Genomic DNA, 72,089 nt, shown 5'->3' with positions numbered 1-72,089 from the left:
TACAAATACTGTATATATATTTTTTTTTTTAAATTGGAGTTAGCTATACGTTCTGCATCTTTTTTTCTCCCCCTCTTTCCTTGTGACAGAATGGCTCACCGCAGCCACCATTCTCAACCTCACAGGGTTAAAGAAGCCACAGTCATAAACATGAGGTCCTTTAAGGGGGAGTGGAGAGAAGCCGCATCTCCCCCGATGTGCTGTCTGGTGCAAACAGCTCTGCAGGGCTTCGTCGCCCCAGCTCGGGCTCTGCTGTGGCCAGCAGCAAAAGTTAAAGGGACGCAACTTTTGTAAGGGACGCCCCATAGAGCTGGAAGCAGCAGCTAGCTGTACTACTGCTACTCTGATCTGAATTTTCTCCAGTCAAATATCCAGAAAGTTTAGAAGTATTTAACATGTGAGCACATATTTTAAAAAGTTAATAGCTTGGGGACTGAAGCTGACTGGGGGCTGCCTGTAAGGTCTAACTGAAGATCATAAATTGAAGAGCTGCTGTGGATATAATGTGCACAGGAGTGGTGGACAAAACAAGAACAGGAGCTGCCAGACCCAGAGAGATGGTCACAAGGACAATAATGAATTATATTCAGAAAAAAATACCATGTGTATGAACTAGGAAGACTAGTCCTGATATATAAAACAATGTAGTCTTGTGTAGGAAAAGGGCAGGGATAGAAAATCTTTTTAATGATGATCATGTGCTTTTTCTGTGTTTTCCCCAAGGGTGGTGGAGTATTTTCATAAATCTATGACTAATTTTTGAGTTCTGGGTCTCAAGCCAACTCTACAATTAGCTAAACCTTTTAGTATTTTTAGTAAGAGTACTATATGAATGCTTTCAGCCAAGTTAGTCACACACATGAACACAATTTTTTTACTAAACAGTCTATTAATCATGAAGTTTAAGTAAATATGGTTGAGGAGGTAAACAAGGAGTTAATACGTCTTTCTGTAATAAAAATGATCACATATTTGATGTGGTAGGTCAAAACTTACCCAGAACTAGGACAGAAAATAAACAGTACTTTTACAAACAAAATGCCTATCTTTAAATACGAAAGACTTGGCTTCTTCTGCAGAAACACTATGGAAGATGGGAGGGGTCTTTTTCTGCTGAAGCTGAGGATTTTTCTGTGTAATTAACTGGTGAAGTGAGTAGCGAGGCTAAAGGGAGGTGTCCCAGCGTGCTGGTATTGCCTGGCCGAATGTGAATCTGGTGAGGATGCCAGTCATTTTCATAATAATGAACTAGTGAATGACTTTCATATTAATTTTATTGGATTTCAGATCAACCTTTTAATCTTAAGGTAAGCATAAACATAAACATTTTCCATAAGACTAAGAATTATTATGCTGTATAATAAATAACCCTGTAGAAAAGTAGCGTGATTTTCACTCTTCAGGCATTAAAAACTTACTACTGGACAAAATGGTAAAATTTTACAGTAGACTGTATCTTGGCAAAGATACCTCATGGATTTAGTTACTATGTAGTAGAGATTTATTAATTTCAGGCTTCTCGGGTCCCTGCTCATCATTCTTTTTGACATTTCATATTACTACTAGTAACCTTATGTCCAATTAAAAGGAATCGTTACAAGGACTGTTTCCAGACCACAGTCTTCACAGTTATCTATTTCTCTTCTCCTAGTACAAAAAACTAGGCTTGAGGGCTGTAAAATTTGAACTTCAAGCCTGTTTTATCTGTATTTTAGTAAAAATATGATCTGTATTTTGGGTTGCATTCACATACATCTTATGTGTTTATTTTCTGCCATCCGGACGTCTTATACCCCCTTGCTAAAATTAGTAGTGTGGAACTGACAGTACAACATGGGAATTCAGAAAGCAGAAAAAATGTGGTGATATGTAGACTCTCATGGTATGTGTGGGAGCTGTGCTGTTATAGTCTTTCTTACCTAGTCTCTGTAAATGAGTAGAGTTGGACAATCCCCTCAGTTGTATTTTGATCTCCATCCCTCTGTCCTTAAAACACAAACCGTAAAAAAGAGTGAGTGGACAACTGAAGACCCCTACTACCCTCCCTCCCAGGATCATTAAATTGAAAGTGCAGCCTTCGCAGCTCGGCTGTCAAGCGGAAGCATCCTGTATAGCAAATCCAAGAGAGATGTAAATAAAACACAATAGATGCCTCACAGCAGGAAAAGGTTTTGTTTGGTTGTTCGTGTTTTGCTTATTGAGAGTGTTTCCAAACCCATGGTGCTGTTTTGTTCATGACCGTGTTTTGAGCCTCTTAATTAATCCCTCTTTGCTGATACTGCAGCAGTGCTGAGCTGCTCCAGCCTCACAGAACAAACCCAAATTAAAGGGCTGAAGATCTTTTTCCTCCTCTCAAGTTATACGAAGAGCTCTGAGAACTGGAAGAGGTACAAGCCATAGTAGGCAATAGATGTGATTATGGCCTGTTCAAGTTTGAGCCCATTCTTGTGGGTAAGGCAGTGGAGACGTGGTGACACATTTCGACATATACCAGTGCCCAAAGTAAAAATACCCCTTTGGCCCCAGTTGCACGTGCTGCTATCAGGAGCTAAGGCACATGTCATTGTGACTTTACTGTGGCTAGATGAAGTTACTACAGTTTTAGCATATATCGCAGTTGTGTCTTTATTTTTGCCATGCAGACATATAGAATTATACATAAGACTGCACAACAGACTGGCAGACTCTGCATGCCAGCTGTCCAACGCCTGTCAATATTCTGTCAGCTTTGGTGCAGACACAATTTAAGGGGGAAGGTGAGGAGGGTGAGGAGAGTGACGACTTGATTTTAATGACGGTTATTTTCCCTTCACTGCCAGGTGGGTCTGTCAGGCTGACTCTGGGGTGTCGAGCTGGTGGTGCTGTTGCAGCTGTGTAGTTTGTTCTGCACAGAGCAGCCCGACCCTGACAGGAGCTGTGATGGAGGGAAGGTGGATTCAGAGAGGAGCCAGACCAGTGACAGCAGGGGTAGGTAGTCTAGCAAGCAGGATGCAGTAATCTCAATCCTCAGTGAATCTGTGCTGCAGAAAGCAGCAGCTCTTCATTTACAAAGGCAAAAGAAGTTGTTCCAGGACTATTCGAATATTAATTGGACCAGACCTCTGACTTGTGTTGCTAGACTCTGGGAACAAGTCCCTGCTTTGTCAGCAAGGGATGTGTACCCAAACTCCCGTAAGGGTCTCCTCTTCTGGCAATTACTTGTTTCAGGCTGAGAGTTTAACTTATATGTTGCTTTGGTGTTGAAAGGCACCATTTAAAGCAGAACAGAAAATTTCTAGTAATTTACAAAATGCTTAAAGAAGAAAACATTGTTTTTGCACAAATTAATAGAAAGGAAATTATTAGCGATCCTTCCTTAATTAAATTATTCAGACTACAGAAGCATTCTTTTTTTAACATGTTCTTATATGGTAAACCTTATATCTTTTTTCAATATGTTTTTGAATAATGTCTTTTGTAAATCTGAGAAGATTTGGGATTAGTTGGGTTGCAAAAGGTGCTTTGCAAGGTGTAACTTGGGCTCAGCTCTTATTTCAAGTCAAATATTCATCTGAAATAGAATAAGGTTTAGTTTGTAGATTTTTGTGGAAATGGCAATGAATGTGGAGTCTATAAGAAAGAAACCATGCAGCTTGGGTTACCTTACCTTCAGCAAATGCTGTCTTGGAAATTTTTACCCTGAAAGCATGTATCACGTTCATGCTAATCAAATCATGTGTTAACCTCTCATCATGCAGTTTTGCTACATCATTTTTTGATGGATAACCTAAACAGACAATCTTTCTTGGCAGTCAGAGTAATCTTAGATGTTTCCATCATTTCTGCTGGCTGAACTAATAAAAAAAAAATAATGATCTGCCAACTAACTGGCGTAATTAAGATGGAAATTTTGAAAGTACACCTCTCAAAAACCAATTACTAACAAACTGTCCCCTTTCTCACTTACACAAGGGCCAGATCTTGTAACTTCTACTTGACAATAAAGCTCATTTCCCCTGGAAGCCTCCACTTTCCTGTGGATCCCAAAAGCTGTGTGTAAGGATGTGCCAGTCCCATGTGGCCACCTGTCTCTGCTTCTGGCCAGCCTAATTCAGTCAGTTCTCCTATTGAAGAGTCCGTGAACTGTCAGCAGGTCCATCTGCACAACGCAACGGCATCAGGGATCTGAGTCACATGCTTATCCTTCCAGAATACCAGAATATTGGACAAGGGAAAGACTGTTGATATTGTATACCTGGACTTTCAAAAAGCATTCGATACTGTCCCCCATACAATTCTTGTGGAAAAACTGGCTTCGCACGGCCTGAATGAGCATACGATCCGCTGGATCAAGCACTGGCTGACTGGAAGGTCCCAAAGAGTGGTGCTCAATGGATTTAAATCCAGCTGGCGGCTGGTCACAAGTGGTGTGCCTCAGGGCTCAGTGTTGGGACCATTTCTGTTCAACGTCTTTATTGATGATCTCGATAAGGACATAGGGTGTATCATCAGCAAGTTTGCAGATGACACCAAGTTAAGCAGGAGTGTTGATTCCCAGGAGGATAGGGAAGCTCTACGGAGAGACTTGGATAGATTGGATCATTGGGCCAACATCAATGGTATGAGTTTCAACAAGGGCAAGTGCCAGGTCCTGCACTTGGGCCACAATAACCCCATGCAGCGCTACAGGCTTGGGGAGGTGGAAAGCTGCCTGGCAGAAAGAGACCTGGGGGTTCCAATTGACAAGCGGCTGAATATGAGCCGGCAGTGTGCCCAGGTGGCCAAGAAAGCCAACGGCATCCTGGCTTGTATTAGAAATAGCGTGGCCAGCAGAAGTAGGGAGGTGATTGTGCCCCTGTACTCAGCACTGGTGAGGCCACACCTCGAGTATTGTGTCCAGTTTGGGGCACCTCAATACAAGAGAGATATCGAGGTGCTGGAGCAAGTGCAGAGGAGGGCAACGAAGCTGGTGAAGGGCCTAGCAGACAAATCATATGAAGAGCGGTTGAAGGAGCTGGGACTGTTTAGTTTGAGGAGGAGGAGGCTGAGGGGAGACCTCATCACTCTCTACAACTATTTGTAAGGACACTGTAGAGAGGTTGGTGCTGGTCTCTTCTCACAGGTAATTAATGACAGAACAAGAGGGAATGGCTTCAAGCTCCACCAGGGTAGGTTTAGACTGAACATTAGGAAAGAATTTTCCACAGAAAGAGTGGTCGGGCATTGGAATAGACTGCCCAGGGAGGTGGTTGAGTCAGCATCCCTGGATGTGTTTAAGAGACGTTTAAATGTGGTGTTGGGGGATATGGTGTAGGGGAGAACTTTGTAGAGTAGGGTAGATGGTTGGACTCGATGATCCCAAGGGTCTCTTCCAACCTAGACAATTCTATGATTCTATGATTCACTCCTGGCCATGGTGCTTGCAGTATCAGGAGGGGAGGAGCTGTAGAATTTCCTTTTTGGAAGTCAGTAGGAGAACTGACTGAATAAGGACTGTGGCAACTTGGTTGTAAATAAGCATCAGTTGTCAACTAAGTGTAATGGCTGCCTGTGCTATTGTGATTTCTCATTCAGTATAACATATTTTTATGTATTGGTATACATTTTGGTATGAACTTAATCTGCTTTTTGTAAATTTCTTCTTTTCAAAAGGGAAAACATTCAATAACCTCAAGAATAAGAATACGGAAACATTTTTTTCTTATTTCCTACTGGATTCTTTGTTGGAAGGGCAAACTTTCCAAGACAGAGAGTGATTTCCACCCCATACGCTGCCTAGCAGCAAGTCTCCCTACCTACAAGAGTAGTTCTGTGTTACATGCCTCACCTCAGAGAGTTCTCCTTTCTGTAGGGATTGTGGCATTAAAAATGAATCCTGGAGTAAACACCTAAGCCCTGGTGGGGGGTGGAAGTTCAGGTACGTTGTTATCCTTAGTGATTTCAGTGCGGCATTTTCAGGCAGCTCCCAGCTCAGCACGCCATACAGTGGAGTTGTTTGTCTGAGGCAGTGAACCTGGGTTTGAAAGAGGGCAGGCTCGCAAACCAAAGATCCAGACCATGTATTTTTGGAAATCAGCTTATTCCCAGCATAGCTCTTTCTTCAGGATAAATAATGACACAAAACAATTCTGAAGTTTGATTTGGAGACTAACGTTGGAAATAACCAAATCATTTTAGGGCTCAAACAGCAGCATGGTGGCATGTGGCACAGCGTAATGCTCCCGTGCAGAGCAAAGCTGAGACTGGCACGTGGGCTTCCTTCCACGCACCCTCAGTACCGCCAGCCAGCACAGCCCGGCTGCTCTCTGGGGAATGAACACTGCGAACTGCCTAATTGACATCCATTTCCCAGGCTGTGGGGAGGCAGCTGTGATTAGTGATAAGATGGTGTCCTTTCCTGACAAAGCCCAAGTCCTCAGGAAAAATATTTATAATCACTTAGGCAATTTTGTAAAAGCAATTGATGAAAACAAATGCTTTATTTAATAATTTCTGCAAACATTATAAAACCTGTTACTGGGCCAGTGTTACTTAGCTAATTCAGTTACCACTGCTATTGAGCATCTTTATTGTTTTTTTTTCTAGCATTACTCCATCTCACCTCACTCGTTTTACTTATTAACCAAATTTGTTAGTGGAGCAGAGATTCGAGCCAGCTGGGTTTTACTCAGACTGGATTACCTCACAGGGATGTGCAATCCATCAGACAGGCTAAAGTAAACACTTCGTTGGGCCATAGTCTTCCTGCAGACCGACCCATTTAGAATCCTGTATGAGATCACTGAAATCTCTAAGTAGATTACATGCTTGCCATTGTAATGTGGGGACATGTGTCAGGAACAAAAGGTTTGCATCCAGCAGTCGGCCGCTGTCTCCCCAGCCAGGCGTGCTGCCGGGGGGCGGGCGGGCATCCCTGCTCCCACCCAGGCGCTGGGATGTGGCACCGGACCACGCATCCTTTCATCGTTTAGAGCTTTCCCTGTCTAAAGGTGAGGCACAGTTCAAATATAAATAGGATATTCCTGATTCATTTTTATGGACACATGTTTTATTATTCTGAAATGCCTTAAGGGATGAATTTATCTCCTAGTCTTCCGTCGATACACACCAAATCTCAAAGGTGTGCATGACAAAAGACCTGTAAATCCAACCCCACTGGCAAATGGAAAGCTGTCAGCACTGTATTCGCAAAGAGTATTGTCATCACGGGCGCTAGTCCTGCCAAACCTGGGTGTTCGGGTATCTCTGCTTGCCCCTGCGAGCCCTCTGAGGTCAGCGGAGTCCCTCGCAAGGCACCATCCTGCTCATCTGGCTGCTGGCGTGGGCTCCCCGCTCCCGTGGGGACAGCCCCATGCTGGCCCTCCCGCTGCACCAACCACTGTGAGCGAATTCATGGGGATTGTTAGCCTAATTTGCTAAATTGCCCATAAATAACTCCTACCAGCTGCACATTGCTCAACACCACACCTCCGTATCTATGGAGCTGCTGCCTGCTGTGGCGAGGAGATGGTCCGAAAGCCTCCGCACCTTGCGGGGCTCTCCCGGCCGTGGCGGGGATTTGCCCCTTTGTTTCTGGCTGAGAAATGGATGTGCTGCAGCCCAACTGGGAGCGCTCAGCGGCAGCTCTGATTCTCATTTTCCTGCCTCCAGGGCTGCCAAGGCAGCAGCTTCTTTGTGTGGCAGAAACACGAATTATGCATTGATGTTTCAACCATCCTGAATATTCAAAATAGTATATGGAGATTAACGAAGAAAAGACACTTGTTAAATGCGTATTAAAATCATTGTAAGGGTCTATCTTGCGTCCTCCCATTTGCAGAGAGCTACAGTTTGGGGTAATCTAGAGCAACAGGAAGAGAGGTAGAAGATCTGCTTATAGCTCACTGGAGCAACTCTATGGAATAACATTGCTCAGAAATGTGCAATTGCAACAAAATGAAGGGAACAGAGTACACAGGAACTGTTTAAAAATGGAAAAAATGTAATGTTTTCATTGTCTTTTGGAACAGCTTTTAAAGAAGTACATTATATTGAAACCAAACATCCTGGCAAATGGTTTGGAATTTTACGAGGAAGAAATCTGAATTTTTGGGCTTTTATCCAGCTTAAAATAAAGTTAAACTTCAAAATGTGGAACACTTTTCTGAACTAGAATTTCCGTTCTTCATATGGCCATCGTTGTATTGTCCGTGTCCTACTTACATTGCAAGAACAGGATGTGAAAGCAGTTGCAAGCTGAATTTTTGTTAGCGGTCAGATTCAAGGAGAGTTTATTCTTCCATACATTCAAGTTTTCTAATCCTCTTCTTTTATTATTTTTTCCAGCTGCTAAGAGATTTTCTACTGATTTCCTATCGGGAGGGAAATTCCACTTAGATGTGGAAAGGAGGAAAGTCAGAATGGGAAGCCAATGCCAGATTAAAGAAAAAATGTCTTTTCAGTATTACAAATGTGTCAGGGAAGTAGCACAATTCTTTACAAACAGCAGCTCTAGTAGAGGCACTGTGTCAGGCTCTATTCCAAAATTATGAGAATTTCCGTGTGGGTTTACAAAGGACAGCACAAGTTTGTCTAATATTCCTTCTGCATTAAATCCTTTGGGTTTGTCCATTGTATGGTCCCAGCCTTGTGATGAAATCTCAATTACATTTTGATAGGCAGAGAAATGTCATAGAGCCCCACCCTACTTTTCTCCCCTTCTGAAATACTCCTTGTGAAGGATCTCTGCTCAAATCCTTTGTAACTGAAGTCATTGGAAACAAAGATTTCTCTGGCTCTCTTATCAGATTGCACTACATGATAATATATGATTCAAAGCACACCTATTTTTGCATCTGTTGTACTCATCTCAACTGTCAGCCTGTTGCTGTGTACATTGGCCACTGCAATCAAAACAAAATGCAAAGTGAAGATGTGCCCTCATTCCTTACACTAATCAAGGCAAACTCCTTGGAGAGGCCCCACCTCCCTGTGTCTTTCATTTAATGCTCAAACATTTTCTCATCTTGTTCTCCCTGGGTTCTCTACTCTGCTTTCGGGCAGCCGTGCACCACCCCACTGCTGCTACAGAGCTGCTGCGGTGGCAGTGCTGTAACTCACACAAGAGCCCTCCCTTCTCCCACTCCCCCATCCGCACACACCGTCCCCTCACACAGGGGAGGATGGCTGGGTGTATAGATGCTGTGGGGGCCTCTGTTGAACCTTCCTGTGTTCTTTTGGCAGCTGTTGTAGTAGCCCCAAAGAGCAGTCAAATATTCAGAGATACTCAGATTCGTAGAGGTGGATTATCCAAGATGAAGGGGGCTGCCTTGGGAAGGGGAAGGGTACCACTGCACTGCACATCGGGGTTTAAGGGGATGGGGTACTGTGTCTGATTGTGTAAGGGTGAAGTTACATCCCAAATATGCTTGCAGGCCTTTTGTATGCTAGAAGTGGCTCCCTTCAAATGAATCTTTGTCCTACATCTTTTAAAATCTCTCTCTATAGACTCTAATTTGATAGGGCACAGCACTTTTAATCTGCTCTGAAACTGCAAGTGTCGTCTTATTTGTACTCTTTTTGCTAGTCTTACTTCTCCTGTGTATTTTCCCCAATACCAATTCAAAGTGTATTCTAAATGGCTTGGAAACTCTCTCCTCTATGGACACCTCAAACATTCAACAAATAGTGCACATAATCAACAACATATCATCCAATTGCCAAAAGCTGACTATTCTTCTGCATGATTAAATCACAAAATCCCCTGTGCCCGTCTTCTATCTAGGGCATGGATTTAAAAGGCAGCCGTATTCTGACTTCTATTCATTTGTTTGGAGCATTGCACAAACCATGCTAACAATTACATAAATCAGTCTTTGTTTAACATTAACTGATAGTCTTTATTGATCACTGGCCAAACTTCTTTTGTATAATCTGCATTTAATTCTGTATTTAATATCTCTTCTGGGTGCTATTATAAAAAACTGACCAATAAAATCCTTTAAAAGAGTAATTTTACAGTGTTCTTCCTCAAAATTTAGCTTATTGCATTCATTGCCAAAACCACAATGAAACATTCTTTAAATGAGGACAAACTAGATGGAACATTGGAGTTTTGTTTGATCCTTGACTGACTCTGTAGACTCTGGGAGCAGTGTTGACACCAGTCCCCATCACTGGGACAGCCTCAGTGCACACTGGCGAGTGTGTTTGGTTTCTGTGCCCTTGCCAAGCCGGTCGCATGCCTGTGACCATGGCCTGCCATCACGTCCTTTCTCCTGCCCCATCTTGTGAGACAGGATACAGAAACAGGGTGGATTCATGGCTCATCATTTTTACTATGGTTATTTATTGCTGCCTTGCTGTGTGGGCAAAACAAATGTGGTGAGATTTAGATTACAAACCCCAGCTAAGCCATCCAGAGCTGCCTGTGGATCCCTGAGTCAGCAGCGTCCTGCTCCCTGCCTGGATGTCGGGGGAGTGAGCAGCCCTGCAGCCTGCCGATGTGTTGCCCCACAGCCCTGCAGCTGGACCCATAGGCTCCAGATGTGCTTCCCCTCCTTAGAGTGGTCCTGCTAGAGTGGCATCTGCACCTGCTGAGCTGGCAGCAGGGGTGGCGCAGGAGATGGGTGTTAGGTCACCGTTCATCTGGTCTGATGCACTGTCAGCTAAGTGATCTCATCTTTACCAATTATTGTCGAAAAAGGACTTTCACAGTCTGCAGGGGGATGGATCCCATCTGCCTGCAAGCAGTGACATGCCTGATCTTTGCTTATATGATGGATGCTTTCTCATGCCAGATGTTATGTTAGCTAGGCTGGCCAGCCATAAAAATGTCAGTAGTTTCAGAGGGACTGTGTTAGCTCTTTGCTCAGCTGGGTCCGTTTGCCTACCATAGACATGATTTAATCAGTATTGAAGACACTAAAAAAGAGCCAAGGAAATACTACCTGCTTTATTGCTGTATAGATACAACCCAATATGCATTGGGTCTGCTGAGCTGCCTTAGTGAGTTGGCATTTGTATGTGAGATTTGATCCTGGGGCATTCATGAGGTATCAGCTTTTCACTGGTTGCCAACAGCCAACTACTAACAAAGATGTTAAGCTCCAGTGTATTCTAAGCCTGGAAATAAATTAACTCCCTCCAATATCCTTGGCTTCCTCATTCCTTCCATCACTTATCTCTGGCAGAAGTGTTAGTGTCAAGACTCAAAATTTTTAATGTCTCTGGCCACAGATGTCCTCAGCACATTAAAGCTGTTTTGAGATAGTTGGGGTGAGTATATTTAGAATAGAGTAGCTTAGCACAGCACAGCCCAGCCCAGCCCAGCCCAGCCCAGCACAGCACAGCACAGCACAGCACAGCACAGCACAGCATAGCATAGCATAGTATAGAATAGAATAGAATAGAATAGAATAGAATGGAATAGAATAGAATAATTTTGGTTGGAAAGGACCTTTAAGATCATCGAGTTCAACCATTAACCTAACTCTGCCAAGTCCACCACTAAACCAAGTCCCTAAGCGTTTAGTTCGGTCCTTGCCATATACACTTCTGAGAGTATTCATTTCCAGTGCACTCTCTGTTCTGCATTCATATTTTCAAGGAATCAAGTGTTTCTGAATTGCTGGGATCTGCTAATCTTTTAAAGGAATCCTGTATATTCCTCATCTAGACAAGGGTATATTTTTTTGGCATACAGATAGGATGGACTTAGGTAAGTCCTGACTATGCCTGATTGTATCGATGTTACTTGGAGTAAACTTACCTCTTGGCCAAGTTTAGCACTTAGAATGTCGTAGTTTTCTACAGGTCTGGGGTCTGGGGATAAGATATAGACATAGAAACTGTACGTGGGAAAACAATGGTAATCTCAAAGAGAACTAGTTTTGGCAGAAATTTCAGGTGCCTGGCAGAGTGCTGCCATGCAGTAGTGAGCCAAGATTGGAGAAGCAATTCAGACAGCAAGAATGAAAACTTGCTGGCTGCTTGGGGCTGCAAAGAAGCTGAAGCTTTTCTAAGGAGATATTTTTCTCAGAGGCGTTTCTAGCTGTGTGCCACCCTTCTCAGGCCAGTGAAGGGGTTCCTCTGACCCATCAGAGAACTGACTGAGGTCAGTAACCCATCCTGCAACTATTCACTCTGCTTCTGCCAAACGAGGTGTTCTGGTAGAGGATAATAAATTGCATCATTAAAGGTTGTGGTTTGCTTGGCTTGGTCATGGGGACACAGCAAGGAAAGAACCAGAAACTAAGTTTTGTTGTTTGCTTCCTTTTCCTCCTCTGGTGCTGGAGGAGCGCTGCTGCAAGCAGAGGCACCTTCTCACTGTGGACACTGCAGGAGGTAACCTGGCCAAAAGGAAATCACAAAAGGTAGTGGAGAGATTAAGCACACACACTTATTTTGCATTGTCTTACTGTATAAGTCTGCATTCTCTACATATATTAACCTGGCATAGTTCAAGTAGTGAGACATTTGTTAATTTACATGAAACTAGTACTTATGCGTAAGGGGAGACATGGTTGACTCTGTAGTACAGGCCTGAGCAGGACTGCTCAGGCTCCTAAGTCAGACAAATTGTCTTGTGGATGTTAAAGCCTGTTTCTACACATCTCCCTGCCCAGGTCTGTGCTAGAGGTGACCCCCTACTCTTGTGCTCCCATAAAAGGCCCTGTTTGAGTTTAATGCACAGTGGGTTGGCTTGGTATATTCTTTTTTTCTGTTATTATTTCTGTTATTACTTTGTTATTATTATTCTGTTATTATGTTAATATTCTGTTTTTATTAATCTGTTTCTGTTTATTCAACCTTAATCTTGAAATTGGTCTCTCTCACCTAAACTTGGAAATCTAACCGTACCTCTCTCTCAAGGTATATGCAATATAATTTTCCAGATACTCAATTTCACCCTTCACATTCCAAAATATAAACAAGATGCATGGAAATATATTCAATTCCCGTCATTTGGAGTTATGATTAAATTATAACCAAACCAACAGAGAATAGATATTAACTCTTCCCTACCTCCCCAATGGGTCCAAATCAAAGGACCTATAGCTACTGCATATTAATTTATTTCACTTGCACTTTCCATCTTTGAGGGAGAATTCAAAAAACATCTTTAGCTTTTATTTATCTGGGACATAGTCTGGGATACAAATCCAACCCGTGTATTTTGTGGCTTGCCAGAGCACGAGTGTTTTGGAGCTAGAAAACTGTGGCCCATCTTATACTGCAAGTCCGCGTCCCTTATCAATTGTTAAAACCAAGAAACTGTTCCTAAGGAAATAAATTATTTATTCTTCGTATTTATTAGTTCTGTGCTAAAGAAACAGGCAACTGCACTAGCTCTTGTTTGTGCAGGCGGTGCAGCCTCACCCTGCTTGTCTTCGAACGGCTTGGACCGACTGCGTAAACAGCTCAGAAACTCTTCGACACCTGGCAGCCGCCTTGTGCGAGCGCCTGTGCCAAAGGCACCCGCCAGCCCTCCCTGCGGGGCTGCGCTGCCTCCCAGCCCCGGCTGCCCCGTCCAGCATCCTCTTTCCAGCCACCGCTCCCCGCGGGGAGAAGAATGCCGCTGTCGGAGGGGAAAAATTGCCTGTCTGGCACCATTTTGACCAGCGGTTCCCGTAAGACGGGCGAACTCCGTTCTGACCTACAAATCTGCTCGACTCCAGCTTGCCTGATTTGAAACCAGATCGTCACTGGTGGGTCAGGCTGACCTACTTCTTTTCTGCCCGTGGCTCAGCCCCAAAGGAACGGCCGCTCTCCTCTGCTGCTGCACGTCCTGGTGCCCTGCGGCCGCCCCCGGTGCCCTTCCACCTGCGCGGTAACGCACTTTACCCCATGACACAACACATTTCGGCTCATAATAAAGTTATTGGCTCATTGCCTATGTAGAAAGATTGCTGCCAGGCGATGGGGAAGCATCTTGTGCTCCCTCAGGTGCCTGGCTGCTTTACACACAGAAAGGTGCAGGGCAAGAAGAGTTAAGAGAGCATCTCTGCCTGCAAGGGCAGAGATTTTTGCATTTAGCACACAGTTCTCATTTCCCCCAGCTAACACTGGAAGCGGCCAAAAGAATTTCTTCTTATGCCAACTTGAGCACATCAAAATGCCATTTAATGCAGAGTCCAAGTTTGGCCGGAGCTGTTTGGATTTAGTAATGTCTCTTACAAATACATGCCAAAGTATCTAGTTTTCCAGTAATAACTTCAGCACGGGCACTATGACTTTATAGAGCAAATATCAGGTTTTAAAATCTATAATGATGAAGTGTTGGACAGGCATTAATTTGCTCTGTAAAACAAAGCTGGGCTTTGTTAATGAGGGAGAAAACAAAAGTTGCCTAAAGTAAGACATGCAGAAATTTACCTGCCTTTGTAGATTGTTCTCTCCAGCACCCAGTTTAATGCACAACACAGCCAAGCACTAATATACTTCTATATCCTAGCACATCTGACTTGAAGTGATTGTCAAACACATTATTAAAGATTCAAAGTAGGTTTTAAAGTGTGCAATATTCAAGAAGCACTCAGATTTGGATTTTGGTTAGGGAACTTCCATCTGAAAAATTGATTCAGATTCTCAGTTCCTCCAAGGCTTCTGAGCATTTAACTTCCTCGGTTTCAGAGATATTGCCAGCCACCTCAACAAGGAAGGGCTCCTGCTTCTTTATTTTCATCTCTTCTTATTTCAGTGATTCTAAAGTGAGGAAAAGCTTTAAGGAAAAATATCTTTGTGACAAGTAAGTAACTTCTGGCAGAAATAAAATGTGATTTCTTAACAGGCACTATGGAGCAGTGGACTTATTCGTCAGCCAGCTCATATCTAGCCATGTACTATGGCTGTGTCCTTGAATGTGGTTTTGAATAATGTCTGCCTCTGAATCTTTTTTTATCCTGTTTCTTTCCTTGCTTTCCTCCTCCACCCCTGCAGTCCCTTTCCAAATCGTGCACAGATTCTCAGTCCAGGATACAAAGCCAAATCCATGCTCCATAAACAACACAATTCTTCAAGCTTTTCCCTTTATTTGGGGCTAAAAGTTAGAGAACTGTTAGCATCCAACACACAAAATATAAAGTCCCCTGAAATGACTGTACATTTTTTTCAGGAACCCAGCTTAGTTATTAGCAATGTCTGTGAATATCATTTTCCCTTATACGTTCTTGTCTGCTATTGTAATGTGAACACTGCAAAGATTTGGGAAGGTGTTTCTTGACTATACTGTTTATTTCATTGTTAAAAATGAAGAATTTGCTGAGTAATCTCTTTACAACTTTGTCTGTTTTCATAGAGGAGGCTCAGTTTGGACAGCAGCCAGTCTTTTAATGCAGGAAACTGGTCAGCTTGTATGGAATATTTGCTAGTCCCTGCAAGATTCAAGCTCCGTTAAAATGTTCCTGGTACATTAATTGCAATACTGGAGAAGACCTCACACTTTTCTCTTTTATTTAGTCATGGAAAAGAAAGCAGTTTAGTTGTCAGCACAGTTTACACTAAAAGCATCACATGCCTTAGGCTCTGCCATAGTCTGCTATATCTGGTTGTCTCAGTGCATTTGTTCTACTTATAGCAACCACAGATATTTCCAAGAAACAGTTATTTTGAGAGGAACAAATATTGGAAGTGTACATTCTTGATGAAAGTATCAATAACAAAACACTTCACTTACTGAATTAGCAATTAAACATATCTGGCAGCTTTCTTACACTGGCTTTGGCGAGGAGGTGGAGAGCAAGGCAGCACAGCACTGTCAGCTTTGCCTCCAATGGGACCTCCCTCTCTTGCTCCGAATGACAGCCTACGCTTTGTCTATTAAGATGTCTATTAATAATTTTAATGATGATGTGAGCGATGGGGTCTGTGCAATGCAAAGCAGGTGGAATTATTCGTTACAAATTACACATTGTCATTTGTATTTTTCCATCAGTTATAGTGCTGTGCTACTCCACAGCTACTCTGCTGGAGCTGGAGTCAGCTCATACAAGGCTCACCCCAAACTCCATTCCCTTACCAGGAGCAGACCGGCTCCCTTTTTGCAGTGACTCACAGGCAGAGCAAAATCAGACTTACTGAGCAGAGCTTGAGATTTCTGCATTGTTGGAGGAGCATCCCAATTTTTTGGGACTGCCTCCACCCAAGTAAATATACTTCAGCTGTGTATTTGGCCCAGGGAAGCTGCTGTTTTTAAAGAAGCTCTGTTTATGCATATATGCAATAGGTCACTACTGAAGCCTCATCTCTGTGATATCCACTTAGATATCCGGCTAGTACAGACTTTTATGAATCGAAAGCCAGGCTAACTCAGCAGTGCGATGGAGTGGAATGGTAAGGTGTAATCTGTTTCACCACAGTGTTCTTCATACTCCTGTACCTCTCAGTTGTGGCTTTATGGATTGGAATATCAATGTCTCAACCCAGCATCCTATTCCACTTAAGATTTACTTGGTGTTACCACGTGGTGTAAGCTCCCTGGCACATCTTTGGTTCAGAAAAAATCTGTTCTGTTTTAGATTTAAATACTTATTTTTTCACCTGATAGGAACACCAGGAAGAAATTTTTCACTCTGAAGGTGGTGAGGCACTGGAACAAGTTGCCCAGAGAAGTTGTGGATGCCCCATCCCTGGAGGTGTTCAAGGCCAGGCTGGATGGGACTTTGAGCAACCTGGTCTAGTGGAAGGTGTCCCTGCCATGGCAGGGGGGTTGGAACTAGATGATCTTCAAGGTCTCTTCCAACCAAACTATTCTATGATTCTATGAACACAGAATTTTCTTACTGATGGATACCTTTTAAGTAATAGTCTTTGAAAAATTCACCAGGTGTGCAACCACCTTTGAAATACAAGCAAGGAAGAGGTGAAATCTTTTATCAGAGAAAACAATGCAACTGGAGAAAAACAGGTGCACTTTTGGTCGTATAACTCCCCCCATTATGTCCTGAAGAGGTAGCTGAGAAAGATTTTGCATATGAATTGTTTGGTTTCTTTTCTTCAATGTTAGTTGATACATTTGTGAATACTGCTTCTCTTATAGTGACAGAATCACAGAATCACAGAATGGTCAGGGTTAGAAGGGGCCTCTGGAAATCATGTAGTCCAACCCCCCCCACCAGAGCAGGGTCACCCACAGCAGTTGCACAGGACGGCGTCCAGGCAGGTTTTGAATGTCTCCAGAGTGGGAGATTCCACCACCTCTCTGGGCAGCCTGTGCCAGTGCTCTGCCACCCTCAAAGTAAAGTTCCTCCCCATGTTAAGATGGAACTTCCTATATTCAAGTTTGTGCCCATTACCTCTTGTCCTAGTCTTAGACCATGATGACAATAACATCCCTAGGGCTATAAAACTTAGGGTGTGGGATGGAGTCTTTCAAATCTAATGGAAATATGTGGAAGCCACTCACACCAGTTGCCTTGAATTAGGTTCACAAGGACAAGAAGATAGCATTTTTATCTCGGTTATGTATCTCTTTGTTAAAACACAGATTTCAGCTAAATGATAACTTTATCCCTGTCTAGGTTAGGAAATCACTACTAGGATGTAAATAAAGGCAGATTTGGAGGCCTATTTGGGTAAGGAATAAAAAATACATTCATATCAGCCATAACAGAGAAGATTTTTTTTATTAGGAATAATGCTGGGAAATATCTCTTATTTTGTTCTTAACCTCCTCATTTCGATCCCAAACAAGGATACTACTATATTTAATACCACATTTTTAGATCTAATTGCTGCTAATTACTGCTAATTGCTAATTCGGCAGGGTAGACTTGAATTCTCCTTTGTACCAGAGAAAAACAATTCAGACAGTAAACCTTTCTAAAGTTAATATAGATGCAAATTACACATTTCAGGCTAAATGGCACGTATTCTAGTCCTTTGCATCAAATCCTGACATAAGTGATTTTTTTTTGAGAAAGACATCAAAACCCACTACACTCGATGCAGATTCTTAAACTATTATGGTTAAGTCTGATAATTCCTCAAAGCACTGTGTGTAGAACATATAGCAAGTGTATAGGTTGGTGTAATTAACTTCTGAATCTAGGAAACTGCAAATTGGTACAAAATTTGAACTATGTGCGTATTTGGAGGAAAAGAAAAAGAAAACTTGACTGTGCAGTGGGTATGCAGGAGGATATTGCATTGGGAGCAGTTAGTAGTCAGAATGGGGCACATCTGCTGGTGGGAATTATTACGCACAAGAGTTTATTTTGCATGAGCAGCTAGTTTCAGAGTAGACAATGGATATGAGTATATGGATGCGTATGTTACTACACAGACATTCATAACTTGCAATCATGGACCTGATATTTCAGGCAACAGAAAAGGCAATAAAAAACAAGGGCTCATTTCACTGCAGGCTTGTTCTGCACCCTCTACACGTGTGCATGCTTGTGTCCGTGTACCTACAGCAAGACAATCTGATCCATTTGGGCAAAGCCCTCACTTTACATGGTGGCACAGTTCTTCCTTTATGGCAAGTCATTCAGCATGTGACACTCACAGGCAGAGCAATTCTCAGCAGACAGCAGTAGTAGCATTATTAGACTGGAAACCTGCCTTCAAAAATATAAATATACAGTTGTTTCCTGGTAAAACTACCATCAGATGGTATCTGTAATGAAAACCTCTCTTGCCACATCCATCTCCTTCTGCCAAAGCTTTACGGATTTTTCCACTGTTCCCTGACATTTCAAGCAGTGCCTGGTCCTCTGATGTTTAGGTCTGCACAGTAGTACTTTTCACAGTTGAACTTAGCTTGATATATAAACATATCATTTCCCAAATGGAAGTGCAGGTCTTGCAGACACAGCCAAAATTTCCTTTTGGTGACCCTGACACAGCTTCAGCATTGTGTCTTTACTGGTAAGAAAGTCATATTTTTACCTTGAGATACTGATGTGGGCAACAGTTCTGGAGGCAGAACCAGGGAAGAGACAAAACACGTTGTCTTCTGAGGTCAAGGCTGGGCGGCTCCCCGCACTGTTAAATCCCTGTCCTCCTGTTCCCGTAGACAGGGATCAGTGTGGTTATTTTCATGCCTGCTCACCTCCCAATCCGCAGCCCACATGATTGAAGTTGAACCTCTTTTTTTCTCCTATGACTTTTATTCTGCTATGGGCCAGGGTCGATGGCCAGTGGTGGGGATGACCCAGAGAGATCAGAGACACAGACCTGGGTGAGGGGTGGGACCATCAGGACTTGGCAAGAGGCAGGGGCGGCTCACCCCCCAGCCCCCAAACTGAGCAATAGCCATGGCTTTCCAGGATGGCTCATGACTGGAAACATCTTGTTTCTTCAGCAAACAGTGTCTGCAAATGCATTTACAAAAGAAAAATGTGACCTGGAAAATCGGTTTTAAAAGGTGCTAGCTCCAGTGCAGCCATGCAGTTAGTGTTGGCACTGGGGCAACGAGCTCAGAGGGCTTGTTTGCCTTAGCTTAGGCACCCCCGAGATGCCAATAAACATTCCCTTTCCTTCTTTTTGGGAAATAACACACCATTATGCTCAAAATCTTCTTTGTGGGCAAAGAGGAAGCATGCCATATATATAAATGAAGACAAGAATTTATTGTTACTGTAATGTAAATCTTTACAGTCTAATTCAAGAATTATTATGAGTCTAGATGCTGTTATTGCAGGAAAAGGGAGACTAATAATGCAGTTAGAGCACTCCTGTAGAGAAAAAGTCTCAATAATAGCAATAATAAAATTGTAATGCATATATTTATTTGTTTCTAACCCTTTCCTTGGAGTTATGCTCACCCTTCCACTACTCCTCTGGACCTTCAGGAGCTTTGGACTACTGAAGAGGAAACACTGTTGACCATCAACCCCTGGAGTCCCTCACTGGGACAAATGTGATGTTTGTGGTGCTGGATTCTTCTTCCTTCCCTGAGATGCCCTTGGGATCATTTTTTTGTTTGCCAACACAGTTTTACACCTTTCTCTTTCTTTGCTAGTCTACAGCTCCATGTTACAAATGTATTTACTATATATGGCACCATTTATCTATGTTAGATATTATTTCTTTGTTCTCTTTGACATCCTTAAAATCAGTTTTGTCCAGCTACAGGTCCATATTTCCAAAACTGACCGCTGATGAGTTGTCTCCAGTGCCAAGCCTGTGCTCCACTCTGTCCCTGTACGCATCTATGATGCACCCTGTGTTTCTGCTTCCCAAATCCTCTGCTGTCGTACCAGGCATCTATTTCTCTGCCCTACACCATTGCATCAGAGTCTTAAACAGCTCATTCGACATCATAGCATCACTGCTTGCTACTGCCAGCTATGGAAAAGAATGGTTGTACCATGCAAGGATAAAGAAAAGTAGAATAAATTTGGAATACACCTGGTCAATTAGAGGAATCAACGTCATGGTTAGACGAAGTGAAAGAGAGCTGTAGGCAGGTCAAGAGACGTTCAGAGGACGCCTGACAAGCATCAGTCCTGAGGCCCTGCAAATTCACTGCAGAGATCACGGCCTCTGGCTAGAAGGCAATGCTACCTTGCAGGGCTACAGGGTTACACAGCAAAATCTTGCTGTCTCTGGAGGTACTTGTGTTTCCATAATCACTCTGTAATAGCAATACTTTTCACCCAGCACCTGAAACATTTCACAGAGCGCCATCTTCTAGCAGTGACCCATGTGCAGGCACTGGCAAAGCTCACTTTTTCTTTTTAAGCTGCTGGGTTGTACTAAATCCCGTGCAGTGAATATCAGTGCTGCATGTAAGAGGTTAAGCACAGCTCCTGTGGCCAGAATGACTGTGGGCTAAGATGACTGAAAGCTGTCATGGTGCCCTCGTGCTCGGGGGGTAGCAATAACCCCTGAAGAACCAGGTGTCTGCAGTTTACTCCTTTAGATGTTCTTTGCATTTCTCAGTCACGCCTTCTGCACATATTTTAGGCCATTGCTTTTGGATAAGTATTTTTTTTTTTGTGGCTAAATATAAATATTTTAAGGTCCTTTCATGTTGTTTCATCCCTAGCAAAGACAAATAAAGAAGTTTCTCATTCCCGTGGTTTATCACATGAAAGAAAATCTTATGACTTATTCAGAAAGTATTAAGACTTTGCAGAAAAGGGTTTTACAGGATCGTCTGATCAGTTTGCTTGGTCCAGCATGTTTTGGACACTTTGTGGGAATGGGGTTTGAAAACTGTGCCTGCCTGTGAGACAGCAGCCCCGTCCCTGGTGCCAGCCCAGCTCCCAGCGATTCACCAGCTCTGGGCCTGGACGATAGCGTGGTTCATTTGCAGACACCCCATGAGTCCCCCCAACCCGGGCTCAGCTTCCCAGCCCAACCTGTGGCACTGCCCGGCACTGGGAGCTGCTGCGTGTGGCAGCCAGGCAAGGGCAGAGCAGTGTCCGTGCCCCGGGATGCCCATCGCCAGCTTCGTGGGGGGACGGCTAAAATACCTGCTCTGTGTCTCTGACCGATTCTCCTCACCTCTTCTGTTCCTGCTTTAGTTTGGGGGGATAGGACAGTGCAGGAAAAAGCACTTTGGAAGGGCATTGCCTGCCTTGGCACCACAGAAATACCAAAGAAAGCGGAACTGCATTGCTTTCCAAAATAATCCCCACTTCCACTCCTCAGTCCAACTCTTACCTGCATCTTTGTCAAGTGCAGTATCTAAGTTTTCAGCCAGTTGTTTCCATGTCTTAATCATCTTTCAAAAATGTTAAAACAAATTCAAACTCCAGCTGTACTTACAATTAGCTTAAATTGTTCTTTCATACCAAACATATTTAACAGAGGCTGCATTATTTTACACTGCATTGGAATTTCAAATTGGCTTGATTTGCTCTCATATTATTCTGTTGCTTTGGATATATTTTATACACAAACATTTCAGACATGCCACACATTGCTCACTGTTGCTGAAAAGACCCTTGTAATTAATAACTAAAAGAAAGGAAAAAACCCTTATAAAATATTTAAAGGCCACAGTTTTCTAATTAGGAAACACTATGTGAAAAGACCTCTTAAATCCCACTTTATAACAGAATAGTATGTATTTAAACATAAGTCTATTAAAAAATAATAAATCTGATACTGTCTCTTTATTCCATCTCAGAAGGCTTTGAAAGGTTTCTCACATGTTATAGTTGCCATATAACCACATGCTTCCACAAAATGAATTCAAGAGAGAAAATATAATTTATTACCCCAGAGTAATATGCAATGTGGTTATTCATCTCATCTAAAAGCAGCTGCTTTCTTTGTCATCTTTGTAAGTAGCATTAATTTTCCCGGCATGGGCACAATTTACAAATTCATCCTGGTCCTCCCAAGATTCAGATAGCATCATTAGCATATATTTAGCAGTAGCAGACAGCGAGCAGCAGGTACAAATGGGGGGCTGATGAACTAATATGCTCTGGGCACTTTTCCAGCTTGTGTAAGAGAAAAAATACACTACTTCAAAGTCTGCCAGTTGCAAACCAATTAGCAGAAAAGAATAGTAAAACGACCTAAAAATCCAGCACTGAGCTGGGGATATAGGTATACTGGCATGTTTAGAATTCTAATTGAGACAAGAAAGTACCACCTGAGTGAAGAGATGTTTCAGCACATTATCGTCACATTTAAGCCTTTTTGTCTTTTTTTTTCCAGGGAGTTGTCAGTAATAGAAATATAGTCATCTGCTGCTTACCAGCAGTGTGGGTAATAAATATCCAACAAACCATAGCTGGCAGATCCTGCTGTCAACATGAATTGAGTATTTTCATCTTAGCGAAGGATGCCGCTTTCCTAACACATGTTGCTAAATTAATGTGCTCAAGAGCTGAGCAAGTGTGTCCCTATTGTTTTCTTCCAACCTTAAGACAGACATGTCACCTGCTGCTGAAAGGATGATGAACCTTTTCCACAAGGCAGGCTGAGCACGTTGCTCAGTGACGCCCAGATCAGCAAGCATTGACACAGGAGTATAGTCCAACTCAAAATGTGCTGAAAATGTGATTCAAACCCCTCTATGCTCAGTGGCTACTCAACCTCAACAGCATGTAGAACCAGCCCCTCTTCACCCTGCAAGTTCCCAGACCCTCTTTAAATCCACCTGGGATCCTTGAAGCAGGATGGGCTTCCCCGTGTTTGCACAGCTCACACACCCCGACATGTCATTGTTCACATTCTCTCTGTTGATTGGGTTGCTTCCTGAGAATAAAGAAGTCTTGCCATCGACTCACCTTTATTCAGGTTATTTCTACCTTCAACTCAAAGGCAGTTTAAAGCAAAACAAATAACCAGCATTTCCAGCTAAGTGTGAGTACAAATGCACCTTGCAGTTTGAATTTCCTAGAGAGAGGCTGTAGGCTTAGCTGGTAGGTCTCGAGTCTCACCCTTGGCAGGTTGATCTTGAGACTCATCCCTCTGGAGCCATGAACTCCTCCCAGAGGAAAGCCTGCAGAGTCAGTCATAGGAAATTGAACTCAGTTTAGGGTTTCAGTTTCTGGGCACTGCACTCAGGTACTGTAGGTTTAAAAAAAAGGTGTGTCAGAATTCACTTTGCAGGCACTTAAGTGGTCTTTAATCTAGACGTTGTTTTCCTTTAGATGGCCTCTAGCACAACCAACACAACTCTAAGAATCTCAGGCAGAGAAATGCCCAGTTCATCTGTGCTGGTGGGTTTCAGATGGATGTTAAGCAATGAGCTGCTTGACCCTACAAGGACCTGAGCAACCTTGAGGGAGGTGCGAAGTGCATCTGAAACAGCCCCAAGAACCTCAAGTGGAACAGGTATGTGGTTAAGGAATTAGGTGCTTCCAGGATTGAGTGGTGGCTGCTGAAGGTATTTTAAGTACATAATTTGGGAATTAGGTCTCTAATTGCCTCCTTGAATGTAGTCCCAAACATTCTTGTTCTGCAGCTCACTGCAGCCACCTATATATTAGCTTCACTGCAACCTGGGACGCACCTCTGCTCTGGGCTGCTTGCTGTTCATCAGGACCCTGAAAGAGAGGAAAAAAAACCCAGCCTTCTTACTGATAGAGATTAAGTTCTTCTCATTATCGGACTACTTTCAAATTGCAAACCTTTGAGCAGGAATTAAAAATGAGCCAAGAAAGAGTTCAAATTCATCATTGAAACAATATCTCAGTGACAGTTATTCACAAGAGACAAAAACGTATCTGACAGGTAAAATCTTGAAAAAGGGTTTCATTAATGTTTAATGCAAGTTCTAAGAACAGAGTCTGCCAAACTGGAGTAAAACGCGAATGTAGAAAAGATATATGTATGGTAAGTTTATACAAAAATCGAGTAACTTCAGACAGAACATGCCTGACGCACCAATAATAAGGAAAAAGTTGAGTCACCTCTACCCACAAACACATAGCTAACTTTGCCAATTGCTACAGATCACAGACCCTACATGCCAGTTTAATTCTACCAGCCCATTTTTTCCTGTTTTTTTTTTTTTTTTTGTTAGGCTTGTTTCTCCTCAGGCAGCGGGGATGGTGACTGCTCTGTGGGAATGCAGTTCAGCGGAGGGTTGTTAGCAGAAGTATGGCATGATACAGTGGGAAGAACAGAACCCATGTCATGCCTCACACATGAGGTAGTCTATTTGCAGCAATACTGAGGACCACGAAAGTTTGAAGAGCACGTACTGAGTGACAGCTACATTTTTTTCTCCCCCTGCCTTTTCTGGTTTTGGGGTTCCTGTAGATATGCAGCTACAGCTCCTATTGGGAATCTGACCTTGACTAGATAAATGTTAGCCTCTAATCCCAGTTTAGAAAATATGTTAGAGTGAGAAAAGGTGTTCAGATTTTGTGTAAATCCCAGAATATATAGCAAACTATTTGGGGGCTTTTCTGTGCAGGACTTTTCAGGCTAGTTTTCATGTTTCAGCTAGGTATGGGAATTCAGGTTATTAGGGCTGCATAACTCCCTATGTGAACACTGGGCATTCTTGCTCAGAATTAAAGTGAACTTAAATTGATTTGCTTTAATTCATTAGCTGGATAAACTACGCTAAATTGAAATAAGATGAATCCTGATTGAGTACATGAAAACAAGGCTTTAACATGGTTTAGCTAATCTACTTTAAATCCAATTTTGACAAATGTTCCTAAGTCTCCAAGCAGATAACTGTTTAAGGCTAAAGCCTATAGGGAATGCAGACCCTGTAAGCCTAGCTCAAGGTGCCTGGCTCGCAGATGTCTGCGTCGGGTGACTTGGCTCCCTGCACAATTTGAATACACAGTCCCTGGAGAGACAAGCAAAAGGACTTCTTGAAACAGCCAATGAAGGAATGAGCATAAGCAGCACAGCCCCCTTGGGAGCCTATGTCCTTCCTACACAGCTTCAGATTAACGTTTTTATAACCTGGGGACCTACAGCCCAGAGTCTTCTTTGGCAGGTGTGTCCTCTTGATGAACAGGGTAAAGCTCAGCCCTGACCTACCTGCTATAGGTAACCCTGCCCTGGCAGGGGGGTTGGACTAGATGATCTCCAGAGGTCACTTCCAACCCTGACCTACCTGCTATAGGTAACCCTGCCCTGGCAGGGGGGTTGGACTAGATGATCTCCAGAGGTCACTTCCAACCCTGACCATTCTGTGATTCTGTGACAGATGCTGGTGGGACCACCACTGCCTCCTGCACACTGCGCTGGTGAAGGTGCTTCACCCATGTGGAGGGGAATCCCAGCTACTTCGGCATCAGAGGTTCAGATGCATATATCCCAAGAGCAAGCATCTGTAATCTATGTGAGCTATCATGGAATCATAGAATCATAGAATGGTTTAGATTGGAAAGGACCTTGAAGATCATTGAGTTCCAACCCCCCTGCCATGGGCAGGGACACCTCCCACTAGACTAGGTTGCCCAAGGCCACGTCCAGCCTGGCCTTGAACACCTCCAGGGATGGGGTCTCAGCAACCTCTCTGGGCAACCTGTGCCAGTGCCTTACCACCCTCACAGTGAAAAACGTCTTCCTAATATTCAATCTGAACCTGCCCTCTTCCAGTTTAAAGCCATTCCCCCTCGTCCTATCACTACATGCCCGAGTAAAAAGTCCTTCCCCAGCTCTCCTGTAGGCCCCCTTTAGGTACTGGAAGGCTGCAATAAGATCTCCCCGGAGCCTTCTCTTCTCCAGGCTCAACAGCCCCAACTCTTCCAGCCTCTCCTCATAGGAGAGGTGCTCTAGCCCTTGGATCATCCTCATGGCTCTCCTCTGGACACGCTCCAGCAGGTCCATGTCCTTCTTATGCTGGGGACTCCAGAGCTGGATGCAGTACTCCAGGTGGGGTCTCACAAGAGTGGAGTAGAGGGGCAGAATCACCTCCCTTGCCCTGCTGGCCATACTTCTTCTGATGCAGCCCAGGATACGGTTGGCCTTCTGGGTTGTGATGGCACATTGCTGGCTCATGTTGAGCTTCTTGTCAATCAGCACACCCAGGTCCTTCTCCTCAGGGCTGCTCTCCAGCCATTCCCTGCCAAGCCTGTATTAGTGCTTGGGATTGCCCCGACCCAGATGTAGGACCTTGCACTTGGCCTTGTTGAACTGCATGAGGTTGGCTTGGGCCCACATCTCCAGCCTGTCCAGGTCCTTCTGGATTGCATCCCTCCCCTCCAGCGTGTCTACCTCACCAAAGAGCTTGGTATCATCGGCAAACTTGCTGAGGGTGCACTCGACCCCACTGTCCATGTCACTGACAAAGATGTTGAACAGTACAGGCCCCAGTATCGACCCCTGAGAAACGTCACTCATCACTGCTCTCCACTTGGACATCGAGCTGTTGACCGCAACTCTTTGAGTGCGACCGTCCAGCCAGTTCTTTATTCACTGAGTGGTCCATTTGTCGAATGCATGTCTCTAATTTAGAGACCAGGATATTGTGTGGGACAGTGTCAAACGCTTTACACAAGTCCAAGTAGATGACATCAGTTGATCTTCTCTTGTCCACTGCCGCTGTAACTCCTTCATAGAAGGCCACCAAATTTGTCAGGCATGACTTGCCCTTGGTGAAGCCATGCCTGACAAATTGTCACCAATCACCTCCTTGTTTTCTATGTGCCTCAGCAGAGTTTCCAGGAGGAACTGCTCCATGATATTGCCAGGCCCAGAGGTGAGACTGACTGGCCTGTAGTTCCCTGGGTATTCCTTGTTTCCCTTTTTGAAAATAGGGGTTATATTTCCCCTTTTCCAGTCGGCAGGAACCTCGCCAGACCACCATGACTTCTCAAATATGATGGCTAGTGGCTTAGCAACTTCATCTGCCAGTTCCCTCAGGACCCACAGATGTATCTCATCAGGTCCCATGGACTTGTGCAACTTCAGGTTCCTCAGATGGTCTCACACTTGATCTTCACCTACAGTGGGCGGTTCTCCATTTTCCCAATCCTCACCTTTGCATTCTGCATCATGGACAGTGTGGCTGCAGTCCTTGCCAGTGAAGACTGAGGCAAAAACATCATTGAGTACCTCAGCTCTGTCACTGTCCCAGGTAACCAGTTCTTGTGTTTCCTTCCAGAGAGGGCCCACATTTTCCCTAGTCTTTCTTTTCTTGCTGACATACTTAAAGAAAGATTTTTAGTTTGTCTTGATGTCCCTGGCCAGATTTAGTTCTATCTGGGCTTTTGCTTGTCTAACCCAATCCCTGGCTGCTTGAACGATTCCTCTCTATACCTCCCAGGCTACCTGCCCCTGTTTCCACTCCCGATAGGCCTCCTCTCCTATAGGCCTCCTCCTTTTGGTCATGTCCAGGAGCTCCTTGTTCATCCATGCAGGCCTCCTGGCTTTTCTGCCTGCCTTCCTCTTTGTAGGGATACATCACTCCTGAGCTTGGAGGAGGTGGTCCTTAAATATTAACCAACTTTCTTGGGCCCCTCTTCCCTCCAGTGCTTCATCCCATGGCATCACACCAAGCAGATTCTTCAAGAGGCCAAAGTCAGCTCTCCCAAAGTCCAAGGTGGTCAGCCTGCTGTGCACCTTCCTTGCTGCCTCGAGGATTTCGAACTCGACCATTTCACGGTCACTACAGTCCAGGCTACACTTGAGTTTGACACTGTCTACCGGCCCCTCCTTGTTGGTAAGAACAAGGTCCAGCATAGCTCCTCCCCTCGTTGGCTCCTCAACCACTTGGAGAAAGAAGTTGTCCTGGATGCAACCTAAGAACCCCCTGGATTGCCTATGCAATTGCCTAGGAGCTAGGCCTCCTCCTTCCCTTGTTATCTGTGGAGTACTGAAGAATGCCTTGGGAGGTTGTGAGATGACCTTGAAACCCATTGTTTTGAGCATTTACTGCCTTCTCCTAGGGCTGCTCCTGTATTTTACACCAAGCGGTAATGTATTTTAAACAGAAAGTGGCCACAACTGCCTTCTGTAGGATACTTTGTCCTTTGGATGGGCACTTGTGATCTCACAGTGGTCCAGAGGGAAACCTGCAGCATCCTACAGCTTCCTTCTCTGGCTGTTAACATACAGCTCCCCAGTCTGCACTCGGACTGTGAGGAAAGAGACAATTGCTTCCTCCTTCCTTCCCATCCTGCACCCTAATGAGCTCCAGACAGGCTTTCCTCACCACTTTTGTACAATGCTCCAAGGTGCAGAGTCTGCCCTTTACCTGGTTTCTACTGTGAGCAGCAACGTTTCTTTCCTCCTCACCCCCCAGGCATGGGGGTGATATATATTGCTCAACTCTGCTGGCCAAAACACATTCCTTAACTATGGTTCAAAGTATGAGCAACCAGTTCTTGAATTACAGCATGCTGCTTCATCACTACGTGTGCCGCAGGAGTATGGACAGCTGAGCCTGGAAAATTACATATTCAAGGCACTGTGAGACTGGAGTCTCATTGCTTACGACCACCTGGAGGAAAAGACAGCCAGAACGGGACAACAACTCCAGCTGCTCACCTCTGCAGGGCGATGCATCAGTCACATTTTCATTCAGGGTTTAATGTGCATCATCACAACCTCAATTTTCTGTCTGACTTTCATGCCACTCAAAATTCAGCTTAAAGGCACCCTGACACATCGTTTACCTTAATCAAAGCAGAGACCCAGCTGCCTTTGGGCACACAGCTTGTGAATGGATGTTGCTCATGGAACAGCCCGAGCTGCCTGAGAGCAAGTGCCTGTGCGTGTTCACAAGTGCATCCCAGGGAGACAGTGGGATGGGGGGAAAAAAACAAAAAAGAAAATGCATGCGCTAAATTTTTGAAATTAAAGACTGCTGAAGAAGGTAATTCTGCTTGAGTAGACAGACTTTCCTTAATGTCTATCAAGGCTTCATTAGCACATTCAGTCTTGTTTGTATGAATCAAGTGGACAGACTGTGTTTCTACAGTGTAGCGACACATGGGCACAACATGGAACTGGTACAACGCTCTGACAGCAGGGACTTTCCCTCCGATACGGCTTGCTCACAGATCCTGAACAAGGATGCAAGCAAACAAGATGCATTCCCAACAATTATTAAGCTCTCCTATTTTTCTTACAATTTTAAGATATGAAATCTACCCATGGTGGACAAAGACCAGCAGAGACTCGGCACCGCAATTGAATCGTCAGCATGGTCCTCCATTTCTTTGACTTAACAATTATGGTAGACTTCTTGTCTGCAACATTTCTCTGAAACAAAAGCCACCAAATGTGGCAGAACCCTGCAGAGATGGCACTCGAGGACTCTGACACTTCTGATTTTGCAAGTGATATTTTGCAACATTGCTCGTGTGTTTGCAACTGGACCAGAAACTGTCTCAAAAACTGAAACCGGCACTTGTGGCTTGTCTCCCTAGTCACCGTAAGAAGCGCTGGGGTGGAGGTGATGGGTATGGTACCCTCCTGAAAGACAGAGTGGCAGCTGTGTACCCTTCAAGGTCAGAGAAAGAACTGAATGTCTCCTACATCTCTTACCTGAGAGAGAGTGATTAAAGATGGAAGCAGGGAATAATATACCATTATTTCACTGCCTTTAATTTTAATAAAAGAACTGTCTCTTGCTTTTTTCCCAAAAGGAAAACCTTTAAAAAATAGTGTGGGGTGGATCAGTACCAACTGTGAGAAATAGAGCCACTCTAACTCACTACAATAAAACTTTGTACTGCATCACCTAGTTTTTTAATGGTTTGTGTGTGTGTGTGTGTGTGTATGCTGTTATGCTCCACATGCACAGCATTATTTTGCCAACAAAAACTTAGCTGTTACTGTCAATTATAGGGATCAAAAGAGAAAAAAAGATAGAACTAAAAATTCCTGGTTTTACCTTCTCACAGAATGTTTTCACGCTCCTTGGAAATGCCTTTCAAAACTAAAAACGGTAAAAAAATACGTGTTCCTTCCAATTCTTTATTTCACATGATAATGTCATATTCCCCAAAACAGCAGGAGTGGATTTTTAACAAAATTACAGGAAAGAGCTTTTTGACAGGCAACTTCAAAATTCTGTAGGTTAGATCCAATTGTAAATGAGCAAAGGACGTGAATACTCTGGACTGAATGCTACGGGGTTGATGAAGGGATGCAATTTCAACTTGCAGAGCCTGATATTCTTCCCAATGGAGTCAAGCAAAAAAAAAAAATCCCCTTGATTTCAAGGTGGAACCAAATTAAGTGCTTAGTTTTAAACGGAGTTGCTAAGCGGCCAATCTATCAGTCAGTCAGTATGGGAGACACCTTTTAACTTCAGAAAATAAAGAGTTTTGCTGTATGTAAAAGTCATATGTATTGAAATTAACTCAGTGCCTGCCTGAGCTCTGCTGCTAACTGCGTGAGTCTGAAGTATACGGAAGTTACATTACTCCTATATATTACACAATATATGTTTCTATGTATAGCGTGTACTATACTGCACTGTGTTACACTGATAAATTACTGAAATTACAAAAATAGCATCTCAAAACTTAGGAAATGCCAAAAGTAAGTTAAACCATGTGACTAATTCAGCTTCTCTGTGAATATGCATCAAAAATGGGTTCCAATGGCACGATCACATATGATTTTTCTGTGAAGGCCTTTCTCTTTCCATTTACTGAATGAACAGTACCTGACTGAGATTCCTCTAGAGGCTTATTTGACCTCACTCCTCTACACATGGACCCATCCCTTATTTTCCAAATAATATTCACACCTCATTCTGAAGACTAAGTACTAATTTCCTTAGGAGGGTTGGGTGTTTTTTTTTAAATCTTAATAAAGCAATGTCTGAAAACTATTTATTTCTAGGAGTTTATATTCGCAACATTCCAGCAAAAGGAGCTGGGTTTATTACTCCCCTTTTGCAGCTGATACATTACAAGTGTCCTCTAATTTGTGGTGGTCTCCTTAAATAAAGGAATTCCTGAATTTTTTTTTTCCAGAGAACTTTGAATTTTGTAGCATTTTCTCTATTCAAAGCAGAATGTCCATAACCTTCAGCAAAAAATGTGAATGCCCGGCAATTTTTTCAGAAAAAACTCAAGCCTACACAAAATGGAGAGCACAGCCTTCATACAAATTATTTATTTTGTGTGGCTTATATTGCATAGAAGAACTTGGTTAGATGCAGGGACAGAGTTGAGTTCACTGAGACCACCGCAGGCTGTGGGAGACCATTACCTCATGGTCACGCTGCCTTTCTTTCTCACTGTGCAGAGTACAACTGATGCGGCAAAATAAGTAGGGATTATATAGACCTGAAGTCCCTGAAAGACTTCAGCTGTCGAGGACACTGCCGTATATCCTGTACACTGAATCAGGCAGGGAAATGGTGGGAAAACAGTAATGTGACTGTGTATCATGATGTGCCTTGATATATCAGTTACACAGACAACTTTAAGTCTGAAATTTCCTATCTTTTTTTTTTACTGAATGATCAATCTTAGCATTCTTTAATACTTTTTTTTTGTCACATACAATTTCCTAAGTAGATTTCCTCTTCCCTCCCCAGAAAAAAAAACAGATAATAGAACATACAGAGCCATACCGAGCCCCACAGCGCTGCCTCGCAGAGCCTGCGTTACAGCATCTCCTTCAGCCCCGAAATCTACAGTTCAACAACAGAGTTAAACTTTTCAACTGCCATATTCAGACCTTTGACCATCGAGCAATGAAGGGAATTTCTAATGAGGGAAACAAAATGTCACCATCCTCACCACCAGAAGAAGTTAAGTCGCCCATGTTGTGCCTGCTTATTACAGCTGTTTTATAACAGCAAAAGGACAGGGACGCTTTGGAAGCCCAAGGTATAATCAGACACTGGAGGAACAGGCTTTTGTAGTCACAAGGCTTTCTGTCCTCGCCCTTCTCTGATTTTGGTCCCCATGTGACCCTCCCCGACCATCTCCAACCCCCACCTCGCTGTAGCTGCCAGGCCCACCTTCAAACTTGTACTGCGGCTGCTGCTTCTCTCCTCCCATGGCCAGGCTCAACGAGCGGCCAGGCCAGGACCTACCAACAGCTTCGTTACTCAGCATCTGGTCTGGGAGGTTCAGCGCCTTCTGGATGAAGGGAAAAACAGTTACAGAGAAAGTCTCGCTTAGCCACTGCTGATGGAGGTTAGAAGCAAGACTGCTGGGAGCAAAGAGGGGCTACAGAAAATTTATCTGTCAAACTTGAGCATAGTAGGGCCTGGATAAACCTTAGTTTAACTTGGAAACATTTGGAAAAATTTTCACAGGCAGTGCAGCAGGCATACCTAAGGATGCAAAAGGTAACCAGTCTGCCAAAATTTCAAGTCCTCGTTCCAAAGTATGAAAGAATTAAAGCTTTCCAGACAAACTGTTTAGAGAATTTAAGAGGAAAAAAATTTTTTTTGTTTTTATGATCTCCTTCTGAGAAACAGCTGAACAACTCTCATTTAAGTTTCCCAGAATTCAGGCTGGAGCAGGTAACGAGCAAGGAAGATGTTAGCTGGAATAGTGAAGGTCTGGCAAAATAATAAGGTACTGCAAACAGGGTCTTGTAATTCACCAAAAATAATGTGAAATGTGCCTCACCAAATAATGTGAAATTTTCAGTGTAAGAAGTTGATCAATGTTTTCTAAAGCCATATAAGTTTTATACACACAACATATTCTTCCATTTTGAACTTTTTTCCAAATTTTGTTGGTGCTTGTCTTTAATGTTTCATGACCACATGATTTTCCTAGTGATCTAAGCTGGGTCTTACAACACTTCTAAATCAAGTGTATCATGCCATTGGACCCTGAAACTGGTAGAGAATCTAGAAAACATGCAGAAGTCATAAACAGAAGCACTCATCTTCTCTGCAAGTATCAGACGACAGAAGGGCTAGGAAACAAATCGATCTAATAATTTTAGCGGGTTGTTAATTTCTAAATATAAACCGTACAATTTGAATAGAAACATTATCCACACTCTACTTGCTGGTGATTCTAAGTAGATATATTCCCCTGATGGGTTCATTCCAGTTTTCATTGTATTCCGCACTTTAAGAGAAACCAAAACCTTGGTGGATCTTCCTGCAGCTTTATATTCAAACTCTCTAACCCCCAACAAGTATATCAGACACCTAGTACTTGTCAATACAAAAAATGTGATGCATCAAGGACAAATTACAGGAATGGAATAAAACAAAGGCATTTAATATTATGCTATAGAGCTAATTTGCTTTCCTCCACATTTATTTAAAAGGATTCTGTTAGAATTCCTTGGATGCTTCCGCAGTCCCACACAATACACATTCATTTTACTGTCAAGTACATTCAGATCTCAAACCACACCATCCAGCAGTCCATCAGTCATGAGTGGTCAATGTCATACTTGTTCGAAATGAAATTAAACCTGTAGTTCTCACATAGTGCAGTAAGCATTAATGGAAGTTAGGCTCCCTACATCTGTTTAACTCCAACTTTATAATGAGTGAGGAAAAAAGGAAGATGCTAATAGTGATGCAGGTTTGAACCTTTCTGAACTCTGCAACAGTTCAGATCCAGGATTCCAGTCGAGCTTTTTTGGTACATAATGTTTAACCAATTAGCACCCCCAGCTTCACCCACCCCAAAAATTCACAAATGAGAAAGTAAGATGAAGGCCATGAGAGTTTATTTGGGAAAACTGTACCTGTCTGATAATGTTGTATGTGTACATATCACAGCTTAATTTCCTCCTGGACACGTACATGTCATTAATACCAACCTCCTAGAGTACTTCAACTGGACGAAGATAAATTTCTGAACCGGTCTTAATACCTCCAAGTAGAATTAATTTGCTTGTAGTCTGATCTTATTACTGCAAAGACATTTAATAAAACAGTATCTGGCCTAAGCAAACGTAAGCCATGGAACTCAGCTCAAGCCTAGCTCACCACTATCTCACACAACTGAACGACGTATGGGAAGCTGGAGTACTGCCAGGAAGAGCTGTTAGGAGAAGTGGTGAGTTTTGAATGTAGAACAAGATGCCATGAGGAAGACAAAGAGCAAGTCAGCCCTATGACTATGGTCCTTATTTTATGGTCAACCTTGTTGTTTGCAGCACTCTTTTAATAGCCTGGAAATGGACTTTTTCCTCACTGATTGTCCTTTCTTTTACAAATACTGTTTTTTCCTCTTCATTATTCTGCATTTTACTTCTTTGGGTATGTACTAGAAGCACTGCCAAACACAACCTGCGCAAAATAGCAATCTCCAAGCATTTGGGGATGAATCTTAAAACCAAAACTACATTCTTACATTTATTCCTCTAAAACAGAGGTGTGTGGTTAAGCTACAGAAACTCACATGATCGAGTGAAAGAACTGCACATTTCTGCTGCATAGGTGAGGAATGATTTGTACTTAAATGTAACTGTTGCTTAACTTCCTTTTCCAGGCTTTTATTTGTTTAAGCTATCCTTGATTAATTTAATTAAAAACAAAAAAGTAAACATTTTGCTTCCTTGGAAGTTTTTGTTATTTTTGCTTAGGAGAAACAAAAAATAGGATAAATAAAAACCCTCTTTCATACTGACCTATATGAAGGAAACCAACAGGTAAGAAATACAGACTTCAGACTTAACTCAAGGGAAATAAGCCAGAAAACTCTTCAAAAGATAGTGTTTACATATATATAAATGCACCCTGCTTGTCAAAAGTATTTATACAAAAATTAAGACAATTGTTAATTCTTGAGTGTTACAAACATAAAAATGCCACTTTTTTCCAAGTCAGTTCAGCCAAGACTTTCTTAGATAATTTATATTACTGAACATCCCCAAAAATTTGTAACTTAGTAAACTGATGAATCACAGTGGAGTTTCAACTCAGACAACTGGCAATGTAGATGCAAGTCTCAAGTTAAACTGAATCAGCAACTGAACAATAAGCAGATCATTTCAAACTTAAAAAAATGTCCCAGCCACATAGCTTGTATTCATATCCCCATTTTTATTAGGCTAGCTCTTCAAAGTTCCACTCACAGTAATGCTGTATACTAAAAAAAAACACCCCTTACTGTATTATTCATTTTGGAAAGGGGGTTAAGTGGTGTATTTTTGTATATGTGCTTAACATCCCAGTACATGTAACAACTAGTCTCCATTTTCAGCGAAAGTGTGAATAGATTTAAGCTCTCCTTTTTAAGCCAACATTTGTTGTAAGACAGTACTTGCTGTGCAAACTGGATGGCAGCTGATTTTTTTCCAGTCAATGTGAGGTTTCATAATCAGTTCCTGTCATAGGCATCAACCCTTCATTCATTCAATCATAAAAATGTGACTTACTAGAAAAGGAAGAATAGAGTCTAAAGGCACAGAATCACATAGCTGCTCTAGTAGGAGTCTGTAAACAGAGAATCGTTTGAATTTAGGAAATCCAAATCTAGGAAAGTAAAAAGGCATCTGAAGCAGGCTCTTATCTAGCCAACTTCCTTAAAGACCCGAAGGGTTTTGAGGTCTACAAAGTATGCACTAAAATACCATATTTCAAAAAGCAATAAGGCAAATAGTATACTCATTATTTCAAAAAAGTTACAATGGTAGTGTAGGCATACACAGTATAACTTAGTTACAATGCGTGGTACTGTTTCTACTACATAGCCCTATAACTGTTTCCTTTCTACATAATCGGAGATTAAACTGGGGTTCCAGGTGAACACAAAACCATCCTTGTACCACCGTCTACCACTGGCAAGTTCTTCAGCAGCAGCAGCATCTGCTCTGCCGCCTGGGTCACACTCATGCTGAGGGAAGTCCAAAAATCAAAGTTCAGAGATTAAACACTGTCATACTTGTGAAGAGCTTCTTCTAGCTTTTGTGTCACTTTTTGAAAAAAGAGTATTTGCTGTTGCAAGAAATGCTGCATCTGTGATTTAAAGTCCCTCACACGAATTTTGTGGAAATGATTAATTTCTGCTAGGGTCGCAAAAGAAATAATGTTACAGCGTTCTTGAATGCCCTCAGCTTTTTGGAGCTCCATCTTCCCTTCTTCCACATGTCGCTTACTCTCCTTTACTTTGGTAAGGGCTCCTGCATAAAGAACAAAACAAAACAGTTGAACTGTGAGGACAATGTAGACTCAAATACTGTGCTTTAACAAGCGATTCAATAACAACAAGGATTTGTATAAGGCTCGTTCTAAATGTATTTATATGTGTGCATATATATATCTGAATGAAAAGGAATAAAATAAAAGCTTTTCCATACAAAAAAAAAATCACAGAAAAGTGAATCTTATTTAAAAAAATCACACTTTTTTAAGGCTCTAGCTTGCAAAAGTTAGTAAAGCATGCCTATTTCACAATCTTAAAAATCAGATGGTGTCCTTCAGAGAATAACTGATAAATACACCAGTAGCGGGAACTTGTCGGTTCAGTTTAAGTCTACATAAACACCAGAAAAATAACCTCGTTAAGAAATTGGACTTTGTGAAACATCACTTTTCCCAATCTTTGTGAAGCGTCAAAAGATCTGACTACGCAAAATCTTGCAAATACAGCATTCTGCTTTTACACTACAGAGACACCAAGATTAATTACTGACTACTATAGAATCTAAAAGTTTATTTCAAAGTTGCAGATATCCATGCAGACCTAATGCAGTCTTGTAAGAGCTAGAAGAAAAACAGAGCAAAAGAACTGACAGTCTTCCTTCTCCAAATAGCTAATTAAAGCACACACGTCCTACAAAAATGAATTATCACCCAAACCAGATCCACCCAAAGCAGACTCATATAATGACAGAGTACCAAGATACATCTTAAGACGTTCATTTTCTTGGACTCCATTTCCCACAGAGCAAATTCTTTGCTTTAAATATTATGCATATATTTTATTCATGTAACTAAAACTGATCAGGCCAATACAGCTTTTATCTCCTCACAAGATGTTAATGATAGGACATTTTTCACAACCTTTATGATCAAGCTTAAGTTACTTGTTCCTTCAACTACTTGTAATGTCTTCAGTCTCCTTCCTTTCAGATTACACTTCTTACCGTACACATGACTACAGTTCAGTGACAGGACTCCCTTTACATGGCCCTGAAGAAATGCTTTTCTGTACTCCCTACAGTGACACTACTCAGCAAGATAACAGAGAAACCTCTCTGCCTATATATTCCAGGGGGACAAGCTCCACTCTATCTGCTGCAGGAGCAGGTTCGTCTTCTCGTTAGCCTGAATCCACACATGTAGTACACATCATTAAACAGTAAAAATGCAGTCCATCAGCAGTAACACTATCTTCCACGCTTCCCTTCCTGTGCCTGTTTAAGAAGCCGTTTCGAATGCGCCTCCCTCCAGCGCCCTGACACATCTCTGCAATTCAGATCTGGAGCATGACCTTGTGCGTGGCAGCGTCTGGGTTTGCTGCAGGCACAGTGTGTTGGGAGGCAACTGGGGAGCACGGCCGCTGCTCACTGCATCTCCTCCGGGCCCTCCTGCAGCTCCCCTGCCTGCTGCAGCCCGTCCCCTGCCCGTCCCCAGCCCTCCCTCACCAGGCAGTCAGGTACATCAGAAGATCGAGGTACACTCTCACTAGAAGCAAGTTAAAATATCAGATGATTTGGCAGACTTGGGGAAAAAGAGTTTGTTGCATTTTTGAAATTCAGCGGGTGTTCTGTCTTCCATTATAAATAAAATCTGGAATTCCTAAAGAGAAGCACGCATGACTTTTCTCTATTCAACTTCTAACAACAACTTAACTTGTGGGGGGTGGTTTTAATTGCAAACACTCGGAAAATACTCCCTCTGTTATCAGTACTTCTCTACTCTTAAAATCATATTCTTCTGCTTAATTTGCATTTAGGTTGTGTTGTACATGGCACCTCCTCTCTACAGCCTTGGTATGAGATCTTACTCGTGAGCATAAGTCCCCTCTGGTGTGACATACTTGCAGAAAGACCATCTGAAAGATTTTCCTTTTCTTTTTTAAACTGTGGCAGGGAGGTTCCGAACAAGGTAAGCATAGATGGCAGGCTGCACGGCCAAGGACGCTGGTATTCGAGTGGCAGAGGCCAAGGGCAGTAGTTCTCCCGGGGCTGTGAGGTGGTGGCAGGTCTTGGCTCCACACCTTGCTAATGCCCACAGCCCACCAGAGTGGTGGCTAAAAGCTTGGCACTGGGTGCTACAGCTGATTTACTTCATCATCTCCAGCCTGGCCCAAAAATACACCATCAAAAAACCTTCTCCACGTGCAGTGGTGCCAGCAGTGGGACCATGCCAGATGATCTCTATTTTCTCCTCTGAGGAATGAGGAGTCTGCGAGGTAAGGCACGATCTGAAAAATACTTACTCCCCTCTTCTGCAAAAGGATGCTTCTTTCAGCAAACAAAACTAGGCTTAGCAGACATTTTCTCTGCATTTTGTGGGCGTGGCAGGATTCCATGCATGGCTGTGAAAAACTGAAATTTGGGATTTACTGCAAGCCAGATGGAGCTGGTTAAATAAACATGACAACTGTTCAGTTGTGATGTGGGAAACAGCTTTAGATGTTATTTCTAGAATGACCAAACTGGAAGAAAAATACTGAAAATACTGATATTTACAGCATCTCCATCTGAAAGCATAACTAAGTTCTGGAGCATGTACAATCTTCAATTTATTTTGCATCAATAAACCTCATACATTACCAAACACTAAAGCCCTGCATAATAGACATATTACACATTATGCATTTTTGCCATTAAAAAAAAAAAAAAGGAAGATTTATAATTAGGGAAAGGAATCCAAGAGGAAAACTTGCAACCATTCACTTCTCTCTTACTGCATATGGATTCATACTGGTCCTACAGTGGAATTGCTTTAAAACCTAGACAGACTACATACAATACATCAGCAATATACGACAAAAGCTTATATGTATGCTTAAGTACAAACTTGCTTGTTTTTTTGAAGTGACTTTAAATGAAGTGTTGGATTATTACTACAACATTCTCAAAATAACTTAATAGAGGAAAAATTTTAGCTTATTTGAGGACAATCGAAGAACCTTCCCCAAAAACACAGAAAAAAAAGCCCATGTGCTTTATTTTAAGAAGCAAACAATCATTTGTTCTAAAATGTCATTTTTAATTTGTTCCACACCTACTGAAGTTTGCAAGACACAGTTCAGTAAATCTTAGAAAAAAGCATTGTTACTTTGCATGGCTCTGCAAGCAGCTTTACTAACAATAACATATCCCATTTTATCCCAAGTTTTCTCCAGACACTTCTTCATAGCCTACAGCCCTTGTGTTTTAATCTATATGAGCGAAACTCTGAGCCAGAGCAGAGATCCATTGATGCCGAGGGTGCAACGATCCACACGGTTTCCTAATGACGGAACCGGGGAGGAGGATAGGGTGGGGAATTGGAGAGCAGAGAGCAGCCCCTTGTGTACATCCCTGCTTGAAAACAAGGATCTTGCTGAGAGATGCCCAATCCCATGGTCAACCCTAATGCCTCCCAACCTGCAACTCCTGACCCGTCTCACCCCAGGCTATACACCATGAACTCCCCCACCTCTGTCCTCACTAGTCTCCCAGTCTACCCATCGCCCCCAGCACCTAACCCCACACCTCCCAGCTCCCGCTGCTGCCCCCACAGGCTGTTGAGGCTCAGCAAGCCCCCTCCAGCCGATGTAGACCTGCAGAAATATGTCCTGCTTTCTGAACTTAATGATGTGAACATCTAGTATTGGTTTGGAGATTCCAAAAAAACAAGATGCATTTAAAAAGAAAAAGCAGGATTATGGCAGCCCTAGAAAAAGCTAACACACATTTCAGGGAAAAGAAACAGAAGGAGCCACCTCCTATTGCATATTAGCTCAAGGAAACCTCCTGCTGAACACGTCTGGGATAAATATCCGCCAATGCACTGCTCCCAAAGGGATGTAATACATAAAAATAAATTCTTGGTTTTCTTTTAGCTCCAGCTCTGTAGATTCTGTAAAGTCTTGCCCATGCCTTTAAAACTTCTAGTCTGATGAAAAGACCTTCTGTCAGGACATGATGTTCCAGTGATCAGGACTAGCTTTCAAACAGTGAAGAGGGCCTGGATCAAGGATCCTGCAAAAAGCTGTGCTACATCTATTTCTGTTCTTACAGGTGGGGAAAAGCAGACATAAATGCTGATATTAAACAGGCAATGGTGCTCACTGAATGCTGCTAAGGGCTTAAGAAAAACTCACAGGTGTCAGTACTTGTTTTGAAGTATGAGATTAGACAACACAATATAAACACATTTAACAAGGGACACTTATACTAAGAGCAGCTGAGAAGACAGGGACAACCTAAAATTCCTGCTGGAAATAAATACTTCCAAGCTGTAGGACACACAATACAAACAGCAACTCAAACAGGTGCTGAGGGGTTACCAGGAAAAAACAAGTGTATTGCGTCAGTAAGCTCCCCATGCAAACATGAAGTTGCAATAAGGCAGGGTCATATACTCATATATACCCGAAGAGACACATACATACATATATTCAGGAAAATTAAATTTAAGAAAAAGAATTCCTGAACCTGAGAGTACTCAGGTTTGGGCCAAACAATGTGTTTTCATATCACCTGCAGTTTTATTACACTAACAAATGCTTTGAGATTGTGCGAAGAGTCAACGAAGGGTGGGTTTGAATCCGTACTTGAAATTGTACTCACTCTCCCTCCACACTATGAGTATGCATATATACATAGAAACCCACGGTGATGCACGTGTCTCCAAGCTCTTCAGTTGCATGGTACCACCAGTCTGCCAGCAGTCAGCCCTACACTAGTTCTTCACGCTTAGTATACATGACACAAGTCCAAGCTGCAGCCTGCAACATGACCAGAAGGCAAAAGTTTTGGGGCTCTGCTCACGAAGACTGCTATCAAGACTGCTCTTCACTCAACTCCTTTGTCCCACTTGAAGCCAGGTCTGCCCTGCACCTGCTAGCACAGGCGATCAGAAGCCAAAGAAGAGCAGTACCTGCTAAGGGTGTGCTATCTTCCCACTGCCTCATTTCCACCTCTTACCAAAGTACCCGAACATCAGCTTTTCAGTGTTGCATACAGCAGTCAGGAGTGAAATATCAGCCGTGTCTGAAGCTACTAATCCAAATAAAGACAAGCCGACAGAAAAGGAACTCTCCAGAGCAGGAGCCCTTTTTGCTCAGTATTTGCAAAGTGCTTACTACAGTGGACATCTGTTTCATGGCTGGGTTTGCTTGACTCTTAAAAAACACAAGCAGTAACTCCTCATATTGTTTGTAACAGTATCACTAATTCTAAAAAATCACTGCTGTAGCAGCAATGATTTAACTGCATATAGTAATACTGCATATGGGATGAAACACAAAGAAGCGTTGGCTCAGCATTGCTAGAACACAGCGCTTGAAGCAGTGGTATCTACTGAAATCAGGGAGGTCTGCAATTCACAGTTACTCTCAGGAACGTGTATCATCCATTAAGTCACCAATATATCAATGTCTTCAGTATCTCACTCCAAAATACCGACCTTAAAAACTCAGCCAGCTTGTAGAAAGTAAGTTAATTTTTTAGATCCTATAATTGCAATGCCTTTATCACTGCAGTTATTAAAATATTTCTTTCACTTCAGTGATGAATTATGCTAAAATGGAACAAATAGATTTCTTTCACTAGTAGCGAGACAACAGTTTACATGTATGTCAGTTATGATTACTACAGCACTCTTTCTTTCAACAAATACCCATGTTCTTGTTACTCTACTTTATACCCCGAGTTAAAGAATTATTGCAAAACTGCAAAGGAATGAAAGAAGACATGGGAGACAAAGAAGGTAATCCTGTGGTTCCCCCTGATAATTCACAAAGAATGCTATTTTCTGAAATAAATTTTTAATGGAGCTGGGGAAGGGAGGCAGAGTGAAGCAGTGAGCTGGGTGCCAGCCCAACAGTATTTGCCTTTCCCCACTGGCCTCAGCACTGCCAGGAGGGAGGCAAGCGTGGGCCAGCACACCGCTGGGGCTGCTGGTCATGCTGCAGGTGAGCAGCAGTAACCGTTCCAAGGGATGGAAACGGGGCACATGGCCACTCTAACCACATACCTGTTCTTATTCTATTTGCAGACCCTATTCGTAAATGATACTGAAAAGGACAACAGCCACAAAAACAGCAGAATGGAAAAAACCCTGAGGAGGGTGATTGTTCTGGCCTTGACACCAGTGTTAACTGTGGCACAACCAGAGTGTCAGATTCTTGACCACCACCCTTGAGAAGTCCGCCAGCCAACAGGCTTTGGTGTGACAGCAAGACCTTGTGTTGAAGTCCGAAGACTTCTCTTAGAGGTGGCTCCCTCACGGGGAAGGACAGCTAGGGTCAGAAAATACTGTGATCTTCAAAGAAACTCGCAAGTTTGACAAAGAAAATCCCTCAGCAGTTGTACCTCAGAAATCCCGTGAAAATAAAATGACCTGCGCAATAAACAATTTTTCATCTCTCTACTATCAGCTAGCTACAATATAAAATTTGGTGCATTACTTACTAGAAAGCAAAACAACTTACATTTCCACAACATTCAGCTAACCATCGTATTAAATGGTCTAACAGTAGGGGTGATGTGTCCTTCAAAGCAGGCTATTGAAGGGAGAGCTTTGAACTAGTCTAACAACTCCCTTTGCTTTACTTTTGTTACAAAACACTGTTCCAATATGAGACAGCACCTCTGAAAGGAAGGGAGAACACAATATATTTATTGTGTTGCTTTCATTGAAGGATGCAGAAGCAGAAAATGTAACTAGAAATAAGTTTTCTTTTTCCTTACCTAGTGATGAGACTATTTAAGTACGGTTCTTTGCGTAAAGATTCAAAAAGGCAAACCCTGAGTAGCCCACATGCATGTAGCACAGTTTTGATTCACCTTCCTTCTGAAAGAAACAACTGTGGAGGCAACAACATTATCTCCAATCCAGCAGACGGCTGCCAGAACAAGCCTGTCTACATGGCCACCCCATTTATACCAGATCTAGCAAAGACTAGATGTTAGGGGATGACTCAAACGACTAATCCAATAAAAACCTGGATTTGGCCTGGAGGGCAGGGAGACTGCGGCTTAGTTTTATCAATGGCTTAGCTATGTGATCCAGCTCAGCCCGGGGCTACACAATCATCAGGAAGGGAAGTTGCAGAAGCACCACGCAAGATTACAAGAACGTGAAATTCTACTCCAAAAAAAGCCCCCAAACTTCCTTCTCTCAATTCAAAGGGAAACGATGAAATTCTGTGTAGCAGAACAGCGATTTTATTGCATTGATAGATCATTTGTTTAAGAACGCTCTGAGCACAGATTAACAGCAGAAGCCCACATAAAGATTCTGAAAATTCTTTACATTTTCTGGCTCTGATTTAGAATGGAAAGCAGCATAGGAATTTGCCTGAAATTAAAACCAGAAGACTACTCCAGTAGCGTCTGAACTGTACAAAAGAAATGTCACAGGGAAAAAGTACCATTACCGTAACTAATGTACTTTAAAATCTGGTTTTACAGTTTTAAAGAGAAAAAGGCAAGTGATCTCCAACATTGAAGGCAAAATGATGAAGTCACTTGTTCTTTCTGAAAGTGCCAACACAACAGAGTTTTCAAAACCAGTCTTTCAAATTCAAAGATTATATTCTTCTCCTTAAGGGTGCAAAACTACCATAACAACGTTCTACTTTCCATAATGAAAGTCAGAAATACAAAAATAAAATATATCAATTTGCAATTACTTTAGTATTATATGGGGGTTTTGTATAGATACATGAAAATGGCTATAATGCTTTTATAATCTGCAGCTTAACAACAGTCAAAAAAAGGTGAGGTTTAGTTTTTGTTATTTTGTTGTCCACTGCTCAAAAACGCAAAGAATAAAATAATACTATCCCATAAATCTAGGCTCACAAATTACAGTACTCTGCTAAGATCTCGGTTAACATTGACTGACTGCAGAATTATTAATGTCAGACAGAATTATTTGTGCTTCCAGTCACCCTGTTGCAAAGCTCATTGAAAGCTGTCACCCAGGGACACATTCTTCAGTTCAAAATGAAATCACTTTCTAATCTACACAATTCAGAGATCACGCACAAATAAAACAGTCTTTGCTAGAGATTTCAGACACTTGATTAACTCTAATCTCATTTGGTGGTTTTAACATATACATTGATTTAATTAATATATAACTGATAAGTAATGGTGTTAGAATGCACAGCATCAAATGCCACTCAATTTTAAAGAACTACCAGGGTTAATAGATACTATACATGCCTAACTAATCTTTTTCTTATTTTAAATAATGTGATATTTAAGAATTGATTAAACTCATTGTGCATACATCTGCCAGCTGGTATACACACACATAGGAAGAGCATACACGGCCAATTTATTTAACCAAATCTACAAGGACTCTAATCATACCTATGCATGTTCAGAGACTCCAAAACGCTCATGCTACTGAAAAATATTTAAATTATCACATTGGCAATGTGCATTTCATTTCCAGAGTCCCTCAGAGCAATCTACAAGCTTTGGTGTGCAGCCCCCCCAGTACAAATGTTTTGCTGGGCTGTGCTACAGCACACTGCTATGCAAGCAACAACCCACAGTTTGCCCTTGAAACAGTTGAAAATACAAGGTGAGAGCAAGATGGCAAAACAAATAAAAGAAACATTACAGAATTATCACTTCATTGCACCTACTGCCCCACATAACCCCACTAACAAAACAGAAAAAGCCCATAGTGCTAGGTAACCGCGTATAAAAACTGTGCAATATCGGATGGAAGCTTTCCAGTCAAATCTTGAACGCAGCGACTTTAAAACCAACGTATCTTTAGGTGTACTGCACACAAACGACCTTATTTCAGCCACCAAAGCACATTTAAACTGTGTTCATGAGTAGTTCTGACTTCATAGGTGCCTACAGTGAAGTCTGAAAGGAGGCCTGTCAGGAATAATTTTATCTTAAAATCCAGCTAAATTGTGTATACTGCTGTCCATTATCACAAACGTTGTGTTTTGCACCACAGCCTGAGAGGCAAACACTAGGTAATGCCGGTTTTGCCCAACTCTAAGGCAGTCTGTACTTTTCGGCACTCACATGTACCATTTAAGGAGTTTTTCTTTGGTATGACTTCAGCTGACACTGCAGCCTGGGGGAACAGAAAGGAGTGAAACTTAAACTAGGCCAGTGACTAGAAACATGGTACATTTGCCCTTTAGAAAGCCAGTCATGTTTTTCAGGGTGGACACACTTGAAAATTTAAGTGATCGCAATTTGCAGAAGTATCAAGATGAAACCGTTCAGTGATTTTAAGTACTTCTTACAAGCTTACATCTAAATGGGGCATCAAACAGGCTTTTAAGACAAATCTCCATTTTTCCACAATTTAAGTTGGTCTATTACAGTTTGGTCATCACAGGTTCTGAACACTAGTTTTCCCAGGTAGGATACTAAGACAGGCGCTTTTCTGTTGGAATGATGCGACAGACTCTTAACAGCTTTCGTAAATGCCCTGTTTGTTATGCCGACTTCAAGACAGCAACCTAAATCAGAAATTATGCTGTACATGCGTGATATAATTAAATTTTCAGTACAACTGAGTGTTCTGGTTTGAGCAACACAGGATTAACTTCTCTTTCGGTGATTTTGCTTTTTGCTAAGGTCTCTTCTAATACTTGGGAAAACTGCACTTTTAGAAGACTCTCGTGTCTGGATTTGTGAAAGTGTTTACTTTATAGCCAGTTATGGTATGTGGGTTTCAAGGTCTTGGTGCTTTCGAGTTAGCCAGGTTTGGGGATGAGGAGGAGCAAGATCAGGGTACTTGACCCAACACGGCCAACAGGATTATTTCATAACATGAATGTCACATTCACTATAAATTAGAAAGCGTGCTCTTCCTTGATGACTGCAATCCTGAGAACGCCTTGCCCTGGTGCTGGACGTCTGAGCCCTTCCCTTCCTCCTGAGGCCATAGCGCTCGCAGAGTCCAACATCTGCTGTCCACTGCTGGGAGTGCACAGTTTCCGACAGATAGAATTGGCTGAGTTCTTCAAACCGCAACAACTGATTAACAACTGGTTAACAGCATATGGGCAGAAACGTATCCTCTGGATATAAGTCACAGCCAAAATGAATGCAAGCATCATTATATTAAATGGTAACTTCATAAAAATTTTTGTAAGATTCTTGGGGTGTGGGTGGGCAGGAGAAGACAGGTAACACTGCATATCAATATCCATATACCATTACCAAGAGAAGGAAGTATAAATGCAGGTTCCACTGACTCTTACATCCTTCCTTTATTGGGGCGCTATGAAAGACCGGCTTCTGGATGTTATTCTCTGTAAAGGCTGAAGGGAAGCAGAGTGCGCACAATTTATGGTCTCTGCTTGTCCATCATCATCTGCTTAGCTCGTCTATTGTCCTAAGATGAGCAAATACAACATGCATAGACATTTTAACATAAATTCATACGAAAAGAGTCGAGATCCAAATGAAATGAAGATACTGCTCCGCTTTTTCCCTAGTACCCTTTAAATGCTCACTCTTAGAAATCTGAATGCTGTAGTACCTCTGTAAGGACAAAAAGAAGTAGATTCCTTGATGCAGAAAAAATATGCAAGGTAAACCATCACTAATGTAACAAATTAAAATATATTATATACTACAAAAGCAGAACACGTGATCATTGTATTATTATAATGTTATATTCATATTAGATAAAAGAAATGTTATACATTACTATGTTAATTACTTTAAAATTGTAAATATTTAACTTTATTAAATTCATTAATATATGACTATAGTACATATTACAATATAGTATATATTGTAGTATAGAATATTGTAGTTTTATAAAGGCAGAAGAGAATTGTCTGCCCTTTTAGGAGGAAGGGATCTGCCGCTTTGAGTTTGGGCTTACAGAAAACTGCAGTCAGACTGAAAATGTAGTGTCATTATAATGATCTTTGGTAAAACGGATCTTTCTTCAGTACACCGCCAATTCACCAGCATAGCTATTCATCCATAAAAATATCCAAAATTATAAACCTGAAAAAAACTAGAATGGCAAGTTGCTTTTTACCACGAGACAAAAAAACAATGTAATCTCCCAATCATAGCATGAATCTGCTTTTCACATAGTTATGAAAGAATTGCATGTAGGCATAAAAAGGGTAGTTCAGTTCATTAGATTAGAGAAGTTGTCCACCCGTGATGTGGACCTACCTAAAACCAAGGCTGAAACCGTCACACTTCTTGCTGCTCTGCTACAATAACAACCCAACGTTGCTGACAAAAACTGAACCGAGATTGCTTAAATGTATATATTCTGTCACTGATTTCATGAGATTCCACTCCAAAATTTAAAACACTTTTTATTAGGTTTTGTTTTTTTTTTTAAATTTAATTTAAATCCTCACGGCCTTCATGAAAGATATAAACAAGATTGTGCAGAGTGCCGTTTGTTTGCTCGAGTCTACTGATATGACTTGTGTTTTGGGGGTTAAGCCAAACGTGATTTCACTTTTTTAATTATAATTTTCAAATTCTGTGCTATTTGAACCACGCAATTTAAAGTAACTAATGTACCAGCTGGATGAGTTTATACAGTCTACACATATTACCTTGGCATTTTAGCTGTTCAAACAAAATCTAACAATGAAGTCATGGAAAGATTCTGGAAAGGCTGAAACATGTCCTTGTTTCAAAGGTGACTTGCACAATAAAAAAATCATCCAGCTTGTTTGTTTTTGATAACGTGTTTACAAAGACCTGGAAGAGCTCTGGGAGCTACTTTCCATTTTCAGTCTGCCAACTGTTGTCTTCCATGTTTGGATGGAAGTCCTTTTAGCAAGACCTGGAACCTTCTCAGCTGCAAGAGAACCATCTCACTATCTAGATTCTTCATAAGCTTCAAGCCAGAAAGGTATTACAAAGTCTTTCAAATAAAATTACTTCCTCTTTCTACAACGTAATTTTTAATTCTTCAGTGTCTACACTGTCCTGCTACTCAGTACCTGTAAGAGCACAAGAGATGACAATGCAGTGCCTGCGGTCAAACCTACAGATTTGAGCTCTGATCAAAACTTCTCCAGCCTGTTAGGACAAAGTGGGCACTCTGGACAGACCTTCTGGTGTGCAGTAACACGTACGGTCTCTCCCACAGGAGAGAAACAGTTACACTCTTCCTCTGCTACCAGCTGTTTTTGAAAAAAAAATCACTGGGGTTTTTATCAGCTATGAGATGTCTCTCTGTCATCAAATGTGTATGGTATCAGGCTAGCAGGTTTCAAAAGGCAACAGGAAAGAGAAAGACATCATGACTGCATGGATTTTGCTCCCTTAGAAAGCTAAGGTAAGAAGAAATTGTGGGGCCAGTGGAAAAGAAAGAAAGAAAAAATCATAATTTAAAGACGTGTGCATCTTTTAGACAAACGGGACACAGAAGTCCTTTTTCCGTCTTTCTGTTTATATTCTTTAAGTAAGGCTATTGCTCAATTTTAGTCGTTTATATTGTTGTCCTCTGATTTCATTCACACCAAGCAATCTACAATTTTATGCAGTTTCTAAATGTGAAGATTCTTTCACATTTTAGCCATCTAAAAGTCTCAGTTTCCTTCAGGTTACCTTCAAATACTGGGAGGTAGTATCGGGCGATTCAGCAGCAAGCAATGACATGTCATCGCTGTAACAGCGATGGAGAGGTTGACAGGGCAAAAAATACAAGTCATCCTTGGGCAACCCATCCTTTCTCATCAAAGTCCTTAACAGATGAAACATAGGTACCCATCTCTTTTTACTGTTGTAAGGGTCATCTGGCTAGGATTACATGCCAAGCTGTTAGCCAGTAGCTACCTGAGTTGAACCCCATGCAATGTGTATCTATCTGGGGGATGGGGGAAGGCCGATAAAAGGAAAAACAGGGATGGGAAAACCATGTCTGCACAAGAAATTTAGCCGGTTAGAAAGTAAGCAAGAGAGAAAAGCACTGCTTTTACACTGTGATAGAAAATTTTAGATGTGAATTTTGACCAATCTTATTTATTTGTGAACACACATACCCCTCCTTCCCCCTGAAAAAAAAAAAAAACCAAACCAAACATCGCTGAAAATGTTAGAGTTCTGGGTTTCAGTGCTGTTTGGGTTTTTTTGATGCTTGAAATTTTGATGCATTTCCAGCTGGAATGTTTTTTTGCCTATAATTTTGTAAGATATTCTAAAAATCACATCCAGCGCATTCTTTAAAGCCAATGTCTAGAATAAAGTTTGCTTCAGGTAAATAAGACAATTTGCCTTATTTTACTTTTCACAAACAGTGATGAAGAAGCAAAAAGATAATTCAGATTTTTTTTTAAATAATTCTCTTAAATCTCAACATGCAGAGGAAACAGAATCGCTGCCTACATCTTAGAAAGCATTCCAACCACTTTCTCAAATCGGTTTTGCAAAAGTCATAACCAGAAGTTTGTCTAGCGTTAACATCATAATGTTAAGAGAAATGAGAAATCTGGAAAGCAGAGATGAAACAGCAAGTTACTATTTCTTCCACTTTCAGAAATCACAAGAGACCAATTATAGTAATTCCTCCAACAAAACTTGAAAGCAAGAAATCTGAAACCCCATAACTTCTCTACTCTCACAAAGCAAATATGAAGACAAGATAGCTAGACAAGCATGAGCTAGAGTACTAGCATACACTATCTCAAATTCCCACGTGCATAAATTTCCTGAACCTGAACTTGCATGGGCCTGCAGTGAGCATTTATGTGGAAGATTATTGAAGTCAAAAGATCTCATCAGTTGAGTGAAGCTCTAGCAATTAATATTTAGGAATTATTTTGCCAAGAATGCCTAGGGAATTTCCACAAGTAGACCTTAAAAACACAAAAAAGAAGGTATTATCCATTACAAATGAAGTCAGAAGGCTGCTTTTCTTCTCAAAATTAAAGCAACTAAATCTAGTATCTCTTGAAAGATACAGCAGTTCTGCAAGAGAAAATTACAAAAGTGCAGTTTAGTTTTTGAGCCTACTGAACTTAATATTCCCCTTCTACAAATCTTTTGCCAGAGGCTAAAGAAAACTGAGTACAAGTTTATCTGACTAGCATATTTGGATCTTCCACTCCAGACAACACAGATGTGCACAGGAATACTTTCATGCAAGCTGTTTAGAAGCATTTACCTACGAGGGTTGAGGGCTAGATTCATACAAATGCTTAGATGCTCAAGACACCACTCTACCATCATTTACCCCTACAGGTGGCAGTTTTCAAAATAAAACCTATAAAACAAGTCGTTTGTAAGGGATGTATGCCATAGGGCTGATATGGTCTGTGCCAGCCTCAGCGGGACTCTCAAACAAAGCACTTCCAGATGGAACCGTGAGGTTTCCAACTTGGCGTGTTCTTCACTTTTGGGCTTGATCCAGTGAGTCTTCAGACCTGGACTGGAATGCACACGAAACTGGGTAAGGTCTCTCACAAAGCACTGACAAGTTGATCCTCAGCTGGCATGTGGGAGAGAAAAGTTCAAATCCTTCCTCTGTCTCTTCTGGAGGAGGAACTTGAACTCTTCCTTCCCTTACAGAAAATTCATTAAACACTGGGTGCTCAAGGTGAAGGAGGCAAAGGGAAAGGAATCTTTTAAAATCTCCCATTGAAGCTATTGCCATTCCATAAAATACTCGAAATACTAATAACACAATAAACAGTTTGAAAATATTCCCAGAGTCACAGAGACATAGAACTGTCTACGTTGAAAGGGACCTTTAGTCCATTGGTTTGCATGTTTTATACAAGTAAACAAAATGACAACCCCTTTCTGCACACTTCAGGTCATGTATGATGTCCTCAGCACAGGACACAGAAAGACATGGACCACAGAGCAATTAGCAGCACAACAGTTGACACATTTTCCTGCTGATATGCCATCAAAGCAACAGTGAGGCTTACACGGCTTTGGTTCATAATTCTAGGAGAGAAGACAAAGCCCAAACAGAGGGAAATTTTTGTCTCTTGACTTACAGATTGTCTGTCCTTCTTTTTGCAGAAGTTGCAGAAATGCTTAAAAAAACCCAGACATGCAGACTTCTCAGTCTATACCACAAAACACACTTCCAAATCACATTCAGCAGCTGTTCCACTATCTGCAGTAGAGCAAACCTGTAACAGGACAATGCAGCTGAATATTCTACCCCCAGACATGGGCAAGTTTTGGACACAGCTGCCTTTATTTTTCAGGCCTTCCCAGGTCTGGGAGAATACAGAAATTGAATTTAGAAAAGGTTTTTATCCCAAGTGGACAATATATTTGCACTATGTAGAAAACAAAGGAGAAGTACTCCTAACTTCAGACTTCATCTTTTTAAAGGCATGGCCACCAATCAGGCTGCTGTTTCTACCACTTCTAAGGGCACTTTGGGGTCATTTTACTGCACAAAGAAGTTGTACGCTAGAAAATAAAACACTTAAGACATGTCAACTCTATTTTTCAGATGATCTATTATCACCAAAAGATATCTGTTTCGTCTATACAGACAATACTAAATCTCAGAACTGGCAATTATCCCAGATAGTAAATTTCAAAGAAAGCTCTTAAGTTGTAAGAACACCAAACAGTTTATATTTTCATCTGAAGTTTACAATTTGGAATTGAAAAGTTATACCTTGTAACAAGTAAATTTTTAGAGTAATACAGTGGCGATATACTGGGTGTAAAAAACGTCCTCCTCGCAGTTTTCCTCCAGTTTGCTTGTTTTGTAATGGGAACAACAACAACAAACACGCAACCTGGTTCTAATTGTGTTCCTGTCACAAACATGGACACTGAATAGACAACCCTCTCAAGCCCATGCCATTTTCTGATGGCAAGTACATGTTAGCCCAAAGGTACTGGAGCATTAATGCCTGCACACAGGCCAGCTGTGCATTTCTCCAACCAGCTCCAGGACAGTGCTCTGACACAAAATACACTCTATGTATGTCACGCTCATGCACTGCTCTAGTGGAAGCCCATTTAGATGAACTTTCCCTGGTTCAGTATGGTAAACCTAACCAGTAAGCGCAAATTCAGACAGAACTATAAAAGAAACAGGTTTGAATCAAGCACCTATCTTATTCCCAATTGTCTCTTCAAAGTCTTGTCTCCAAAAACACTACAGTGAAGAATTCTACACAGCCTTAAGGCCTGAGGATACATTATTTAAGTAGTGTATATATTCTGCTAGTTCTTTTCATCTAAGAAAAAAAAAAAAAAAATCTTTCCCTTAATTTTTTTCCAGAAGCTTACAGATAATCCTATTATTAGTTGACAAGTCACTTTAAAATGCCCCACTCCCAAACATGAGGCATTGTCACGACCACCTTTCTCTCCAAATTTAAAATATTTGAAAGCTGTTATCAGAACACAATGCCATAGCAGCTAGCAAAACAACTCCCCAAAGGTTACACTGCACACTTCCCTTTTCTCTTCAAAATAATATTGACTGCTTAAGTCTCCACTCACAATTTTCAAGATTCGACAGGAGAATGAAAATATAACTTTGATGCATGCAATTTTTAAGAAAAGCTTACTTTCTTAAATAACAACAAATTGTGCACTTCATACCAATTCTGTTTCCTCAGATTTTCCCAGCAATAATCTTTATCTCCTGGAAGCCTGCCTTTCTGATCTGTTGAAAAAAACTCTTTCAACTCTTCTATCATCAAACTCAAGGTACTGTTGCAGATGCAAAACCCCTGGAAAAGTCATGTAAGGGCACAAAAGACTGATTCACTGTGTTTGACAATTCAAGCTCTGCCTCTTGGGATACAGAACACTGCTTATTAATCCCAAAAATAATTTTCAATAAAGCTTATGCACTTTCTCAGGTTAACTGCTCTATATAGCAAATGTAATGTTTTCTTGGTCTTTTTTACAGCTCCAATCCCCACACTTCCCTGATCTTCAGGCTGAAAACTACAAATAAGGAATATAACAGCAAAAAGAATGAATGATGGGCTAGTCTTCTCACAATGGTGAAGAATATATGAATATCATTAATTTCACAGCAGAGAAATCATCTACACAAATATAGTACTACAAACTTTATTTGTTTGAACAAGTGTCACTAGTTATATAGCAGATGATTCTTTCATTTTTGGAGTTTCTTTCTCTCTGATGTATCACAAAGCGCCATACCAACAGCAATCTGAACCTCAGAAGCGTGTTTTAGCTAGAAAGATGCTGAAAGGATAACAGGTGAGTAACATCTTTTTATGACAATAATGGCAAAGGATGAACAACTCCAACTAAGAACACCGTGGCAGACCATTATTCTTGCAAAGGCACCAAGAGAGTTCAATGCATGGCTGAACTGAGAAACCCCAGCAGCTTTAAACATCTCATCTGACTGCCTGACCCTGCAAAATGCGCACACTGCCACACGCACCTGAAACAAGGCAGTCAATCAGAGGAGTTCCTGCATCTTCACATTACTTCATATTTATTAACTACTAGATCAGAGATTTAAGATACCTAACGTACATCAAAAAGTAATAGACGTTTTCATGCCACCTGATCTCCAGGGTTTGTAAACAAGCCCATTAACCTTTAATGTATCAGCAGTATAGGCAGGTGTGGTTTCTTTCAGAGTTATGCAGCCAAATGCAGCAACCTCTGACCAGTAAAATTCCCAACTACATCTAGACCTTTGGCACATAACTAAAATGGTCACTGATGTGTTTTATGTATTTTTAGCAACAGTTTACCTGAGAAAACACAGGAAGATTTAGCCCAAGACCAGCCAGCCAAACGCAGGGCAAATTTAGTGCCGGGTCCCTACATCTGCGTGCGTATCACTGATACATAAAACTTCATCGTTTCAGAAAGCACGTAAGGGTGTTACCTTTCTGGACGTGGATGATGTCTGGAAAGTTGGCCAAATGCCCCTGATACAGGGCTAACAAATCCATCACAGGATCTAGGTCCTGCCGGGGCTGATCTGCAAAGAGATCCCCGATGGCGTCGTAGGCTTCTGCAGTGAAGGCTATGGCTTGGTTGAGGCCAGCTGAAAAGGCCTGCTGGTCCAGCTCAAATGCCTGACTGAGGCACTTAAAGGAGTGCCCCACCTTCTGGTATTCCTTCTTGAAACCAGTGACTTGTTTGCGGGCAAACTCATTGGCCGTGTGATTAAGCTGCAGGGCGCTCTCGTCCATCTTCTTCGTGAAGGCTTTGAAGCCATCCACCTGGCTTTCCACCTCCTGCAAGTCCAGGCTGGCCCCAGGGCCCGTGGGGACACTGATGGTCAGGAAGAAGTTGGCACCCACCATCTCATCCTTTTCAGCTTTGCGTTTGCCTTGTTTCCAGGCCTTCTCATCCGTGCTGGGACAGGTGAGGAAGTGCTGGAAGGCATCGCACTGAGCCAGCACGGGGTGGCTGCACATGTGGTCCATCCACCAGGCCAGGCCTTTGCGACGTTTGGAGATGAAGTCCTCCTCAAAGCGGCCAGTGGCCTGCTTCTCCGGCAAGTGGGGCACGGAGATGACGGGGAACTTCTCGGCCAGCCGCCCGTAGAGCCAGTCAAAGTGCTTGTAGCGGCGGTGCACCTGTTGCCCGGTGTGGCTGGGCACCAGCTTGTAGGCGATGTAGCTCTTCATGCCCTTGAACTTGGTCTGCTTGGTGGGGTCCTCGATGGAGCACTGGAAGGGGTAGGGGTTCTCCTGCCACTCGGGACCCCGGGGTCCCAGCACCACGCACAGCTTGTCCCCGTCCTTCACGAAGCCCGACGCCTCGCCCAGCACGAAGGCCTCCCCGCCGGACTTGACGAAGGTGGAGAAGCGGTTGAGGTTGCGGCTCACTGTGGCCGAGCTCTTGGCGCCGCCGCCGCCGCCGCCGGGCGGGTGCGGGTGACCGGCCGGGTGGCCACCGCGGGAGCCCAGGGACAGCTCGGACCGGGTGGACATGCGGTAGCGGCCGGAGGCCCCGCCGCCCGCCGCCTCGTAGTCGGGGTAGGAGCTGCCCAGGGCGCCCGGCTCGTCGGCCACGGTGGAGCTGTCGTCCCAGTCGTCGTCCCAGTCGTCATCGCTGCCCTGGCTGGGCTGGTAGGAGCCGCCGTAGGGCGCCGGCGGGAAGGGGAAGCCGGCGGCGGGGGGCAGCGGGAAGGGCTCGGGCGCCGCCGCCGGTGGGGGCTGCTGCGCCGCCGGCTTGAAGGCGGCGGGGGGCGGCAGCGGCTCGAAGCCGCCGGCGGGGAGGTTGGCATAGCGGGCGGGCGGCGGCGGCTCGGCGGCGGGGGCGCGGATGACCTGCACGTAGGAGGCCGGGAAGAGGCCGCGGTCGCCGCGGCTGTTGACGCCCTCCAGCCAGCCCTCGATGTCCTGCTCGCTGCAGAGGCTCAGCACCTCGTGCTCCCGCAGCGAGATCTCCCCCGGGTTCTCCGACCTGAAGTCGTACAGCGCCCGGGCCCGCAGCGCCATGGCCCCGCCGCCCCTTCCCCCCCAGCGCCACCCCGCGGGGAGCGGGGGGGGGGGGTTCCCCGCCGCCGCGGTGCCGCCGCCCCTCACCGCGCCGCGCCTGCCCTCTGCCTCCGCGTCCCGCCGGCAGGGAGGCTGCGGCCCGGGCGGGCGGCTCCCGCTGCTCCGCTGCGCTGCGCTAGGCTGCGGCGCGGCCGGCTCCGAGTCCCGGCTTCACCCCGGCGGGCGAGGCGGGGCGCGGGGGCCGGGCCGGCGGCCGTCCCACGTCGCCAGTTTCGCTAATCCAGAGCCGAGAGGCAGGGCGGAGGAGCCGAGCCCAGAGCGGCCGCCCCCATCGATGGGCCCGGCCCGCCCCTTCCCTTTCCTTCCTTTCCTTTCCCTTTCCTTCCCTTCCTTCCCTTCCCGCCCCCTGGCGTCCGACCGTGCGGGTCGTTTCCCCTCATGTCTCCTGTGGCACCTGGACCTGCGCTGCCTGGTCTCCTGGATGCCATCTGTGAGCTCTCTTTAGATCCCTGGGTGCACATTTCTCCCCAGATTTGACCCTGTTGGCGAACAATTAGAGAGGAGTTCTCCGGAGGAGCCGTGCTGGTTTGGTGCCCGGTTCTTCGCGCAGCGTCCTGCCAGAGACGCAGCTCCTGCTCGTTGCTCTGGTGGAGTTCAAAGTGTACGTTGCTTCTCAAAGGTCTTTGTGGCAAATAATTTGCCTTCATCCAGGCGCCACTGGAATTACCTGGGATCCACTGGCATGCTGCGAGACCCACTGCTTGCGTTCATGGCTGCTGTTAGTGCTTGGTACCTGCGTTCTGCTGGTGGTCACTTTTTTCTTCTGACCTTCATTTTCCCAATGTTATTGCACATATTATTACAGCGCCTTTCTGTCACTGTTGTGTGGCTTGCATGCTTAATATTTTTTTAATACATGAGCTCACGTCAGCCTAACATGTTAGCCCCGAGTTCCTTCATTGCTTAACTCTGGAAGTCTGTTTTAATTACCTGATACCAATAGTGCCCAAAGAACCATATAGTTCAGCACACAACCAGCTCCTCAGCGGCCAGCCCAGTGGAACACATTCATGTTGCATCCCCTGTGCCACCATCTCCAAACCCAAGCACTAAATTTGGAGCAGCAAGTTTACGGGGAGCAATTCTGAGTATCAACATCAGTGCTAAAGCAAGAACCATCAATCTTCTCCTGAAAGAGAGCTAGCAGCTGCCCAGGATGGTGCAGCTGAAGACCTTGACTTCAGACATCTCTATCAAAGCTTCTGGGTTTCCCTGCCAGCTCACGTGGAACTTCTGGGAGCAACCCAACCTGGCCTGGTCACCATTAACGCCCCAACAGGCTCTTAGGTGCTCCTCAAGCTATGCGTCAGCATCCGTCAGCACTCTTAGAACTGCCAAAGATTATTTTCCATCAAGGCTAGTGACTATCAGCGTTCTTCCACTGCAGCTGGCACGCTGTCAGCATCTGCTTTCCATGAAGGTGTGGTTCACTTCTGCCAAATGGAGAGATTGCCACAGAACCCGATCCACAGTCCAGTGTGCTGCCCTCCACCCATGTGGCCAACCTAGAGTAAGGACTAAAGCATGAGGTAGATGTGGATCAGGTTAACCTGGTCTTAGATTTCATCCCAAGTTCTGACTGCTGCAAGTCAAGGTAAGTCACTGTTTTTTTTTATTCCTTCCAAAGTTAACTCCTAACATTGATCTGGGCAGTCTTGTACATTCGTGTGAATCCTCACAGGTTAAACTGCAGGAAAATTAGCTCCTGATCTGCCTTTACTATACCACTTATTGTTTTATATATATTTTACTGCACCTGATTCAACTCCTTTCCCGAACTTTTCAGTCCTATTCATCTTAACTTCAATGTCCTTAATCAGTAATGTTGTTTTCTCTGAAATAGTCTTTTTTTTTCCCGTGAGATGATCACTACTGGAAATGATGCTGACCTACTTGATTTGTGTAAATAGATACATTTAAGATTTGCTTTCATTGAACAACCTGCAGTGACAAACAAGATGCCTTGCGCAGCTCCAAAGCCAGTTCAGGAATGGGGTTTTGCTGCTCCACGGGGTTCTGCCAACTCCTGTCAGGCTGCGGCTGTCATGGCCAGGGCAGGACGAAGGGACAATGTTGAACTGGGCAACCAGCTTACTTCCTTGGGTGCTGTAGTGGAGGTGGTATCTGTCCTGCTTCCCCTTGTGCCCCTCAGCGCGTTGGATCTGACGTTTTCTTGGTAAGTACTGGCTCAGTATTTGTATCTCAAATGGACGCAAGCAAAGGCATCAAGTTCAACAGGTGCAAAAACTGCTACCAGGAGAATTGAAGGCATAAGATCTGTAAAGCTAATGAAAATACTATTTCTTAAATAAATAAGTGTGTAGTGAAGCAGTTATCCTCTCAAATCTTCAAGTTTTATCTTGAGATTTTAACAAAAATTAAGTTAGGTGAAATTGAGTCATGATTTTCAGACACTAACGCCATCAATAAGGCAAAATTATGAAAGGAAAAAGTGTGTTATATTATTTCTCTGGTGGACAAAACTGCAAAGAGAATTTGGAACAATAACAAGGTCATTGTTTCCTTCTTTTTCCCACCTGTGAGCCAACTCTGATTACCACTGTGTGCAGGCACTCTGTTGCAGATGTTAAAATTAACGTTTTTAAAAACTCAGCTATTATTTTCAGGAAAACCAACCTGAAAAATTAGAAGCCACCCTTGAAAACATTTTTAAAGGGTTTGAGGAAACCAGCTTCTTCAGCCCTCGGTAACCATCTAGAGTGCCACGTAGAAGAGCTGGATGGATTGAACTTTGTTTCTTGTTGTACAGGCTAGCAGAAGCAAGGATTTCAAAGCAAGAATAGCACATGTTGCCCTACAGCATTTCAACCGCACAAAGCATGTATCCGAATGCTTTGCTTTGTCAGGAATTTCTACCATCTTCATTGAGAACTGAAATTTCAGAGTCCAAGGGAATGTTACTGCAATACTATTGAGAATGACAATCTATAAGTCAGTGAAAATGGTTATTATTTAATGTGTTCCTAAAGATTTGTAATTCGGGGGGTGAAACGGAAAGTCAAATTTAAGTCCAATGCCTACCAATGTCTATGTATGGGATATCTCATTGTTTTAATTCGGAGTTGGGCATCTCAAGACCACTGAGAATATAGATGAAAGAGCTGTTTGTAAGCAGCATGATTTATTTTTCTGCTTAGCTGCAGAAGCTGAAAATAAAAAAAAAAAAAAGGGAACATTTTGGGGAAAAGGTAAGGATTTTAGGCTATCTTGAATTAGGAAAAAGTTGAATGAGTAGAGGCTGTGAAACCAAAAATAATAAAAGCGTGTATTACCCCTGTGTAACTTTTCCTTGAAGGCCCCAAATTTTTCCTTCTTTATTTTGTTAATTTTCCTCTGTGCTATCACTTTGCTGGTTTACTAAGAAAAGCAAAGTGATTTTCCATGAGAGAAGATGAAGCTCTGGTGGCGCTTAAACTTTTCATTATGATGATACCCTTTGTGGGCCCTGCAAAAACTGCGTGTCTGGATATTGAACAATGTGCTAGTAGGAAAGACACTGAATAGTGCCAATATCATTTCTAAGAGCAAACTCAGTCAAGTGTTTACTCAGTATGTGATTTTTGTTCTTGTTGCTATCTTGTTCTATCTCTAGATGATTTTGTTTTGCTGGTGGTACTATCTCATCATAATTCTAAATAACTCTAATTGTTTTAAGCTGTAGGGATGGATAATAAATTTCATTTGAAAGGGCAATAATCTGTTTTTCTTCCCTTTCTGCATCATCTGTAACTGGAATGTCGCAGTTCAGTGTGCTTGGCAGGGCTGCCACTAGAGGGCACGAAATGATTTTAAACACCGAAGTTACCATACTAAAAGCAAGTAAAGACTGAACTCAGGAGACAGTGAAGGAAATGCATTAAGTGCTACAAACACGTTATTATAGGGGTATTTTTTTCAGTTTCTAAAAGATCAAATATGATTAGGTTTTAAATGTTTTGTAAAATAATACTTGAGAACATAAAACAGCTATCAGAAATGGAGATGCTTTATAGTGTGCTATGGAATTTAGGAAAAGATGCAGTGGGATTTAGGAGGAAACAATATTTTTCAAATGGGAACACAAATTAAGAACAAATTGCATAGCTTTTTGTAAAACTGTGTTGTGTAAAATTAGAGATAATTGAGCAGAAATGCTGACGCTCTTGTTTCACCCTTGCGATATGTGTTACCTATCTCAGCCCCAGTCTATGTAATAAACGGCTGTTACACAGAAATTCTCAACTCTCCATATAATATTGCTTGGAATGCATCTCTGTCTCCATTACCTGTCTGAAGAGATAATGTTTCATAACTGTCTAAGGATGCTGTCAAGATAAATCCATTATGTATGCAGTTCGCCGATGCTGTGGCTGTGGGGGTACGTGCTAGACAGGCATCCTGATGGTGCTGAGAGTCTTTTGTGGTTACAGATGAATGGGCCCATGTCAACTGCTAGTCCCTTGACATGCATACAGGCAGAATTTACCTCCGAAATGTAAAGACTGAGACATAGCAACAGAGGATGCATGAGCCGGCTGTGCTTTACCCTAAGCTGCACAAGTCCTTGAGGAGTAACCTCAGTCTTATGTATTGCAATCCAATACCTTTCATGATAACAAACATTTATAGAAAGCAAGACTATGAGCTAACTGGGTGACTGGTAGGGAAATCCAGGTGAGGACAACGTTATGTCTATGTGCCACATAAATGTGGCATGAAAATAAAGTTATCTCAGAAATAAGACCATTGTATAGGATGAATAAAATACAGTATAGTAGGAATGAAAGATTGAGCATTCATTCATTTCCCACAGGAAGGTATCACAGAATCACAGAATGGTCAGGGTTGGAAGGGACCTCTGGAGATCATCTAGTCCAACTCCCCCGCCAGAGCAGGGTCACCTACAGCAGTTGCACAGGACGGCATCCAGGCGGGTTTTGAATGTCTCCAGAGTGGGAGAATCCACCACCTCTCTGGGCAGCCTGTGCCAGTGCTCTGCCACCCTCAAAGTAAAGAAGTTCCTCCTCATGTTGAGATGGAACTTCCTATATTCAAGTTTATGCCTGTTACCTCTTGTCCTGTCACTTGACATCATTGCAAAAAGACTGTTCCATCCCCTGGCACCCTCCCTTTAAGTATTTGTAAGTATTGATAAGATCCCCCCCTCAGTCTTCTTTTCTCTAGACTAAAAAGACTCAAGTCCCTCAGTCTTTCCTCATAAGAAAGATGCTCTGGTCCCCTAATCACATTTGTAGCCCTTTGTTGTACCTTTTCCATCAGTTCCCTGTCCTTCTTGAAGCAGGGAGCCCAGAACTGGACACAATAGTCCAGATGCGGCCTCACCAGGGCAGAGTAGAGGGGGAGGATGACCTCCCTCGACCTGCTGGCCACACTCTTCTTGATGCACCCCAGGATGCCTTCTTGGCCACCAGGGCACATTGCTGGCTCATGGTCATCCTGTTGTCCACCAGGACTCCCTCACTCAGGACGGAGAAGTTGCACATGGGACCTCCTTAGTGGGCTCTGTGCCTGTGTTAACCCTGGGGTTTATCATGGGAAAGTGAGTGCTGCTGGGTTCTAGAAATCCACAAGACTTGAGTTCTTTGGGCTGAAGAGGTTCACATCAACTCTGAATTTGCTCTGGCTCTGTGCAGAGAGGTGGCTGGCAGTGGCTGACCTCAGGGTGAAGGAATAGTCACTGGGCAGCTCCTCAGTTATACCTGTCAATTGATCAAGAAGGATGAGCCTTAACTCAACTTGATGTGTCTATGAGTTTTTGCTGTCCATTGTCAAACCTTATGAGAGTGAATTCTCAGTCTCAGCCTGGAAACCGGAACAAGTTCTCACTAACTTAGGTAGGAGACCAATTTCAATGGCAGTTTGGCTGTCAAAGTATCTTTCATTCTCTCAGTGCTTGCGTTTAAACTGAGACACTGCATTCTGCTAGCAGGAGGAAGTGACATTAAATTCTAAGTGAGATTGCTGCCTTATCTTCAAGGAGGAAAATTTAGCTTGTACTGTTGCTTGAGGACATGGAGTACAGAAAGGACGGACAAGGATGTGCTCATGTTGTCTGTGTCAGCTCAAGAGATGAGGAGTTCTGAGAGGCCTGATGACTGAAACCGGCATCAAGTTACTTTAAGTTAAATGGTTTAGCTTCTGGGTTTTGCTGGTCTTTTGGCAACCATAGATGCCTGCAAAGGAGGAGGTGGTGAAGAAAGTTCCTGCTGTACTTGCTTTGGGCTCTGTATTGATGAGAAGGTGAATGGTATGAATTCCTTATCACAGGTGGTGCAGCCTGTCGCTTCCTTATTAAACCCTTGTTTTAAAAGGGATTTCAGTACTGGACACATACTGGGCATCCCATACCATTAGTGAGATGTTAAGAGATGATAATTTCCTAATAGAAACAGAGTCAGAACCTGCCTGTGGTCATTCTGTATGCATTTAGAAGAACGTTTTATTAGGTACCCGTAAATACAGAACTGTATTCATATAGGCCAGATTATCTGAATTTAAAATATATTGTTATAAAAGGGCAAGTGAAAGTAGAAAAGGAAAAATTAACAAGTTGGTAGCAAGCAAAATTGATAGTTTTGAGAAAAGGCTAAAGGTATGTTAAAAGTTGTGTGACCAGTGGGACAACAGGCAGGAATTCCTCAGCAAGAAACAAAATCCTAACAATAGTTTAGATGAGTATGGCATGAAGATGACAAAACTGCCAATAGTGATACAGGAGAGAGATTAAATTTATCCAAGGTTATTCAATAAATATTTCTGCGCTGTATGTGGAAAAAATATATTCACAGTTTTTCACGTCGATGAATTCCTTTGTGTTCTATTAGTAACTAAAGAGGGTGTTTAGCAGCAGATGTTAAACTTCTATGTCTCTGTAACTCAAAACATGAGGATAAGAAAAAGACTGCCCCAAGAGCTGTCCAAACTATTATATTCAGTTTTAGGGTAAAATTTATATCACTGAGCAAATCTCAGAGGGGTAGGGAAAACCTGCTCTTTGTTGGACATAGTGGTTATTAACACTTAACAATTTGTGGAGGGGTGTGATGAATATTCCATCAGCTGAAGTCTTTAAATAAAGATTTGCTGTCTTACTTAGATATCTGTTCTTTTTCAGAGATATTATGGGATTCATGAGGAAATTACCAAGTGAGATGATGTGTGTTGTGTTCAGGGGATCACACTGGGGATCATCACTGATCCTCCTGACTTTTAAACATATAATCTGGAAACCTTAACTGTCTCCACACTGTAACCATTTCAGGCTGAAGTTTCTAGAAGGTCTCAGATAAATATTGCTGTGGCTAGTATGATAGAATGGGTCTCAGAGTCCACATTTCTGCATGCATTTGCCTCAGAGTCTACTGATCTACATTGAATCCCTATCAGTTTCACTCCAGGATCAGGCCTAAGGCAGAGACTGCATTTATGGTGCATCTTGTATGATACATAAAGATCATGACACCAGGACTTGGATAACTGTGGTAAAGTTACAAAAAATATACTTGAAATGCTATTAAAATGCATATAGCTGTCGGCACTGCAGGTAGCTCATGAGTTTCTGTCTGCCTTGTAAGACAGAGTACAAGAATTATGTTTCTATTTGTCAAACCACACTCTGAAAATCATTTCCCTTCATTAATTTTTCATTATAGCTATGATGTAATGCTATCACTTTTAGACTTGGACTTATTTAAACCCAACATCCAAATTCAAAATCAGCTCATTCACAGACAAAAGACACGCCTGCTCTTAGTGCCTACACCAGTGCACTGCTGCAGTGCCTGTGGAGCAGCTGACTCCAGTGTCCAGGCTAAGAGGAGAGCAGGTTATCCTGGAAAATGAGGAGTGGAACTAGTAATAAAGGAATTATTGCCACTGGAAGGCAAAACGTCTTGGGATCCCATGTAACCTCTCATGTGGAGTCACACTCATGTGGTCCTGTTTGGACATCTGAATCAGCTGCAGGAGCCACCAGCTGAGCTCTTCTTTGCATCCGTGCTGTGGTGGGACAGAGGGAGGTGCCAGTCAGCCCTGGAGGCTGCACGGCAGCACTTGAGTGAGGATGTTGTGCTGGATCAAACCAACTCCATGCAGAGCCAACGAGAGGGATGACTGCACATGTTGATGAGTTTACAGTGAATCAATCAGCCAGCTTGAGCTGATCAGGACTTGACTGTAGAAACTTTGGGGTGGCTAGTTCAGATAGAGCACTCACATTTTAACCTCCATGTCACCCAACTCTGCTAGGAGTAAGTGAAATTTTTGGAGATTCTGCCATGGTATCTCTGCCTACATGATGACAATATACAATTAATGGATGGGAGAATTGAAGGGCTGTGCACCTGGAAAGAAATGTGGCTGACAATAGTAGATGACTTAGTCTTTCATCCCAGCACACCAAGGTTTTAGTCCATATATGGTATTCCTTTTCTATTAACAACCTAAATTTTTTGAAGTCATTTTGAAATGTCTTTCTGAGCTCTTAAAAATGCTCATTTTATCAATAAGTCAAATATTTCTCATAGGAGGTTTCAATATTATACCTTAAAATATTTATATATATGTGTGTCTATATATACATATATATTTTCTGAAACAGTTGGAGTGTTTCTCCTACTCCCCATCCTTGCCTGAGACACCTCTGGTGGGCTTCCTTGCTGGCTACATGCCAAGGCCCACTCTGGTCCTACGGTTTTCCGTCTCCTCTCCGTATGCAGACCTGCCTGCTGCTGCTTCTGTGTTAGCTGGCAGGGCTTGGGAGCGGCATGCTTTGTCAGCAGAAGAGGGGTCCTGGCTGGCATCGGGGCCAGCCCAAAGCACGGTAAAGGAGGAGCCCACCGAGGAGCGCGAGAGGAACTGTAAATGATTCTCTGCTTGCATCAGTCATTCTTGTGCAAGCAGCTACTAGACATACTTCCCCCTGAAAATGCTGGCATCAGCAGTGTTACCCTGTGGCTGAAGAGTGGGTCTCTTTAAGGAGATTGGTGGGATTTGTGGTGAAGCTACAGCCCACTGTGGCACGGAGAGCTGAGACCCCCACAATAGCATTAACCTGGATGGGGCGTCCTGAGCTGTAGTGCCATGTTTCTCCTGTCTCTCTGTCTGTGAAAGTATTTTTAATAAGGCATGATTTTTGAGCCTGAGCACAGCAATGGGCAGTCCAGGCTTTCTGGACCTGAGCTGGCACACAGGGGCAGTACTTCTGGCTCCAGAGTTAGCACGAAGGGGGGCCAGCTCAGGTATCTCCGATGTGACATCCAGGTCTAAGTCCTTAGACTTATCCCCTGTGTTCACACTGTAGGGCTGCTGAGATGCTCTGCTCTGGATGACAGGGGCAGCTGTTGCCTGTGGTAATCGGCAAGACAGAGGTCAGCGTCCCTTTCAAACAAGAGAAGGTACACCCAATATTTTCAGAAATGTTCCTACTTCCATTAAAAGCCAAATCTTGTAGCATTACTCAGATGAAAAAGCACATTTTGATTCCTGGCTGTGAATTGAGTGAGGAATGCAAGATCTAACCCCTCTTAGAGGGAATGTTGCCACCATGATACCCCAGGGGTTCCCTTTCCTCTTTTCCAATGCCCAGGGCTGTAGCTGAGCGGTTACTGAGTGACGGATGCTGTCGTGTCAGCCTCAGTTCACTGCACCACAGGTATCAGATTGTCTACAGGCATCTCAGATGCCGCGGCTGCAGCAGAAACTATAAAAAGGCAACAAGTCCAAGGCATTTGTGGGCTTTCTGCCCACAGGGATCGCATGGAAATGTATGTTTGTTACCTTGCTTTTGGAGACTAGTGCTGATATTGAGACATTTTCCTCTTCTATGAAAGCATTTTTCACAGTGTGTAGATTCATGCATGAAATCATCTTTATCCATTTGCAGGAGCAGTCTGATCAATTACGAACGTAATCCTTCACTGATGGGAAATGAGAAGGCCGTGTAACACTTGCTCTGCAGGGCTTGCAGCAGCATTTATTGCTTATTCTGGGCCAGGATTTTGTCGGCAGACAATATCAGGGTTCTTAATTTAACCGTATCAGAATGCCTTCAACCTGTCTTAAGCTCTAGCTGTTCAGAAATCCTTTACTGTTGATAAATTTCTTATTCTACTCTCCATGAGCACTATTAGCAGTTTTCTCTGTTACAGTCACATTCAGTTCTAATCAGATTATAACAGTAAAACATCACATACGATATGTGAAAACAGCTCTTTCCAGACAATTTGGAAACGCTCTGCCAAGTACTTTGAGACTGTTCTGGTAAACACATAAAAATCATTCGTCCAAGAACCTTGAATAAACTGCCACTAAAAAAAAAAAAGAGAGAAGCACTTTTCTCTGTGTTGTTCTTGGTGCTTAAACGCAGGAAGCCAGCGGCAGGTCCATGCTCCAATGCGGTCCCCGTTACAGGAGCACTGGGGTGCTGAGCCAGGGCAAGTTCCCATTCACCAAGGAGCACAGATGTAGGCTTTTGTAAAGCTCTGGGTACAAGAGAAGGTAAAATCCACCTGGGTACATCCCTGCCATGTTTGGGTCAGCATGTTCCAGTGGTTTCTGACTGGTGACGTTGCAAGTACAGACCTGGGCACGGAGATGGGAAGAGACCTATGATATAGGCCAGCCAAATGCCAAATTCTCCACCTAGTTTTGTGAGGCAGGCCCGGGTACATAAGCAGGGCTGTGTGTAACCATGGTATTAACATATATAGAACAGATGATATGATTTTGGCTGTCTGGTCTAATTCCCTGCCAAGTTTCCAGTAGTTAAATCATGATCTAATTTGAAATAATTAAATCAGTTATGTTTTTTTTAGAACTGCTTTTTCATCTCTAGGGCTAAGAATACCATCACTGCAATCACAGCTAGAATAATTTTTATAATAAACTATAATTTTAAGTGATCAAATTTATTAAATCCTCTGTAAACAAAAATCACTAAAAAAAATCACTAAAGCAGGTTACTGACTGGTGATCCTGAATTCTATCCAAACAGTTGTGCCATAAGGTGATGTGGAAACCATGTGTCATGTGTGAGCTTTTATGAAGTTGCTGTGTAAAGTTTAAATCCAGACCTCTATCTCAAATTCATTTTTTTAAATTCCATGTTACATCTTCCATCAGATTCCTGGCTGAGGAAGCTTCTTGACCTAAAAGTGTTGAAAATCTAGATCTGATTTTCTAGCATGATCATTTATTATCTTAAACCAATACACAAGTTAAACACAGGTAATATGAAGGAAAAGTGTGGGTTGAATGGAAATGTAGGGACATATGTTTTATATTTGGTTTGGTTCATTAGAAAACATTAGGTTCTTGATTTCTGCCTATTGAAAAAATAAAATAATTGCACATGATGGAAATTTACAATGCAGACCTTATTCTGCATTTCTTGTACTATTCCTTGTGATTTTTAGCACAAATAATAAAGAGAATGGAAGAATTGGACTACCCACTTTTCTAAAGTCAATTGCTTCAAATATCTTCAAGTCTAAACAACCATGACATAAATCTTTCCAATGAATGATCATGTGCAGGTGTACAAACTTAGGGCTTTCATTTTCAACTAAAGGAACTCTCTGGCTTCAGCTAGCGAGAGCCTGGGTTTTGCTCATCAGATTTTTCTCATATTCTTAAAATTGTATTTGTATTCAGTTTCATTTGAATATGTTTTTGATTTGTCCAAACAGCAGATGGCTATCATAAAGAGTCTGTATTTAACTTGGCACTTTCCATTGCACATTCCTTTACTATTCATAGCACAGCAGTCATACTCATCTTTAGTACACATAAAAGGAGGCAGTTTGACTTGCAGCTGCAGAGCTCCTCAAATGTTTGAGTATTTACAAACTCACTTACAGCATATTTCCTTTTAATGTTGAGAAGACCAGATAGTAGATATAGTGGGTGGGTTTTTTTTCATCTCTACCACTTCCATGAAATGAGAGACATGGGGACAGAAATTAAACCTGTGTCTGTAGTGAGGAACCTCTGCACTCAAAAGGAGATTAATGTAGAGCCCACACACATATGGGGAGAGCGGGACTATATGCAGGCAGAAAAATTTGCTCTTAAAGACTCAGTTGTGGGATCTCAGCCTAAACTGTCAAGCAACATGAAGAATAAAATATTCGTCTGATTGAACAACAAGACTACCTAAAATGCATAAGAATAAAGGCATCTATGCTAGACTAATGCCTTTTTGTTACCAGGGTTTCACAAGGAAGGATTTGCTACTTTTTTGAGTATTTGTAAGCAATATATTTCTTCTTCAGTTGCTGACCAATAGCAGAATATGTTAAACGAAACCAATTTTCTAAATGTCTTTGAATGTTTTCTTTCAAAGTAATTTGTCTTTGACAGAAAATATAATTTGTGCTTACTATGTTTTCAAGCAAATATAGTCATTGATTATTCTTTGTTCTTATAGTTTCAAAATGCAACACACTTCTAAAAAGTAATATCTCAAGTTTTTTTTGTATACAAGCTCAAACTGTGGAAATAGTTGTTTTTTTTCTTGATAGTATTCTTCGTTTTGTGTGCTTTTCCAGAGCCTAAAGAAAAAGAATTTAATCTCAAAAATTAGAAAACAAATGTTTTAGTACATAAATTAAATTTCCAAAAGACTCACCACCTGTCTTTTTCTTCTTTAATGAGTATGACTATGTATGACAAATGCTTATTCCTTAGAAATACAACTCCTCCTGCAGAACTCATAAATGTGCTTTATTTTCAATATGTTATCAAATAGATTCTTTTTTTCTCTTGCTGTGATTAGCCTAAATTTTGTACTGTTCAAAGAGCCTGGCTTTCCAACACATATGTAGCTGGAGGCAAGCAGTCTAACATTTCACATCAAACAATAAAATCAGCATACTGAAAAAGATATACAAAGATTTTCCTTTACTGTAATATAAATACAGCCACATGCTTACTGCGCTCTACAGCATTGCTAGAATTATATTATTTTGTTATATTAAGAATGATTTTATCTCACCAATAAACTACGGACAAGGTTCTAGTTCTTTCCCACTGAATTCTTCATTTCAACAACCAAAATGCCATCGTGGCAGAAGAGTGCAGACAAGTCTTTGTTCTCCACTCCATTAGGTAATTTGTATTGTCTGGTAAAGCTTCTGGATACGAAACCATGTTCGTCCATCCTGGGTCCATGCTGAGCTTTGATCAGGAGCCAGCCTTCGAAAGTCTGAATGATGATATCTTCAGGGCGGAACTGCACAACGTCCAGCAGGACCTGAAAGCGCGTGTTTTCCTCCTCCCGGCCACTCTTCCCGGCCCCAGCTGTACTTTCTGCAATACACCTTCTGTCGCCCAGTGCAGCTGTAGAAGGGCCTGGCAAAGCATATAAAAAGTGGTCCAGTTTGTGTGCTTCCAGCTCATGGACAGCAAGCTGCTCTTGATAGCGTACGGGAGTTTCCACCCAGTGTCTTATAACAGCTTCTGCCATTGCTGAGGCAGAAAGATAAGTCGCTGCTCCTGCGTCGCTTTGGGGAAGCTGCGGAGCCGGAGCAAACTCTTCCCAGTCGTACGCCTTGCCAGCAGAGTAGTTTATCAGTTGATGTCGCCTTTCCCTTTTAGCACAGGCAGAGCTTAACATTTAATGGGACGTGCTGTGCTGCAGTGCCAGGAGGCTTGTTTCATCTTTTATCCACTGACAATAGAGCACTATTTATAGTGCTGGGGTCTTGAGTGGCTTCAACACATGCACAGCTTTCCTGCCTAAGTAGGAAAAGCAAAATTGTAATGCACGACCAATTGTTGCAAGACTGTGCTGTTTGCCATTATGCATAATGAGCAGACAAATAACGTGAAAGATTCTTTGATTTAAGTGGAAGTTCAATGATTCTGTTTTTCCCAGGGGTACACGGCAATAGATAAAAACTCTGTATTTCTTCTAACTGAAATACAAAGTTGCTGAGGGAAGGGATTTAATTAGCTGGACAGCAGGAATGGAGCAGATTTCAGGTTAGGTAAACTATAAAATTGTCAAGTGCATTGGATGTTGTGCATAGGTGAAATGTGGGCATGGTTAGCCATGTTATTGGCAGGAGGAGGGAACCGTAACCGTCCCTGCTCAAAGAAGGGATGCCTGAAAGGCTGAGTCTGCAATCTTGGTGACCTACAAACACAGCAGAGTGTTCTCCAGCATGTCAGGGAGTCAGACTCAAGTCTGCAGGGAAAATTACACTCAACACTCATGTTTCACAGCTTCCAGGAGAGGGCAGAGTTATTTTTGCCCAGCTGAATAGTAAAGACAACTCCAAATCCTTAACAGTATCACATTGTCCCAGTAACCTTCATCTTCTGGGGCTTAACAGCTTGAATCTATGATCCCATCTACCGCATTTGTCTGGAGAGCAGGACTGGTGACCTCAAAGGCTCTCTGTAGCGTAATCTTATTGCTGCTATGTGATCTCAGGGCAAATAATGCCTACACGTGTTAATAGAGCGGTTAACAAGACCTAAGGGGAAAGTGCAGTGAAAAGGGAAAAGCATTTCCTAATTTTAAAACATTTGCTAGAAAATCCCTCTAGCTGGGCTTTGTAATGTAAAGCAGAATGCAGTATGGCAACTGATGGTGAAAACTCTTTATTTCCCTCAGTTTCACTAATGGTAGAAATAATCAAACTCAACACTTTTATTCCTTCCTGTTTGGCTATTGTTTTTCAGAGCTTTGGCTCTCTCTTGCCCTCACGTATTCCATTACCATGAAGTTGGTAAATCAGTTTATGTGGGATCTTTGTTTGCTAATGGACTCACAGAGAAAGAGAATGTTGAATTTCAATACCAATCAGAAATGAACTTCTGTATTGAGTTGATAGCAAAGCAGCATTACCAGACATATCTATAATTAAGGTTCTAAGCTTGCTATTTTATTTTAGACTCACGAAGGCTACATCGCAAGGTAAGGAGATTTTCAAAGGTAGATCAAAGGTTCAAGATAACTTACATTAATGGCCAATTTAATTGAGTATTGTGGGAAAGGAGAGCTATGCTACTTTATTTAACTATTGGCTCTTCTCCTGTCAAACTGTCCTCCAGAAATCATTTAAAAATGCAATTCCAAATGTGTGGCTTGCTAAAATAGTGATAAAAATAACCTGGAGTGTTGCCCATTATCTGTTCAGCAGCTGTTTTCTGTTTTGCTAGCCAATGATCCACTTGATAAGGAAACTTTAACCCTGAAGTGAAGCAGTATGCCTGGTTGGTTGTGATATTATACTTTTAGAGATTGGTGAAAGTTATTGCCGTCCCTACTGAATTCTGTGATGATAGCCTGACTCATTTTGCTTAAATTTTGCACTTCATTAATAAATGTACTGTGCAGGAATACTGCGTTCTTTTATTTTTTATATTATTTTAATTATTCCCATCTTCTCTGGAAAAAGGTAAACTCGCCTATACTTACACTTTAAATGAAAACAGAAACCAGCACCTTGGGGCAGCTCATTGTGAGACAGCTATATCTGTTCCCAGAAACAGTTGCATTAGTCTTTCAGAAGTTAAGCGTATTTGAAACTGTCTGTCTGGTCTAATTAGCGCAAAAGATGCTTTGAATACCCTTTAAATTCATGTCATATGCAAAGCTCTACAGAAGTTCATAGGATCCCTTTCTACTCTGTAGGACAAGCAATCAGAAAGATTTTGGTAATGAAGTCAAGTAACATCTTTCTGCTCTCCCATCATGCTCTCTCCTCGGTCCCAGTCCCCTCTTTTTTCTGTTTGCCACCTATGGCCTCAGGAATTATCACGATATGTCTTATCTCTTTGTTGCTAACATGGAGAACGTGTCAACTGCAAAAAGAAAACACCCTTGAAATGCAAACGTCCCAGCAATTTAGGATATCTTTTCGAGCTTTCAAATTTAAATATGGACATGGTGCTGCAGTACCGAGGAACTTTTGATGCTTATGCTGCTGTACTCTTCAAATATCTATAGCATGCTCCAGTCGAGCAATGTATTTTAAAAACAGACGGTTTATTGAGGTAATTTTAAACCTTTGGAGCACATCTAGCAGGAGCAGGATCGATGTCCTGCACTGCCAGCTTGGTGCCTTGGGTTTTCTTCCCCTGGTTTTCTATGCATGCAAAGGCCTTGCTCTGTGCTGCACAGCGGGTGGGAAACCACTGACCGGTGTGGCAAGTGTTGCAGAACTGTTCTTTGCCAAACTGAAGTGAGGCAATTAGTTACTGCTGCCTTGCAGTTGTCAGTTCATGCTCTCTTTT

The 72,089-nt window shown here is 42.5% G+C and overlaps 2 protein-coding genes across 2 annotated transcripts; both read right to left on the bottom strand.

Annotated features, from left to right (window-relative positions):
- Positions 1-33,946: 33,946 nt before the first annotated feature.
- On the bottom strand, positions 33,947-55,763 carry SNX18 (sorting nexin 18; the record flags this gene model as incomplete). The annotated part of the gene is made up of 2 exons (XM_082497168.1): positions 33,947-36,363; positions 54,197-55,763. The coding sequence occupies 2 exons, from the start codon at positions 55,761-55,763 to the stop codon at positions 36,110-36,112; spliced, it is 1,821 nt and encodes a 606-aa protein (XP_082353294.1). The 3' UTR covers positions 33,947-36,109.
- Positions 55,764-68,770: 13,007 nt separating this feature from the next.
- Positions 68,771-69,459, bottom strand: HSPB3 (heat shock protein family B (small) member 3; the record flags this gene model as incomplete). Its single annotated transcript, XM_082497447.1, has 1 exon — positions 68,771-69,459. One exon carries the CDS (start codon positions 69,457-69,459, stop codon positions 68,860-68,862), a length of 600 nt encoding a protein of 199 aa, XP_082353573.1. The 3' UTR covers positions 68,771-68,859.
- Between the last annotated feature and the right edge of the window lie 2,630 nt (positions 69,460-72,089).

The sequence above is a fragment of the Vanellus vanellus genome, assembly GCF_965231255.1.
Source record: "Vanellus vanellus genome assembly, chromosome: Z".
Taxonomy (NCBI): domain Eukaryota; kingdom Metazoa; phylum Chordata; class Aves; order Charadriiformes; family Charadriidae; genus Vanellus; species Vanellus vanellus.
The sequence above is the reverse complement of the archived record's forward strand: the minus strand, read 5'-3'. Positions and strand labels throughout refer to the sequence as shown.